We start from the raw sequence: 71,731 nt of genomic DNA, 5'->3' as shown, positions 1-71,731 counted from the left end.
AAAGATTGATACACAAATCGCTAAATAAGAAAACGTAAAAACCCAACTGTAAGCAGTTGACCATTCATATTCCTGAATTTTAAATCCCTGTGTTTATCTGTGTCCAAGTGCCTGGTGCAGCTATTTTGAAAGCAGAGTCTATGATTTATTGCGGAAGCGCATTTTTGCCACCCAGGAAAAAAATCTTAATTAATAAATACCAAATTATCTCCTAATTACGAGATAGCAACGATGTCATTTGTGTGTATGAACAACCTGTTACATTTGCAATGGCAGTACCTACAGGCTATCGAAAGGTTTGCTGGCACTGTGGGTTTAGTTTTCCTGACAATGTGCATGCTGAGAAAAGCGCATGGACTGACTTTCTTCTCGCAATGAAAATGTTACCGTTTGTAGCTCATGTAAACACAGTTCTAACCATTAGCACACTCATATATATCCTGAATCAAGAACGAATGTGACCTAGAATCCATTGTACCGCTTCAAACTGAAAGTCATTTAGTCTCAAAACTACATAACTCAAGATTTTTTTTTCCTTGATGGCAGCATTGGCTTCTGTTATTTAGATTCAACCACTGAAGAGGTTGATTTTGTGTTTTTAGCTATTGAACATAACTGGTAAGTTTAAGTCAGTTCTTGTAACTCTTTCCGCTCGAAAGCGCTGTATTAATACCGGCGCACCTGTCTCCACAGGAAAGTTATTGCTGTTCCCAAACCAATGTACTGCAGCTTGTGGCCACGTGTTCCTGCTGTCAGCATGTGATACCATGTTCTTCCACCGCTAGAAATATTACTGCTCTAGTACAGGAGTAAAAAAAGAAACAAATGCAAACATCATTTAGAAAAAACACACACGTCTCAGGCCTTAACTATGACAAGGATGGGATTTGAACCTAGACGAGCAGAGCACAGTGGATTAGCAATCCAAAAAAAAAACTCCTGTTTAATTTTCTTTTCGCTTGCTCGATTTGTAGTACGCACCTCAATCATCACAACCGGCAAACAAAAGGGCTTCATGTGCCACAGCATTCTGCTGCAGGTACGGTTTGCACCGTGTATTGGGCGAACCCGAATGAAATATTTCAAATATGTGAAGAATTTCATGAAACCTGAAAAAAGAAGATCACAGCCAATGTCAACAATTCAGAGCCTGTAGGCAGCTTCAACAGAACAAAACGATCTGAAGCCGCAATTCTTTCATAGAGTATTGTGACACTCTACGCTGTTGCTATTACTGCTATATCTGCTGCCGTTGCTTAAAACTCTACTCAGCGGGCAAGTTAGTTGTACAAGGAATAGACTACTTTGAGCCGTCCAAATTCCATTATGTGAATTTAAGCTTTTTTTTTTATTAATAACAGCATTAGTAATACAATGCGTGCTCAGAAACGTTACTTATTAGCTTATGAAGCAATAGTGTTTCGACAATTTGCGGTCTTCAAAAAGTAAACGCTGAAGTTTTTATACTTCCTTGTGAGCAGATCACCTTTGATTTAGAAAAGGAAAACTTACTCCCCTGTTGCTTTCATTGCAATATCTGAATCGAGACCCAAGCGCTAAGAAAGCTGAAAAACACAGAAGTCATAAACCTGATTTTAATTTAGATACACATTTTCTAATGCAGCCTTCATTACAAGACAATCTATTTCTCGAAAGCGTGTTATGTAAAAAAGAGAAAAACGAAAATATGTGGATGACAATATTTAAAAGCTGAAGATTTTACTTTTGAGAAATTGTCATTTTATGTATCTAGACGCTTTTCAACCACTGCTTTTAGAACTTTGCTGTGCTTCCTGAATCATTTTCAGTGTTATAAACTGGGTGTGGAAGTAGCGATCACTTTGTAGAGCAGTTGACAGACTGGAGCTGTTCAGACTACTCTTCTTATTTCTCAAATGCTTCCATCATTTTTCTTTCACACTAGGACGCGAGTGTGCACATGTGTTTGGTTTTCTTTTCACTGATTCTCATTGAAGATTTGTGAATTAAGGAGGAAAAATCAGTTGCTTGGGAAAGCAGAAGGTTTGGTTCTCAACGATCTTGAAGACACGCCCATGTAGTGCAGCGTGTGATATTTTTACTATAAAAGACCAAGTGCTCAAAGTGACATCTGCGTTTACCGTTTAGACTTTTCATCTCGGGCGCACTTTTAGAAAGCAAAGATAGAGCAGTTGTGTTGAATCACACTATGGCAGAGTGGCGCAGCGGAAGCGTGCTGGGCCCATAACCCAGAGGTCGATGAATCAAAACCATCCTCTGCTATACACACCGTCAGTCTAATGAAGTGAATTTAAACTGATTTATTTCTCTCGTGTGTGTGCAAGCTTCACACTTACTGTATTCGTTCATCTTTACCAATAGCAGATGCCCAAATGTATCTTTGGTTGTTCTGCGATCCTTCATAGTTTCCTCAATTCCTTCAAATGAACATCCATATCAAAGCAATTATATATATACATTACAATTAAGGTACATATTAAAAATATCAACGCACATTTGTATAATGCTCATTTAATAATGATTGTCAAGGATTGTCAAGTTCTCCAACAAATCTGTGTCCTAATTTTAAAATATTTTTGCTAAGGATACAATGGGTGTATAAATGAATTCTCCCAACAGCCAGTTAAAGAAAGATTCCACACGTGAGGATGGTTTCTTGGACATTGACTTAGGTACTTAATTGTTTACTTGTTGTAGTTGCACACGAGTAAAACACGAAGATTTCCTGCAACATTCAAGAGGGTTTGCGAAGAAATCCCTTCAATTTTTAGCGGAGATAATGTTTACATCATCACAATCTGAACCGCGTCCCTGAGTGCGTTTGACCCACCAGCCCTTTGTTTAACAGCTGCACAGGGACACATTCCCGTTGCTCTTCACAAATCACTGGCATTTTTTTGCAGCATTTCTTCTGTCCTCAGAAGCAAGATTTGAATTTTATCTTTCAGAAGTTGTATGAATTTCTTGAAGTTCAGAAACAACTTGTTCCAGAAAAGAAATGAACACTTGCTTCAAAGTAAATCAAGACATATGTGTCTCTTGCTGTGTGTGCTCTTATCTGTCCATCTCTCTCTCCTCTTCTCTCTGGCAGTCTGTGTAGACTATCTGAAGGGGATGTAACACCACTTGGAAAAGAAGAAAAATTCTCAGGAAAAATTCTCAGGCAGAATAAAAAATCATTATTCTCTTCTCAGTCAGATTCACAGCTCAGACTCACACTCAGACAGGATCTCAACTCCGTACTGCTCTCTATCCTCACAATCCAGAACCAGAAGATATTCAGACAATCAGTGCTGCTACATGAACAATATCAGACAGAACAGCCTGGACTCATGTCACATTTCCCCCTTTTATCCTTCCTCCCAGCCCTCTTAGAGACATAGAAGAGCCCCTGGTTCTCCTCTCTGTGAACTGGGCTCAGGGGTCACTGATCTGGCAGTTGTGGGCTCTGTTCCAGGTGGAAAGCAAGAAGGTTCTATTAACGCTTTCCAGGACTTCCAGCCCTTCAGTATTACTTTCTTTACTGTATGTCAGCCTCCCAAAATGTTTATAAATGTTTTATAACACACATGAGTGTGGAATTATCTTATTATTTATATATAGTATTTATGTAATAAACACCAGTAGTGACAATATGATCAGTATATTGATTATTTGTAGCCGATTGTCCGATGGTCGTGTCTACAATAGTGACCATTTGACCAGTCTGTAGCTCTGGGCAGTTGGACTCAGGTCACACAGAAGACCTGTCTGTGTGTGATTCCACACCAGCCCTGGGATTCAGCTACTCTCACAAATGTCTCACAGACTGTCTTATAAATTTACAATTAGATGAAGTCATGTAACAGTTTTACAGATAATTTAAATAATCAGACAGCAGTTTTGGCAGTGGATACATCTCCACATGGGGGAAAGGGACAGTAAAATAGTAAGGAAAATACAAAAGAAGAAACTGAAATATATGCGCTCACTGTAAAGTACGAAGAGGTGGTCAGACAAGCAAAACAGCTTTGCGGATAATGTGAAGTGACATTGTTTTGTGTCAATCAGCTCACGGATTCAGCTTCATGTGCCTTAAGCTGTGCATGCCTTCATGAAGACTCTCTTTAAGATGATTGCACCTTTCATTGTCAAATCGCCTTCTTTGGATACAAAAGTTGCACCAATACTAAGAGAAAGGATGAGGAATGGCTTTTATCAAGCGATTGCAGTGTTTGTTTGACTGAGGATCCTTGTGTGCTGAACTGGCCTCTGGAGAAGTGTAGTGCAGTAAAACAGAAGGTTTGTGTCACTCAAGATTGTTACAGAACAGAACAATGAGAGTAAATATTACTGGTGCATCACAGTTCTTATAATGGTGAAAACAGGAGCACCTTCTCTACATTTTTGACTGAAGTATTTAAACGGAAAGAAATACTATCACTATGCAATTCATAAATGCAATTGAGCTCCTCTAAATGTTCTAGTCTGATGAAACAATGTATAGAATTAGGTGACAATATCGGAATTCATTCAAATGCACAAGATTAATTTTCAGCAACAAAAAAAGTGCTCGGAAATATTTTACAAGAATGAAACCTTACATTCACCTAAATAAACATTCACCCTCTACATTAGCAGTGAACAGTAGGACAGAAGGTTAGTGTCACTGGACACTGCATCAGAGAGGCCGATCTCTTCTCCCTCATTATGCAGGCTTACCCACTCATGATGAACTGTCCTCCAGTGATACTCAGCTGCCATCATCGACTCAGACATGACGTTCATGTACATATTATACCTTAATATAACACTGCGTTATAATGATTTGATCAAAACAACTGGTGAATAAATAATAATCAAATATTTTTTTCCTTTCTTTTAGTAGCTAAAAACCAAAAAAGAAGCATTTATTCTTTTCCTCTCCTACCAGCCCTTACAAGTCACCCAGTTTTTAGTTTAGAGCTGGATTAAAGCTCCAGTCTCTTTGAGGGTTGAGTTGGAATCCCACAGCTGCCAAATATCTCCAACTATCTCAGTGTTAAGAAGCAAAAAAACTCACATTTGCTGCAGAAGGAACAGGAGAATTCGTGCCATTCAGCCTTATAGCGTGATGTCATTTTCTCATTCTTGTTTTTAGATGCTTGTGATCGAATCTATGATCCTTATGAGTGTGGTCACCCTCCATAAAGGTAGCACAGATACAACGTGCCACGTTTTCAGAGAATCACATTAATTACAGGTCAGAAGAAGGTGACAAAGTGTCCGCTAGACAGTTCAGCGATTTCAATGGTGTTCTCTGTTGTTTAGGTCCAGAATGACACCCGTTACAACCAGGAAACACACAGTGTCAGGCATCAAAAAGACTTCCCAAAACCCTGATCCTCTCCTTGATCCGGTGATGGCATCCAGACATTTCCAGCAACACAGCCAGGATACGGTCTTCAACAACACGAGTGAAAAGCTAATTCCCAACCTTTGCAATCCTTTGCAAAGAAGGACCACATGTGCTCAGTGTTAAATGCACTGTTCATTATTAATAATAATAATAATCTTTACATTATATAGCGCTTTTAAAGGTGGCTTTTCAAAGCACTTTACAGAATGACAACAATAAAGTTAAAAAAATACACAAGATAAGCAGGATGAGAATACACAGTTAGAGGAGACAATAGATGGTGGTATTAAATACAGTAGGAACAGAGGGGTAAAGAATAGTTCATTAAAGGCTCTTCTAAAGAAGAGGGTTTTGAGTCTGGATTTGAAGGAGTTTAGAGAAGGTGACTGATATCCTTGGGGATAAAGATCCAGAGCTTTGGGGCAAAACAGGAGAAGGCCCTGTCACCCATAGAGTGTAGTCCAGATAACCCAGACAGGTACTGAGGTCCCAAGCCATGGAGAGCCTTATAGCTGAGCTTGAGGATTTTAAAGTTGACAGGAAGCCAGTGCAAGGACTCTGGGACAGGAGTAATGTGATCACAGTCCAGTGCTAATTTCTTTCTTGTGGCTGCTGGTTCATTTTCAACTGTGGACTCTTAAGAAGTCCTGTATTTAACTTGATCAACACCAATCCCTAGAGGATTTCGAAAGGTTCAATAAAAATGATACATGACTCTGGTGGGACTCGAACCCACAACCTTTGAATGACTTCATTCTATCGAGGCCTAGAAGTCCAACGCGCTCTCCATTGCGCCACAGAGCCAGCTGTATGAAAAAGTGTTTGCCCCCTTCCTGATTTCTTATTTTTTTGCATGTTTGTCACACTGAAAGTTTTAGATCATCAAACAAATTGAAATATTAGACAAAGATAACACAAGTAAACACAAAATGCAGTTTTTAAATGAAGGTTTTTATTATTAAGGGAAAAAAAATCCAAACCTACATGGCCCTGTGTGAAAAAGTGATTGAGATTTATCAGTCTAGAAAAGTTTATAAAGCCATTTCTAAAGACCAAAATTACCCCAAGAGCACAGCGAAGACTCATCCAAGAGGTCACAAAAAACCCCACAACAACATCCAAAGAACTGCAGGCTTCACTTGCCTCAGTTAAGGTCAGTGTTCATGACTCCACCATAAGAAAGAGACTGGGCAAAAATGGCCTGCATGGCAGAATTCCAAGACGAAAACCACTGATGAGCCAGAAAACATCTTGATGACCCCCAGGACTTTTGGGAAAATACTCTGTGGACTGATGAGTCAAAAGTTGAACTTTTTGGAAGGTGTGTGTCCCATTACATCTGGCGTAAAAGTAACACAGCATTTCAGAAAAGGAACATCATACCAACAGTAAAATATGGTGGTGGTAGTGTGATGGTCTGGGGCTGTTTTGCTGCTTCAAGACCTGGAAGACTTGCTGTGGTAAATGGAACCATGAATTCTGTTGTCTACCAAAAAATCCTGAAGGAGAATGTCCGGCCATCTGTTTGTGACCTCAAGCTGAAGCGCACTTGGGTTATGCAGCAGGACAATGATCCAAAGCGGGCAAACTTCTATGCCCGCTTTGATGCTCTGAACACGGGCAATGCTGAGAAGACCCCAAGTGTGCAGGGCGAGTTTGTTCTGAAACTCTCAGAGCAGGACGTGCAGAAGACTCTGAGCAGGGTGAAAATCCGTAAGGCTGCAGGGCCTGATGGGATACCACCTCACGTCCTGAGGACATGTGCAGCCCAGCTGACCACAGTGTTTACAGACATCTTTAACTCCTCCCTGTCACAGTCCACAGTCCCTACCTGCTTTAAAAAAACCACTATTGTTCCAACCCCTAAAAAGACAAAAGTGACGTGCCTGAATGATTACTGCCAGTAGCATTAACATCTGTTGTGATGAAATGCCTGGAGAAGCTGGTGTTGTCACACATCAACTCCTCCATCACAGAGTCCCTGGACCCCTTGCAGTTCGCCTACCAGAACAACAGATCAGTGGATGATGCTGTATCCCTGGCTCTGCATACAACCTTGGAACACCTAGACACTAAGAACTCGTATGTGAGAATGCTGTTTGTGGACTACGGTTCAGCATTCAATTCCATCATACCCAGTCAACTGGTGACAAAGCTTAGGGGATTAGGTCTGTGCAACTCTGTCTGCAACTGGCTGCTGGACTTTCTTATCGAGAGACCACAGGTGGTGCGGATAGGCAATAAAACATCAACACCACTCACCCTGAGCACTGGAACCCCACAAGGCTGCTGTCTGAGTCCAAGGTTGTACTCCCTATTTACTCACGACTGCACAGCAAGACACAGCAACAACCGCATCATTAAGTTTGCCGATGACACCACTATAATAGGACTGATCAGTGATGATGACAAGTCCACTTACAGGGATGAAGTTGTACAGCTGCTTAGGTGGTGTCATAGCAATAATCTGGACTTGAACATAAAGAAAACGAAAGAACTAATAGTGGACTTTCGGAGACACAGGCCATACACTCACAGCCCACTCAGTATTGATGGAACGGAAGTGGAAACAGTCACCAGCTTTAGGTTTTTGGGAATTCACATCTCTAAAGATCTAACCTGGACTGTGAACACTGACTCTATCATGAAGAAGGCTTAGCAGCGCCTTTATTTCTTGAGGGTCCTCAAGTGATGGGGGATGCCAATACATGTGTTGGTGAACTTCTACTGCTGCACCATCGAGACCATCCTCACCACAGGGATCACTGTGTGGTATGGTAACACCTCTTCGCGAGAAAGAAAGGCACTACAGAGAATGGTCAATATGGCCCAGAAGATCATCGGCTGCGGTCTCAACGAGATTAAACAGCTCTATGAGGACCGCTGCCGTGGTAGAATTCTGGCCATCACAGAGGACAGTCACCACCCCGGGCATGAGCTCTTCACCCCACTGCCCTCAGGCAAGAGATATAAGAGCATACGGACACTTAACACTAGATTCTTCAATAGCTTCTATCCACAAGCAGTGAGACTGGCGAACAAATTTAGCCATCCCCCTCGGACCACATCTACACCATCACCATCTACCTCTTTATGATTTCTTATCTATTGCACATCTCCAGTCATTGTTTACACGTCTGTATTGTTTACATTCAAACTGTCTACATGTTTACTTGCACATTGTCTATTGTTTGTTTGTACATTGTCTTGATGCACTGTTTGCACTTTGTCTTGTTTTTTACACTTGTTTTACAATCGAGAGACTTTCTGTAAGTAAGAATTCCATTGTACCAGTACCGGTTACATATGGCAATAAAGTTCAAGTTCAAGTTCAAAACACACCAGCAAGTCCACCTCTGAATGGCTTAAGAAAAACAAAATGAAGACTTTGGAGTGGCCTAGTCAAAGTCCTGACCTGAATCCGATTGAGATGTTGTGGCATGACCTTAAAAAAGCGGTTAAGGCTCGAAAACCCTCCAATGTGGCTGAATTACAACAATTCTGCAAAGATGAGAGGGCCAAAATTCCTCCACAGCATTGTAAAAGACTCATTGCCAGTTATCGCAAACGCTTGATTGCAGCTTTTGCTTCTAAGGGTGGCCCAACCAGTTATTAGGTTTAACTAAATGTTATCCACAACTTCAACCACCTGTGAGAAACGGGCAACTGCAGTGTTTCTCCTGCTGGCTCCACAGATAATCCTTTTTTGAAGTTTAAGGAGAGGATTTCTTTGTCAATTCAATTAAATGTTTCAGAAATGCTGAACTATTGATGTGTTTCACACGCAGCACGGGCTCTCCTTTGCTTACAAATATTTTTTTTTACACCAATTTACTCAACTACGATTTTTGCTGAGCATTTTGTTTGCTTGCTTCCTATTGTATACTGAGCTGATACAATAGGCATGGAGAGAGATACTACTGCAGGTAACACCCCATGAGAAACATCATGAGTTTCTGGAAAAGCTCTCTACCTGCCCATTTTAACATTTTAAGCTTCAAAGTCTTTAACTAATGTGATACTGGAGTCAACAAGCATACTTTTAGAATTTGATTAAAAGGGAATATAATATGGAATCGCGTATCTAAAGAAATTAATAACGATATAATTATATTCATGTACCGCAACACAAGAATAGTACATGCTGTACATTGTCTGTTGATAATGTTTCTGTAGTGCTTTTTCAGCACTCTGCATGTGACCTTGCTGGTGGCACTGTGGGTTAGGCTCCTGACTCCTATCTCACATGCTGTGTGTTTGAATCCTGCTGGAGTCATGACTTTTTTTTCAACAAACATTTCTTTGAAAAAATTAAACATTTCCCTGGGTCAGAGATTAAATAAAACCTCACTCGCACCAAACAAATTTATATTTCTAAATATCACAACATGATCGAATATAAGTCATTTTAATAACAATGAATAGTCACCTATGTGTTACAATATAAACATTTATATTGATTTAAATCGCGTTTTGATTTAAATCGCAAACGCAGGTTTAAATATATGTGTTTTTTGATTCACAATCAGACAATGCAACATAAATTGATATCTTTGTCTTCTAAGTATCTTAATAAACTTTCAGCATAGCATTCTCCCCGTTTAGATTTATTTTTCTTGGGATCCTGGGATCAAACATGGAAAGATTAGATTGTAATCGTTTTTTTTTTTAAATACATTTTAGAAAAGTGTAATCTATACTAAAAAGTTGTACACCACCTGCTATAAAGATACATATTGTAATACTTTCGGGTTCGGATAGGACAGACACGAGAACTCAGACTTGCGGAGTTAAAGCAAGTTAAAGCCTTGATTTTATATATCACCTTTAAAAGTGGCATCTCAAAGCAAAGTAAATACCCAACACTGATTGTACCAATCTGTCATGCTAATAAAGCACCTTGAATTGAGAGAGAGAGAGAAGGGGAGGGCGAGCAAGTGAGAGAGCATAGCCAGGACAGACAGGCAAATAAGATACACTCCACAGACATTCACAACAGCGACATATCATAAAACATTTGCACATATAGTTAAATTATTATTTGTTTTTCAGGAAGTTAAAAAAAAACACTTGAATTACTTATCCAGTCTCTCGAAATAAAATTATTTTTCAAGCAATGCAACTAATGTCGGGCAATGTGTCTTTTTTAATCCAACATTGACAGCCACATCTTAAATCTTGTCAGTCAGCTCTTTTTTCTCTATTTGAATTGTGGCAATTCAAACAACCTGGGATAACAAGTGGTCTCAAAGTCACAGAGCTCACAGAGCTTTCACAACAGATGACAATTCCCTTAGTCCTTCCTTAGTCTTCCTGAAATTGTCAGATTATGAGTGAACAAAAACATTTTATTAAAAATTTAATAAAAATTATTTTTTAATCGCGTATCTAAGGAAATAGCAGTATAACCTTGTTCATGCAGTGGCATGTTACATTATTAATTTGGGTGTCTCCTCTTACCAGAAAGCTCTAAATTGCATTTTGAGTGCGGTTTTTGACTTTTTTTAAATTGCAACCCATAAATAAAGCTGATACTGTTTAGACTTTTAATTATTTTAAACTGTATTACAGCAGCACAATGCAACGTAAATTGCAAAAATGCACTTGGAATCTGTCCAAGCCCTGCTTTGTCAGGCATTTTCTTTTACTTTAATGGACATAAAAACTCCCTTGCTTTTAACAGAGCGTTTCATAATATCTAACTACGAAAATTATTTAAACTGCTACACTTATCATTCAACCAGAGCTCGAAATATCACAAGGATCCTCAAGAGCACAGCAAAGACTGTATTAAAAGTATACTAGTGACAAATTAGTATACTTTAGATCTTTTTTTCTGATATGGGGAAAATCTGATCATGTTTCTCTATAACAATAAAAAAAACATTATTTTACATATCACCTTTATGTGATATCACCTTAAGGACAGCACATACAAGTGTTAATTGCACAATGGACCGCGCAAATCAATTTAAAATAGTCTTCTTTAGGTGTGAGGGCAGGAGTGGATCGCAGAAGGCATAATCAGCAAATTAGGAAAACAAAGAACAGGACAGGTGAGACGTGTATCCAGAGAGCGGGTGATCAGAAAAAGGAACAGCTGTTATGCCCAGGTTTTACGCTCTCTCTGCTGAATGAATAAAAGCATTTTATTAAAAATTATTAAAGCGTTTGTCTGGGTATTTACTTTGTAATCTGTGGTTTCCATCTACTGTATTGCTTTGAGATGCCACTTTTAAAGGTGATATGTAAAATAAAGTTTTTTATTATTGTTATAGAGAAACATGATCAGATTTTCCCTGGTTCAGAATAAAGACGATTAAAATCTGTAATCTTTCCACTTGTATGTCATCGGAAAATACAAGAAGTTTCTGCTTTGTGTAAGGATTGTATCAAAAAGTAATCTAACTGGTGAGAAAGCTGTTTTGCTCAAAGCGCTTTACAGGATAAAAACAATAACAACAATAGTGTTAGGCTGGGCAAACGATTTTTTTATAGAAATACAAAATGAGATATAATGATGTGTTCCGGCTAAGACATTAACAAGTACAACCCCCCTCTCTGCGGGAGTGCTGGCTGTGACGAATTAAACCGGTTTCACAGGTATTTTCAAAGTAGAAGGGGGCAAGATTTCCAGTGAAAGACACCTCCCCCCTCCAAAAGTACATTACTTACTAGTTAAGAAAGCTAGGCTCCTCAATGAAATCGCTTTAACATGCTAATGCGTTGGTGTAACAGTCCGGGCGTGGCAAGCTTCTAATGTCAACCCGACTACGGCAAAAGGAACCCTTCTTTCATTGGAAGACAATGAACATATTCTAGCCCTAACTGAATTAATAGCAAACATGGTTTACATAAAATACATTTTTCCAAGAAAGTTTAGTCTTTGTCACTAATGAAACCACTAAATAAAGACATAAATATATTTTCATTCCTTCCAGAGGAGCGCATGAAAACGAGTTTCCATCTGCGCCATTCTCACTCCTTCTCTGCTATTGTCACAGCTCCTCCTTGTGCACGACCAACACCCATGGAGTCGGTTCTTTCAGCTTTACTAATTAGGTTTTCAAGGGCTGGAAGTAGGGCACAAGACACACGAACACTAAAAGCATCCTTATCTGCTTTCAGCTGCGAAATGTCATTCGTGGACGCTGAAGAATTTGTTTCCAAGGCAGCGGTTTCAAGCAATTTTGCGCTTTAAAAGTAGAGCAGTGCGTTTCCATTTTTATGCAGGCACACGATGACATAAGGAGATTGTCGTAGTCAGCAGGACTTGAACCTGCGCGGGGAGACCCCGATGGACTTCAAGTCCATCGCCTTAACCACAAAAACACAGCAGAACTCTTCAAACCAATTGAAGTCCGATTGAACCGGTCCACCAACCTGTCGTTCTGGGGATCCAGCGGGGTGGTCCGCGTCTTAGAGATCCCCAGGCGCTGGCACACTCTGGCGAAGACCTGGGATTCGAAGTTACGCCCCTGGTCACTGTGTAATTCCTCCGGCACCCCTAGCCTGGCAAACATCCCCTCCAGCAGTGCATCGGCCACGGTGGGGGCACTCTGGTCCGGGAGGGCATAGGCCTCCGGCCACTTTGTAAAATAGTCCACCACCACCAGGACATAGCAGTTTCCAGCCTCAGTGCGCGGAAACTGGCCCAAAACGTCAACCCCCACCTGCTCCATAGGAGTCCCCACCTGGTGTTGTTGGAGGGGGGCTCCTTCTGGGCCACGGGCACCGCACACGTTCAGCAATACCGCTCCATGTCCCAGTGGCAAAGACCCCAATAAGAAGTTTTTTTTACAGCCGAAATGCCCCACGCCCGGCTGGCCGTGCACCACTCGTGCAGGACCTCCATCTATCACACCATCTGCCCCTCTGGCTCCTTAAAGTGGAGCAGCCAGGTGAGGGACACATGGTCGGTCCTCAACTGGAATTGGGTCCTGAACAGGCACGGCCTGAAGTGGCGGACCGCCACCATCACCGCCAGCAGCTCACGACGGGTCACGCAGTAGTTCCGTTCAGCCTTATTCAAAACCCGACTGTAGTAGGCAACTACCTGCTCCCCATCTGGCCCCTCCTGCGCCAACACCGCGTCCAACTCCGAGACACTCGCGTCGGTATCCAGGATATACGGTAACCACGGATCGGGGTAGGCCAGCACGGGGACCCCCACCAGAGCTTCACGTAACCGGCTGAAAGCCATCTCGCAGCCCGAGTTCAAGTCGAAACGGCGGCCCTTATCGGTGAGGCGGTGCAGCGGGGGAGCGATGCTGGCAAAGTCCCGGACAAACCTCCGGTAATACGAAGCCAACCCCAGAAAGCTGCGCAGCTCCACGACAGTGCGGGGGGTCGGCCAACCCCTCATTTAGGCGACCTTACCTGGGTCTGTAGCCACCCCTCACAGTCCAACAACATGTCCCAGGAAGGTCACCTCCTGCCTCAGGAGCTCACACTCGCGGGGATTGAGCCTCAGGCCAGCACGGCGGATGCAGGCCAGCACCGCCTGGAGGTTCGTCAAGGCCTGGTCGAAACCCTGGGCATGAACCAGCAGATCGTCCAGATACAGCACACACTGGTTCCACGGGACCGATGCCAGCACCCTCTCCATCAGCCTCTTGAAAGTAAACTGCCAGAGGCTTCGAGCGAGTGGTACCTGCCAGTAGCCACAGCGGAGGTCAAGGGAGCTGAACCAGGTCGACCCGGTGATGTAGTCCTTGGCATCGTCTATCCTCGTCAGGGGGTAGGAATCCTTCCAGGTGACCTCGTTCAGCTTGCGGTAGTTTACGCAGAACCTCCACGAGCCTTCTTTTTTTTGGACCAGTACAGCTGGCGCCGAGGGCTCGCAGAGGGCTTAATCACTCCCGCTGCGGCCATCTCCCGGATCTTTTCCTCGGCGGCGGTCCGCTTGGCGTGAGCCATGCGTCCAGTTGGGATGCGGATGGCAGAGGGTCTCCAGTCTCGATGTCGTGTTGGTAGAGGTCCTCAACGCCGCGCCTCCCTTCCACGCAACCGCCGCCGCCGACTCAGGGGCAGGATCCGGCACGCTCGCTCCCCGGCTCACAGGCCCGGTCTGCCACCGCCGCCACTGACTCTTTTTCCCCCGGCTCCGGCAAGCCCGTGTCCCTCAGCCTTCGCCGGGTCTGCCCTCCACCTGGTGAAGTTGCTCCCCCTGCCACACCAACTCCTGCCGGCCCAAGTCCAAACTGGCCCCCACTCGCTGCAGTATGTCCAGCCCCAGAATGCAGTCCTCCTGGATGGGTGCGAGGTAGCAGGGGTGGCGCACCATCGCTGCACCTAGACGAAAGGCAAGCACCTGTTTCCCCCGCACTACGGCGAGCTGTCCCATCACAGTCCTTAGCCGCAGGCTGGAGGCCTCTCATCCTGGGGGGTTGGTGCCCTCGGTGTCGGGGAGGATGCCCGGCCGGAGTAGGGTTACCGATGAACCCGTGTCGAGCAGGGCCAGGCAGGGTTGGTCCTCGATTCGTTTCGGCACTGGAGGTACAGGCTATAGCCGACTCGCCCCACAGTGGTGTGAGGGGTGCCGGTCTTCACAGCGCTCTCCGGAGAGGGGGTTGAGGTGTTCAAGGGCGGCCGTCCCCGCGCTGAGCCGACCCGTTCCCGTTTCCCGACACTGATCGCGGAGTGCGAGGTTTGGGTGCCCAGCAGAACCGGGCTCAGTGTCGTCTCTTCCCGCTGCGGTCGCAAAACAGCGTGCGGGGCTGTTCCGCGGGGGTTGCTGCACGGGCTGGCTTCTCTTCCCCCTTGCTGGACTCCTCCGTCGGTGTGGGAATCGCTGGTCAGCTCCGGCAGGGAGGGTATCTTCTCTTTGGGGCATCCACTGGGCGGGAGTAGCAGGCAGTCGCCCCAATTCTACCGGCAGGACCACTACTGGATAGCCCTGGTAAGGGCTGTGGCCACCTGTCGCACCCAGGAGTTGCTCAGGCTCCCTATGTGCGCTGCCGATGGGTTCTGTCTCTTTTAGAGTCAGACAGCACTTGACAGAATCGGCTAATGTCTGCCAAGATTTGTCCATCCTGCCCGCTTCTGACACCAATGTAGCATTTACAGGTTTTTCTCAGAACAAAGGACCAGTGGAGACGCGATTAACAAACCAAGCAACAGCTTTATTCTTTAACAACCACAAAACCAAACACAGCATATACATGCACATGAGGAGACTGACAGAACACGTACACATCTTTAGGGTGGTAATTACTTAAGAACACGCTATACACTTATAAGACTACACAGGGCACTAGAACTACTAGGACATTATTTACACAGGTAGGGTCAGCCGCTGGTCACCGTGCTGACCCTCAGACTCTCCCCGGCTACAACTCCCAGCATGCCCAGCGGTACTATGCACGCCTAGGGGCACTTCCTCCTCACCACCAGGCGAGGGCGTTACAATATATATATATTTTTTCTCTGGTTCTCAGCAGTATCATTGGGCTGAACTCCAGTTAAATGCTTGTCTTAGAAAGATCAAAAGTGAGCGAGTGAAGATGGGTGGAGATTAATGGAAGTTATAAAGGCAATGGGTTGGCTCTGCTTAAGCTTCATTCAGACCTTATTACGGCAAACTCTATGGGTCAATTGCATCGAACTGAAAGTAGCATACTAACAGGAGTTCAACCCGTGCTTGTGCTCCACCTTAAGTCCAATTGCAACAAACTTTCCTGCTGTGCTTAGTCCGCAGTGCCGAACTTAACCTGTTCTCAATTGCAATGAACACAAAGTAACAACTGCAGCACTCCAGAGTAACTAAAGTAGCGGACTAATTTAAACTGTCTTCATTTGGCTTAGCACCGTACTCAGTGTAACGCAGGATTGCATTAGAAGGCTCCCAAATATAGTGGAAATAATCCGTTGCTTGGAAATGTATTGGAATATTAATTAAAATTGCTTTACACTCATACCATATGAATTAATAATGAAGTTTATTAATGTGTGTATTTACAGAAGTGTCATTTACTATTTATGTTTAATGTCAATCATTACTAGTAGCTGTGAGCTTTAAGATATGCTAGGAAGTGAACAGAACAGAACAGAGCAAATGGTTATATAAATAGAGTGGGAGCTTTTAATATGTTCTATAAAATTTGGGAGTCAACTGAATAGATTTGCTAAGTATTTTATTGTGATGGGTCTCTGTATTTGTGGTTATCAGTGGAAAGCAGGGTTAATAAGGAAATGGCTGGCACCCAAGCACATGTTAAAGAAAAAAACTTGGCTTCTTAAAAGTGATTATGATAGCCACAGGACAGAAGAGACAGTGCACTGTGGTCCAATAATGACTGTGTTGAAACAGCCAGAGTGTGCTGCATGCCATGGAGATGGAAAAGGTAGCTCATCCCAGTCAATCGCAAGGTTGTGTAGGACTGCACATGACCTGATGATGATGGTGCTGGCTCTTGATGGACTGGTATACAAACCAAATGACAGCCAAGCAAAGCGTTAGTTGTTTTACAATTCCGAAAGATTGTTCAAAGTGGCTTCTTGCTTTTTTATGACTCCTGTTTTAGTGCTTCTCTTGTAATGTTGTAGGATTGTGCACAGGTGTCAGAAGATATAGTCATAAAGAATAACCACAGGCAAAACAACATGCCAGCTTGCTCTTCCCTACTTTGAAAGGAAGATATTGGAACTGATTAAAGAACTTAACTTGAAATGTAAGCTCCTACTGACACAGGAAAGAGAGTTCTGAAAAGTAAGCACAAGGCACACTGTGGATAAATAAATGTATTCATTTAAAAAAAGAAATACTGAGAAGGTCAGAGGAACAATAATTGTTGTATTTATTTGCTCAGGTAGTTTTATAAGTTTAACTTTCAGTAAAGTTCTGTTAAAAATAAAACTGGTCATTAGTTGGCGTCTTTTCTAATGATTTAGCAATAGTGACATGTCGGCTTGTTCGACTGGAGTGTTAAACAAAATTAATACAGTAGCGTCCTGTCTCAAGTGACTAATTGCAATTGCATTAGTCTGTGTAAAAAAAGACTTCTGCAGCTCCAGTGGTGCGATCGAACTCATGCTGAGATTGAGTTCAAGCCTCACCTGGAGCAGTGTGGCCTATATTTTCAACTATTTAAACTAACTGACCAGTTTAGGTCCTGTTAAGTATTTGCTGGAGATCAGGTCTAAATTAACATGAAAGGAACAAGTAAAGGTTTGTTCCTTGTCAGACCTGAAGAAGGCTCCAAAGCTCAAACGTTGTTTGCTTCTCTTTTCAGCATGGAATAAAATTTTACTTGTTCCTATGCAGTCCACACATGCTGACACAGCTCCCTACTTAAATTACCATCAGCAATGGACCTCCAGCAGACCTATACACAAATATATGAGAGAGGTCTACTGAAACGAGAGGAGCACGATGGAGTACCAAAGACTTGAAAAAGCACTCACTTTTCTGTGTTTTTGTTGTTACCCAGATTTGTTTTTAATGTTCTTTTTCTCTTTGTTTTGAAGTTGTTCTGTTTTTTTTTTCTTTTTTGTAGGTGTTAGACTACTACAGGGATTTACCTAGGTTCTATTAAGACTTCTTTTATCAAAACATATTTTATTAATAAAAGCGTGATTTCTTAATAATCAACTTTAATGTTATCTTTATTAGTAGCTGTATTACAGGTAATGCATGCACAGCCTTTATTATGCTATAGTGAATTTTCAGGTATCCCATGGAGGGAAGAGAACTGAAATTAAGAAAATACTTATTTAAAGGGGTCTTAAAGTCTTAAAAGTGTTCTGTCACATCTGGGTGTTAATTGAATAGATTTGTTGTATTATTTCATATGATTTGACTCTACACTTGTGTTTCTCAGGAGACAGCAGTAATATTGGGGATTTGCAGGTACAGATAATAAATTATACTATACAAGTGTAGAGGTTCGATGGGTTTACTGAGACAATTATTAGTTGTAGCAGTAATCACGAGGTTGTTCGTTGTGGTTTTTAGAAAATCAATCGTCAGAACAACTAACAACGCACACACACGGGTTCAATACACGAGATACATTTATTCATATAAATTGTGCACCAAACATATACTAGTCTGCCTGGATACGAGCAGCAGACCTTACTGTGAGGGTTATCAATATACAAAGTATATAATCTCGAAGAGATGCAAACACAAAGAGATACACAACAGAGAATATATGTCAATATATATCGTTCGGTTACCAAATCGCTAATCAGTTTATTACCCACTGTTACTCTAAACTCGGAAGTAAATACATTACTCACGAATTAAATTGATAACAACTTGTGTTGAGGTACAATTGAATTCTCGAGACGCAATGTAGAACATGGGGTTTACTTATCCACTGTGTATTGATTTGGAATTTCCCGGCACGAACACCAAACCAGCTGACAGGCTCTGTTGCAGCCTCGGTCCCAGCGGTTGTCCAATGGGCGTTGTCCCGGCGTCCTCTGGCTACTGGCCAACCAGTCGAGGTGCAGCTCGGAGTAGGACGGGCGGAGGAATCTGACTGCGGCGCGCAGGGCAGTCGTTGCTCCGAGGGGATCTACCAGCAGTCCGGCTGCCTAGTAGAAAGTCTCTATGCACTATGCACTCTATGCAGTGTGACGGCTAGTCCTCACAAGTCACTCTTTTGCCCAGGAAGAAGCTGGTTCGTTCCCGGTCCAGCGCTGCTTCTGAATAAGCTATTCAGGTTGTCGACGAGGGTCCAACTGTGGGCTGCCGTTGATCAAGCGGAGCGTTCACGTTGGTAGAATTCTGAGTACGTACGGGATCCTCGGCCCCGCGCTTAGAACAAAGTCCAAGTCCCTTTGCAGACAACAGCCTTTGTCACGTGATTGTCTCTGAGGATGCGCGAAAATGGCCAAGGAGAGCCCTGATCTGAGCTTGCGCTCCCTTTTTGACCAAGACACAGATGTGTTCTGATTGGTTGAGAATTTGGCGGGCATTGGAGACCCACATGGTGTTACCACACCCTGCCAGTCTCTAATTGGTTGATCAAGGTGAGATACGAGTCACATACTCCTGACACTTAGGAATGCAGTCCAGATGTCCATTTGGCACTCCCTAGACAGATAGGCGCCAATGGATGACCATTGATCATGATAGCCAGGCTTATCTAAGTGCATCCCCGTTTGGGAGCTGTCCCTTATCAAAAGAAAACATCTTAAATCAGCCTGTATGAATACTTTCTCTGTGGCTGCACCACAGAGATGGAGAGTGAGATGGGGCCTCATTAAGGAAAGCACAGCAACGCTTAATTCTGTCTTATTACCAAGCATTGCTGCTACAACTGCTTAAATTCAAACTAAACAGGACTATGGGAATGAGATTTGATTTCGAACTGGGTTTTAAATAAATAGGACCGCTGCACTACATTGTGCTTTATGTAAGACAAAAGGTGGGCTTCCTGTGTTTTCGATAACTCAGTTGTAAGAGCGGAGGAATATAGTGGAAACAGCTGGGAACTCTTTGTTCTCTGGTTTGAATTTGGCTGGAAGAAAGGTGTTTTTTATGTTCTTTAATCAAAAAGTGAAAATTTGTTGTTCACTTAGTTGTCTTATTTTCTAGGCTTGTAGACTCCTCACTCTTCCTAAAAGAAAGTGCTGCAGATAAAGATACAGTAGTTGTCGGAAGTTTCGTTCAGTGGTAGAGCACATACAGGCTGTATGTGGTTGTTTTCAATCGCCGGCGTCTCCACTCTGGATTTCTTCCTAAGCGCGATATCTTTCCTTACTTGTGTGTGAATTTCAGCGCGACACATAAACCCTTTGTCTGTTTTATAAAGATTATATTTTAAATCAGTTAAAACAAAAAAGTACCAATTACATACACGTAGAAAACACATGTATCTAATTTGAAAATGTGGGCAATGTATTACTAGTAGTGGAGCTGAGCTCACAGAAGAGCAGTTGATATTGTTAAACCACGTATTATTTTTAAATGACGCTACTAAGCACTGGCACGGTGTTTGTGCAGTCCTACCCAAGCTTTCTATCGACTGGATGAGTCTCCTGTTCCATCTCCAATTCTTTCCGCACATTTCGCCTGTTTCACCACCATTATCATTAGACTATAGCCACTAATACGAGAATACTGTTCTGAAAGACTGTCTTAAATAATAATGTTGAAAAGGGTAATGATAAGAGTTTTTTTTTCATTAAGGTTACCATACATTTGCCTGTATAGTACAACTTATTATCTGTATCCGCAAATCCCCAATATTAATGCTGTCTCCTGAGAAACACAAGTGTAGAGTCAAATAATATTACAACAAATCTATTCAATTAACACCCCTATGTGACAGAACACATTTAAGACTTACACCCCTTTTAAATATGTATTTCCTTCATTTCAGTTCTCTCCCCGGGATATCTGAAAATTCATTATAGTATAATAAAGTCTGTGCATGCATTACCTGTAATACAGCTACTAATAAAGATAACATTAAAGTTGATTATTAAGATATTACACTTTTATTAATAAAATAAGTATTGATAAAATTCCTTGTGAATAATTGTAGTGTCTGGAAAGCAATTGTTCATTACTTAATGACGATATTATTTCCACTACATTCAGGACAGTTCCAATGTAATCTATTGTTCCACTTCGTCTGCTTAGTCTCCTACTTTAGTAACATCTAATGGGGAGCAGCTGTTATTTTAGGTTTGTTGCAATTGAGAACAGGTTTGCTACAGAGCTGCTGACAAATTTCAGCAGCCAGTTTGTTGCAACTGACCCGTTGTAGCTACCAATCAGAAAAAAAACCAAACGCAACAACTTCAAAAGAAAAAGAACATTAAAAACAAATCTGGGGAACAACATAAACACAGAATCTAATGCGAGAGCTTTATCAAGTCTTCAGTGCTCCTCTTGTCTCAGTAGACCTCTCTCATATATTTGTGTACAGGTCAACTGGAGGTACACAGCTGATAGAAATTTAAGTAGGGAGCTGCATCACAGCATGCGTGGGCTGCAAATGGAAAAGTATAGGTTTATTCCATGCTGAAAATAGAAGTAAACACAACGTTTCAGCTGTGGAGCCTTCTTTGATTGTGACTCGAAATAAATCTTTACTTGTTCGTTTGATGTTAATTTATCTCCATCAAATACCTTACAGTATCTAAACTCGACAGTTGCTCTCAGTAGCTAAAGACACTGCTCCAGGTGAGGCTTGAACTCACAACCTTGGCATAAATCCGCTGTGCACTGCTGTATAAGTACCACACGCTGACCGATTGCGCCACTGGAGCTGTGCAAGTCATGCTCCTCATACAGACTGACGCTGCACAAACACAGGGTGAAAACGGTTTCGGTTGTGGATCCATCTATACATGGGGAACACTAAAATAGCAAGGAAAATACAAGAAAAGAAACTGAAAGAATTGTGCTAACAGCAAAGGGGAACTGAGGGAGGTGGTCAGACAAGTAAATCAGCCTGGCAGATTATTTGTATCGACATTTTTTGAGTCAATCAGCAAACAGATTTCTCTTCATGTGCCTTAAACTGTGCAGTTTGTATCTTTGCTGTAGATAGGTTTCTTCAGAAGTCCAGTAAACTGACATTAATGGAGAACTAGCTGACGCACCCCGTCGTGAAGACCCTCTGTAAGGTGATTACACGTTTCAATTTCAAGTCGCCTCCTTTACACTCAATTACAGCCCCGAAACTGAGAGAAAGCATGAGAAATGGCTTCAGTTTCAATGTGAAAGTGCAGTACAGGCTCGATGGCTTCACATCTCCCATCAATCACATAAAATTGCAGTAAAGCGATCTAAATATGACTCTTAAGAACTTGGAAAGATGATTATTTTGAGCGTGCCTCCAAGGGTCTACTACGAGGCTTAAGTTGGCTTCTTATTCGCCAGCTTCTTATGCGTGTTTTTCGTTCCACCTTAAATGGTGCTGCTGTGATGTTATGTCGCCTTTCGCCTGTAGATGGCTCTCTTCGATCAGTACTAATCCGGCTGGAATACTGTAGACATCTTCACTGAAAAGGAATATCCAAATAAATAGCGACTGTCCAAATTATATTTTTGTATGGAATATATTTCAGAAAATCGCAAACCAATTTTAAAAACTCACCACAACACGGACTTACACTGGGAAAAGGTGATTGCACTTTCTGCTTATTGCTACGGCCTTCCCCCCGATTATGAAAATGTCTCACAGTTCTAACACCGACGTGTGAAAGACAATGTAACAGTCTATCAAAATCCTGAAGTACAAGAAATTTTAATGCACCAATTTTTTAAATATGACCCTCTGATCCTGGCATGTCAGTATACATTTCGAAAAAGTATGGCACCAATCGCACGAATTGCAATGGCACAAATTGTTGAGAATATCACTGACCTTGCCGATATTTGCAGGGGATACGAATGTTTTGCACATGTTGAACTACAACACGTAAAAATTGAGCTTCTTAGTCAATATCATCGGGAATGTCCAATAATGACGAACATCAGTAGCTTCAAGGAAACTTTGACTCGCACATGGAGTTTTATCTTCAAATGGAGGGTGGGAGAATTTATTTGTACTCTCGTTGCTCATTAGCTAAACTATTTTAAAAATATGACACAGATTTGTTCGAGAAACTTGTAATCGCCTTAAAGAGAGTCTTCTTGAAGATGTGCACCAGCTAGCTCTCCACTGTCAATTGACAGGACTTTAGGAGAAACTGTTCTCATACAACCAACATACAAATTACACATCTTAAGGAACATGAAGAGAAATCCATGTACTAAATAACATAAAACTGTCGCTGCAACTTATCACCAAGCTGTTTCATGTGTCTGACCACCTCTTTCCTACTTTGCAGCGAGTACAAATCTTTCTGTTTCTTCATCGCAATTTTACTGTCTCTTTCCCCCATGTGGAGATAGATCCACAGCCGAAACTTTAGGTCAGTTCCTGTTACTCTGTCCGATTGAAAGAGCTGTATTAAAGGCACTCCCATCTCTGCAGGAAAGTTATTGCTGCTCTCAACACAATATACTGCAGCCAAATATAGCGATACTGTCACTGCCTGTGGGCCACGTGTTCCTGCTGTCAGTCTATAATGTCATGTTCATCCACACCCAGAAACATTACTGCTGGAGCACAAGAGTTATATAGGCGCAGTCCATAGAGCAAGAATCTCTTAATCTCAGAACTGTGGGTTCAGCCCCTACATTGGGTCCCTCTGTGTCAATTTCATCCCCCCAATCCTCCTAGCATGACCTGATGGCGTAACAGTGATACCCAGTACCCACCGTAATTCAGCTTTCTTTCCACTTGATTCAGATTTTGATCTGAAATCGTCAGCCGAACAAGAGTTTGTCTAAATCGAGGGAGATCTGCTCACAAGCAAGTATTAAACACTTCAGCATTTACTGTTCGAATACCACACTTTGTCAAAACACTGCCGTTTTGTAAGCTAATAAGTAACGGTTTTTGAGCACGCATTGTATTGTTAATGCTTATATTAAAAAAGCATAAATTCATATAGTGGAATTTGGACTGAACAAAGTAGTCCAGCCCTTTTACAACATTACATACCCACTGATTAAAGCTTAAAACTACAGCAGCAGGAGTAACAATAATGGCAACAACATTCATTTATTCTGCGGAAACGTATCGGAATGAACTGCCCGAGATAAAAGAGTAATTGCGGCTTCAGATCGTTTTTACAGAGCATTGCGTTGTTCTGTTCATGCTGACTACACGCATTACATTTGTCATTTACTGCAAGCGTTGCTTTTCCAGGTTTTTCTGAAATTCCTCGCATTTGAGCCAGCACTAAAATATTTCATTCCCGTCGCTGAATACATCGTGGAAACGGTATTTGCAACGGAATGCTGTCACTCATGAAACCTCTTTGTTATTCGGTTCTGAAGTTTGAAAATGAAAATAAAACGGGGGTCACTTCATAGGCTTGAAAGAAGTCCAAGCAGCATAAAAACCCGCGAATTCTCACAAAGGCTGCACCTTTCTTCTGCTGCTGTTATAAATCAGCCTTAAACATTTGAATGCATACCTTACTGCTGCTAATCACATTCACGTGTTTACGAAGCTTTTTTCTGTCCGTTATGTTTTTGCTAAGCAGTTTCTCCGTTTTCCTCGTACTGTGATTGTCAGCGAGCACAACAAGACTGAAACAGTGTAAAGGCAGGTAAAAAAGACAGGGTAAAACGCCTGATTGTCGGGAGTGGGATTTGAACCCGTACCTCTATTTGGAGAGCGAAACACAAAGCTTAAAAGACACGAAGTTGTGAATTTGCTGTTTTAAACCGCTCGACTATCCTGAAGAAATAGGTGCTGACTGCACCAGTCGCATCCGATTTTCCGTAATTTTAGGACGATTTATACGACTGGACTAACACAATTTGTGGCGTTTAGTATGACATGGAAAACGGTACCGGAGCATTCGGGTCCGGACTACTAGACTCAGAAACAGTTTTTACCCCCGCACTATCAAACTATTAAACTCCCAGCCTCTCTCGCTCACTCCTCACCTCTCACCTATGATCTGAACCTCACAGTGCCTTCTTTCTTACCAAAAACCCAAACACACATTGAAAATCTACCTCTACCATACATGTCAAAAGCTCACTCCCCATCATTTCTATCCCTTTATTTCATTCTTTTGATGCGTGTTTTTGCACATAACCTGTTACCTTTTTGTTGTTTTGCACACTACCTGTTGTTGTTTTTTGCACATCGGCTGTTGTCTCTGTCTTTCTTTTGTTATGCAATTGTATTGTTGTTGTGTTTTTTTCTTTGTACTACTTATGTCCGAGAGCTAGCTAAATAGCATTTCGTTATACCATATACCTGTGTATGAGTATAATGACAATAAACTTGAACTTTAAACTTGAACTTGAACTTGACATAGTCTTGCAGGCAGTATATTATTTTATCGTTTACTCGTTTAAAAAAACACGGTCTTCTCGTTCCAAAGTCAGATTTTTAGTGCTTTCGAACGTTACTTCCAACCTGGACTGACAGCTCACCCGATCTGTTTGTGATCAGACCATGGAGTCGGGGGCTGTACCAAGCGCACGTTCCTTCCCAATGCTGAGGCGATCATTCGGAAGATGGGTGTGAAGAGAAACAAGCTTTGTCGACTAAAAAACAAGGCAGGATATGCAAGAATACTAATCACTGGCGACAGTTATGCTCTCTTACTATTGAGATCCCTACATTGCGAGTTTTTTTAAGACTTTGAAACTAAAGGAAAGCGGTGACAAATGAAACAGGCACGGGTGGGGTTTGAACCGACGCCTTACCACTTGGCCACCGCGCCCTTCAAGTAAGCAGGGGAATAAGGTTGTTCAAATTATTTTTTTCTGAATCTGGTTTACATCGCCAAATGTAAACCGGAGGCAGCAACAACAATAAAAGGGATACTTGTCCTTAAACTCGGACGTGATGTTCTGCAGACATGTCCACAATGTCCTGTTTTCTTGCAGTGTAGACATTTTGCTGTTCACGCTCCGCATTCATCTGCTTTGTGCATTGTTAGTCCGCACCTGTAACATGTAATGTCAGCCGTCCTCTGTTCTTCTATATCTCTAGCATGACTGCGTCCTGCTGCTCGGCTTTTGTTTGTAAAGTTTGAGCGAGCGCCCCGTTCAGTGTCACTTTGTCACTGTGGTCAGAAAGCATTCTTGATTCTGCTTGAGCTGCTTCATGAATTCTAGCGACTGTAAGAGCTCTTTTTAAAGTCAGCCCTTCCTCCTGCAGCAATTTATAGTCTCTTATGTGCACATTTTTCCACAAGTTGATCTCTTAACATGTCAGTTTCCAATACTCCAAAGTCACAAGATTTAGCCAGTTCTCTTAGTGCAGTCACAAAAGCATCAACAGATTCGTCCTGAGACTAAGTTCTCTGCCTAAATTCATGCCGTTCCAAAACCACATTTCTCCGCGGTGTAAAGGAAGCGTCTAAGGCAGCTACAGTCTTTTTCTCCAGGGAGGTTGGCGAAAATCCGCTGCACGGGAGCCCTGATACAGTGCAGTAATGTAGCACGTCTCACGGCATCCTGAGCTTCTGTAGATCCACTGGCTATTTAAAAAAAAAATCTGTACGACTCCATCCATATCTTGTATTCCGTATACAAATCCGGGGCTCCGAGGTTCAGTAGAAGCGGTGGAAAAAGCTGGGCATAAGCAAAGCTTCTCGGCGCGGCTGCCATATCTTCCATGGCGCAAGCTAAACGAAAAGTCCGAAAATTCAGAAGTTCGTTTCTAACAGCAAGAGAACTAAAATCTGCACTGCACTCGCTTTGAGTCCGTCAAGCACTCATCTCTCGTCGCCTTCAATGTTGTGTATCTTAATAAAGAGACGTTTTTATATTATTTTAACTATTTTATTAACTACACAGATCACGCCCTTACACCATATATTCCTGCCTTCTACTCTCTCGTTCTGTTGTCTGGCGATGTCTACTCACTATACTACATTTAGCATGACTTCTTGTTGCAGTTGAGCTCAAAGCTGGAGATGATCTCCATATTCTACTGCACTATCTAGTCCGAAACGTAGTACACAGTACATACTTTTTTAAGTGAAGTCAGGTTGTTAAAAAATTAAACCAGCGCCCTGTCACAGAAACGTACCCCAGTCTCCCGCGCAACAAGCGGGGTACTCAGCACTATGCTAACGAGGAGCGCTTGTCTGCAGCTGAGCGTCAGCTCTGTTTACTGTCAGCAGTCATTGCCTCATTTCCAAAGACTTTTTCACCTGATCTCAGCTTTTAAAGACAGTCATAAACGCTCAAGAAGTAATTCATGTCAGTTGGAAGTCTGTTTCTGTTGTCTCAGCTCTTGATAAAGAAAAGCCGTGCGTGGGAGACTCCCTCTCTGAAGACGTTTGCCGTCACCCTGCGAGGGAGAAGAGCCATCAATCACCGAGGCAACTACTGAGACAGTTAACATAAAACACGTGAAATGCGAGATGTTGTGATTTTTTCCCCGCTTAAGGCTTCTATTGTTTCTACTCTAACGAGAAAGACCTCTTTATTAGAAGTGAGATTTTAACAAACGTCTCCAGGGTTAACTGCGACCTGAACGCAACGCCTTAGACCACCAGCCATCTTGCCTGTGGTACTAAGAGCAGCGCTCAATAAAAATGATCAGAAACCGAAAGCGCTTCTTATGCGGATCAGTATATTCCGATTCCACTGGTTCTGCAGAAGAAATAAGAAAAGCCGAACTCAAAGCACTGTGTTGCCATTACGGGTACTCTGCAGCTGCTTTAGGATCTACTCACACCGTGTTGCCATTAAGGCTACCTAGTTAAAAAAAAAACGTATCGTCATCTTTTTGAACGTGATTATTAGACACCCGTTAAATCTCCACCGAGGTTTCTTAAGAGATCTTCAGCGAGCGAGTATTAAAAAACTACGTCGCTTCCAACCTCTGCTGTCACTGTAAACTCTGCAGAGTTGCAGTGTGCCTTTCCTCTTGTCGTATTCAAGAGTACTCACTGTGTGAGCTCCTCACTGCGTGTTCTGTACTCTACTGTGATTTAATTTAGATGATTACGTGGAGTAGAGTGACAAGATCTACTTGAACATTTTCGGTTTGTGAAATGAAACACTAAATACACTACTGTAAATACAAGTAATGGACATTTAAAATAACCACAGTACAGCTAGAACAGTGAAAGATAAAAGACTATTTAGAATGACATTCACAATAGATTTAAGAACAGCACATCCGCCCGAACAGGGACTTGAACCCTGGGCCCTCAGATTAAAAGTCTGATGCTCTACCGACTGAGCTATCCGGGCTCTGAAAGAAAATCGACACTGTCGGTATCCTCGCAAGTCACGTGTCTCTTGTTCCGAAGAGCAGTCATACCTGACGCGTCTGGAATGACCACTGACAGACTTTATCATGAAGCGACGGCACCACTCCCAGTAGAATGAGTGAGAAATACAGCATGACATGGGTAGTTAAGGGGCTCCCACAATCCATCTTTCCTCACATTACTGATTTTTTTCAATAGCATTTGGACCTTTTTTCACATTCAGATTTTTTTCTCATTCAATAAAATCTTTTAATCAACAACATTAAAAAGAAAACAAATGGAACATTTTTTGGAACAATAATTAAAAAAAAATCTTTCAATGCCTTGGTTGTATACGTGTGCACACCCTTTATAAAGGGAGTTGCAACAGTGCTGAAATGTAAAGAGCATTTCTGTAGAGAAAACAGCATTTTTTTCTGCCTTGATGTTAAGCTTAGGGAGCCTGTCTTTTAGAAATTCTATTTCTTCACACCCTGCACAGCCTCCCGACAGACTAACGAATATTTTTGGGAGAAATTGGCTCACACACCGGAAGACACTAACGTTTATTTACGTTAGAGTATGTGAATAACAGTTTAACCGAAAAAGTTTGTAATTGTGATTTTGTTAAAATTTAATAAATCGTCTATCATCAGTAAGTAATTATTAAGAAATTGTTTTATTTCATAAACTATAAGACAATTTAGAAAGTTTATAGGTCATAAACGTCGCTTATGTTCTTTTAACTCTAGCGTTCAGGATCCAAACCCAGGTGCGGACGGTTGTGTTTCTTGAATCTCTTGTAATCAGTACTTTCTCGAGTTGTGCCATGGATATTTTATACGATCAATACTTGTCATGCTCTTTTGCATTTTCCTTAACTAAATTAGTTCAAATAATTTAGGATTTAACAGAACTAAATGAGGTACATTTAAAACAGCAGCGCAACTCTGTAGCACGTCGAGTGTGCCTGCATTTAATTGTGTAAACCTGGCTCTCTGAACACGAGCAAAGAGTTCTCACTCAACAGAAGATTGCGAGTACTGTAATATAAAGCACCTGGAGATGCCAGGGATTGAACCCGGGACCTCATACATGCGAAGCATGCGCTCTACCACTGAGCTACATCCCCGATGTAAAAGGCTATGGAACAGACTTAGAGATGTGCAAATGCTCACTGATCACACCACTCACGAAGAATGCCTGCAGTTTCCCACTTTCGCGTTTCTTCTACTACAAAGTAAATTCATAGGAATGAAGAAATAAGGAAGGAAAAATAATCGCATCGAAGCTTAAAGAGACTGGGCACAAATTAATCTGTTATTTTTGTATCCAGTTACATGGGCGACGGTGGTTGATTCCCAGACGGGGGAGTGCTTTTTTTCTACCTCCTTACTCGACTGTCTTTCAGTTCTATTTATTTGAAAGCTATTTGCATCTTTTAAGTGCTCTTGATTAAACTATGCATAGAAAAACAGCAGTACTGATGATTTAACGTAAAAGGGTGAAACAACGCCCCAACCACAGGAATGGTAACAGGAAGGATCGTGTTCTTATTTAATATGTCCTTTTGAGATGTCTTGTCAATGCACACAGGCGGTAGAGCTGAATAATTTACTTTTACTTCTTTCTATACCAGGAAGAAAGGAGCAGACTTTAACTTTAAGAGGCAAAAATGACACCTTGTCAAAGCTAATATTATTAAAATGACATCACAACAAAAGAGTGGAGCCTTGAGTGAATAAACCCTTGAGTGGAGCCTTGAGCTTTCATTGGATGTCTGTGTCTCCATAACTTTGTAGGTGAGAGAGAGGATTGTGATAATTTGCAGGTGCTTCTTGGAAGTGCGTTGGTGGTACAGGCGCCTTCCAAATAATTGAGTCAGGTTTGAATCCCAGCCAGTGCAAACCCAAATCTTTTCAAGATAATCTGCGGTTCGCTAACACATCTTTTGAAACACTACAACAGGTAACACCCCGTGTGAAACATCATGAGCATCTGTTAAACCTCTCTACCTGCCCGTTCCTAGCAGAGACATGCCGAGGGTCTAAGGGGACATTTTGAGCCGTAGAAACATTTTATCATTCCGTACTTTCCTGTGCAGTCAGGCCAGTTCCACTTTAACTGCGCCCGACAACGGAGGTCGTTTTGAAAACAACGAGAGTAAAGGCACACTGCACGTCTGCAGAACATCACGTCCGAGTTTAAGGACAGCAACATCAGAGATTGGAAGCTAGGGAGTTTCAGGTCTGTGTTTTTATTATAGGTTCAAGAAAATCTGAATACCTTTTCAAGAAGTATTTCAGAATCCCAGTCAAAGACAGTACGAATGCCGCATAGATCTGCATTGTACAATTAGTATACTGTTTGTCCGTTGAATCAAACACGCCTTATGAAACATTTCTAAAACAGGAGAGATCGTTAGGGAATGCGTCTTCCTGTAAAAATAAAATGACTTCAAGGGCACTATAAGCAGAGGTGTGAAAGCCTGCTCTACAGAAGAACAAAAGCCAGAGATGCCAAAAAGGTCGAGATTTCACCACGTGAGAGAAAGCATCTCAGAAAACGAAGCTGCGGTCGTTTCCACACGTTATAAAACCACTAGGTCAAACAAGAGCTGAAGAGCCGCTGTTGAAAGTAACACGGCCGAGCGCTCTAAGGAGCTGGCTTACACCTTGAGCCTCTTCAGGAGCATCTGTTGGAGTCACACTGCTACAGCGTATCTCCTTGTTAAGTATCCCTTTTATTGTTGTTGCTACCTCCAGGCGATGTAAACCAGATTCAGAAAAAAAATAATTTGAACAACATTATTCCTAGCTTTGCTTGAAGGTGCCGTGGCCAAGTGGTAAGGTGTCGGTCTCGTAAACCGAAGGCTGTGGTTTCAAACCCCACCTGTGCCTGTTTCAAAGTCTTCAAAAAAACTAGCAATGTGGGAGTCTCAATCGTACGAAAACATGACTGTTGCCAGTGATTAGTGCATATCCTGCCTTGATTTTTAGTCAACAAAGCTTGTCTCTCTTCACACCCATCTTCCGAATGATCGCCTCAGCATTGGGAAGGAACGTGCGCTTGGTACAGCCCCCGACTCCATGGTCTCATCACAAACAGATCGGGTGAGCTGTCAGTCCAGGTTGGAAGTAACGTTCGAAAGCACTAAAAATCTGACTTAGGAACAAGAAGACCATGTTTTTTTAAACGAGTAAACGATAAAATAATATACTGCCTGCAAGACTACGTCAAATTCAAGTTCAAGTCCAAGTTTATTGTCATTATACTCATACACAGGTATATGGTATAACGAAATGCTATTTAGCTAGCTCTCGGACATAAGTAGTACAAAGAAAAAAACACAACAACAATACAATTGTATAACAAAAGAAAGACAACAGCCAATGTGCAAAAAACAACAGGCAGTGTGCAAAACAACAAAAAGGTAACAGGTTATGTGCAAAAACATGCATCAAAAGAATGAAATAAAGGGATAGAAATGATGGGGAGTGAGCTTTTGACATGTATGGTAGAGGTAGATTTTCAATGTGTGTTTGGGTTTTTGGTAAGAAAGAAGGCACTGTGAGGTTCAGATCATAGGTGAGAGGTGAGGAGAGAGTGAGAGAGGCTGGGAGTTTAATAGTTTGATAGTGCGGGGGTAAAAACTGTTTCTGAGTCTTGTAGTCCGGACCCGAATGCTCCGCTACCGTTTTCCATGTCATGCTGAACGCCACAAATTGTGTTAGTCCAGTCGTATCAATCGTCCTAAAGTTGTGGAAAATTGCATGTGACTGGTGCAATCAGCACACATTTTTCAGGATAGTCGAGCAGTTTAAAACAGCAAATTCACAACTTCGTGTCTTATAAGCTTTGTGTTTCGCTCTCCAAATAGAGGCATGGGTTCAAATCCCACTCCCGACAATCAGGCGTTTTACCCTGTCTTTTTTACCTGCCTTTACACTGTTTCAGTCTTGTTGTGCTCGCTGACAATCACAATACGAGGAAAACGGAGAAACTGCTATGCAAAAACATAACGGACAGAAAAAAGCTTCGTAAACACGTGAATGTGATTAGCAGCAGTAAGGTATGCATTCAAATGTTTAAGGCTGATTTATAACAGCAGCAGAAGAAAGGTGCAGCACAATGCAATTTTTGAGAATTCGCGGGTTTTTATGCTGCTTGGACTTCTTTCAAGCCTATGAAGTGACCCCCGTTTTATTTTCATTTTCAAACTTCAGAACCGAATAACAAAGAGGTTTCATGTGTGACAGCATTCCGTTGCAAATACCGTTTCCACGATGTATTCAGCGACGGGAATGAAATATTTTAGTGCTGGCTCAAATGCGAGGAATTTCAGAAAAACCTGGAAAAGCAACGCTTGCAGTAAACGACAAATTTAAAGCGTGTAGTCAGCATGAACAGAACAACGCAATGCTCTGTAAAACGATCTGAAGCCGCAATTACTCTTTTATCTCAGGCAGTTCATTCCCATACGATGTTTCCGCAGAATAAATGAAATGCCGAACTCCAAACATGTTGTTGCCATTATTGTTACTCCTGCTGCTGTAGTTTTAAGCTTTAATCAGTGGGTATGTAATGTTGTAAAGGGGCTGGACTACTTTGTTCAGTCCAAATTCCATTATGTGAATTTATGCTTTTTTAATATAAGCATTAACAACACAATGCGTGCTCAAAAACCGTTACTTATTAGCTTAAGAAGCGGCAGTGTTTTGACAAAATGTGGTATTCGAATAGTTAATGCTGAAGTGTTTAATACTTGCTTGTGAGCCTTAGATAAATTGCCTGCTGCAATTTCAGCAAGCGGAGTTCTGCTCAGCTGCCTGTAGTACACATTGCTGATTCCTTTTGTGAGGGCAGGGGCAATCTTTCAACGATAAGGCTGACGTGCCTGTCGAAATTGTGTTTCCCTTTCACTGTGTTGTATTTGCCCTACTCGTACAACATCAATTGTGATGTCATCATTGCCCATTTTTTGTGTCTTGTTGTCATTGTGTATTTTACATTACAGGAATTGAAAGTACTGAACTGAAGGTACTGAAGGTAGGAACTGAAAGTACAGACTGCTTTAATTATAAGGATTTTTTTTTCTGCTGTTCTCTTTCCTGATGTATTGGTATTTGAAGGCTATTGGGCAGCAAGGATTTATCTTCCTGAACTCTCTATATAAGATATGGGTCCATGATCATCTTAGTTTAGATGTACCTTTTAAAGGTGGTATTATTCTCCATTGTTCAGCCTTCAGACATACTTGGAAAGTTTTAGGCACAGATATAATCTTTCTTAATCCCCTTTTATCCTGAGGTGACGTCCCAGACGAGCTTGCCCCCTGGGAATATTCACTGTGCTCTTCAGGATTTTTTTCTGATTCTACACAGATTTTTTCTCCTACAAACATGTCACCACTGTCTGTGCTGCCGTGTGCAGCCCATGCATCTTCTGTATCTCCTGATGAACTTCTGAGCTCTGTGTTGCCTTCCAAACTATGTCCCTCACTTTGACTTGAAATATTGACTATAGATTGTGTACTGTCATCTGGTTTTGAATCCTTACCAATACTCACCTCCTTCTGCACCCTAAGCACTTGGATTCTTACTTTTTTTCTATCTTCATGCCAAATCACTGATAACCATTTCCTGTTGCTGGAGTAATCCTCTCCAAGGACTCTGTTTGACAGTGTTGACCACATACTGTATTGTCATGCCACCTATTTTTTTTTTCTATCTTAGAAAACTTCAGAAATTCTTTGATCTCACTCCCTACTCCACCAGCCCTTGACCACAGTTCTGGCATCCTACTCCTCTGTCCTCCTTTAACATGTGGCATTGCCAACAATCTGAAAAATAGGGAACACATCTGAATGAAGTGGAAACATAATTGAAATTCAACTCCCAATGGATGTTAATAGTGTAGGAGTGCAACAGATGTACAAGTCCATTAAATGTTTTTATTTCTGTGTTTAATTTTTGAGGGACCCTATATTTTGATATAGCATCAATCACAAAACAGCATTCTGTCAATGTCACAACCACCAGACCGGGGAGATCAACTCACAAAAGAACTAACCAGTACCAGCAGCGGGTTAATAATAACATGTGTTAATCCACCAGTACATGCTCTACTGTGCGGCAAGCAGCATTGTTTTAACCATTCAAACCCGCTTCCCGCTACTCGGTATTGAGTCTTCTCTTTGAGAGCTCTACCTCGCGTTTACTCTGAATCTCGCTTACTGGTTACTGAACTCCCTTTTGCCTCTCGACCTTGGACCTTACCTTCTGTTTTGAATTGTTTGCTTCTCTCTGTACTTCAAGTATTTCGATCTACCTTTCACCTAACAATCTTGCCTGACGTTCTGGATTGTTCGCCTGTCTCAATAACTACTTGCTCCTGCATCTGCATAGGATCTGCATACCTTTTCACTGAGGATTTCTGACAGTCAAAGCCACATAAAAAACTAGAAAAGAAGTATGACAAAAGAAGTAAAACAGATTATCCTTTCCGATAACAACATCAAAGAGGCTAAGGAATTTCTACGGCTGACAGCTCCACATCATCTTCCCTTCATAACTAACCTCATTAGATCTCTCAACTCTAAACTCTACCAGTTTCTCACTACAGAGAAGGACAAAAAACTCAGTCATCTTCTACAGAAGAAAACCATCAACACCCAGGACACCCTCACCAACCCTAACCTTGTTGTCACCATACCTTCTGACCTTTCCCTTTCACAGGATGAGCGATCCCTCCTCAGCAAAGGGCTGAGTTTTGTACCAGTTCCCAGGAAGCTGGACATCCCCCAGACCAATGTCGACCTTAACCGCTTTTACCGCAGGATCCGTCTCAGAGCACATTTTGCCGACAATTCCTCTTCACAGGCAGCTGATGACAACCCGGTTATTGATGTCATTAACAACATTAATCCCAAATGGACTCCCTCCTCTGGCCGTTTTCCACCAGTTGATTATTTCATCAACCAATGCACTAATCAAGCTCCCATGGCACTCTCTATACCCAGTAAACATAGGTCTAACCTCACCCAAGGAGAAAATCAGGCGCTCCAGTCTCTCCGCAACAGGGATGATATCGTCATCAAACCAGCGGACAAAGGAGGTGCTGTTGTGGTGTGGCGTAAGGATCTATATATCTTTGAAGCCTCTAGACAACTAACTGACACTTCTGCCTACCTCCCTCTCCAACAGGACCCTACCACTGACTACCAAAAGGAAGTGGTATCCACCATTTCCCTTCTTATCAGCAGTAACGAGCTCCCCCAGGAGGCGAACCGGCTCATCATGGAACATCCACAGGTATCTCAATTTTACCTCCTCCCCAAAATCCACAAACCGGACACCCCTGGACGCCCCATCGTATCAGCATGTAACTGTCCAACTACTTACATCTCAGCCTTTCTCGACAGCCTCATGAGACCGCTGGTTGAAGATCTTCCCTCATACATCAAAGACACCAACCACGCGCTCCAACTTTTCAATGATTTCCAATTTCAGGGTACCGAATGCCACATTTTTACCATGGACATCACATCTCTGTACACCGTCATTCCCCATAATGACGGCCTTAAAGCACTCAAGCACACGCTGGACAAACGCACAGTGCTTGATCCACCCACCCACACCCTGGTACGCCTTGCAGAATTGGTCCTCACACTGAACGCATTCTCTTTCAATAATCTTTTTTACCAACAGGTCAGTGGAGTTGCCATGGGCACCAGAATGGGACCCAGCTATGCAAACATTTTTGTCGGCTGGGTAGAAGAACGCTTCTTCGCCTCCTACACTGGCTATGTCCCTGACCTCTACAAACGATATATTGATGATTGCGTCGGTGCCGCCACATGCTCCAACGATCAGCTCGAGTTCTTCCTGCAACATTTCACCAACTTCCACCCGGCCCTCAAATATACAGTTCACATATCTTCCACCACTCTTCTGTTTCTAGACATCCACTTGTCTATCAACTACCCCCGACTTTCCACTTCAGTTTATTACAAACCCACGGATTCACACAGCTACCTCCTGTACAGCTCATTTCACCCCAACCACACTAAAAACTCTCTTCCTTTTTCACAGTTCCTTAGGTTACGAAGACTATGCAGCGACGACATCGACTTCGAGAACCAAGCCCTCGAAATGTACTCATTTTTTATCAACAGAGGATATCCCAGCAGTGTGATTGACAGGGCCCTTGCCCGAGCCAAAAACACCCCCCGGACCATCAACCCGATCAGGAACTCCCGCCGTAACAACCGCATTCCCTTGGTGCTTCCTTACCACCCTAACACACTTCCTATCCCCAGGACCATTAACCAGAATTTTTCCATCCTACAGGATGATCCCTCCATTGGGGCCCTCTTTTCTGATCGCCCTATCATCTCATATCGCCGACCACCTAATCTGCGTAACCTCCTTGTTCACAGCTCCCTTGACCGCCCTCAACAACCATCCACACCAGGCACTTTCCCTTGCAACAGAGCTCGCTGTATCACCTGCAAGTACACAGCCACCACCACACTCATTCAAGGCCCCTCAGGACAATTCCGGATCACCCAGACAGCATCTTGTACCTCCAGCAACCTTATTTACTGTATCTCTTGCAGTAAATGCCCAGCCATCTACATTGGAGAAACAGGAAGGAGACTCGGAGACCGCTTCAGAGAACACGTCAGGGCTGTGAAGATTAAAGATCTCTCCAAGCCCATTGTTTCTCATTTCACCTCTGACGGCCACGACCACACTAATCTCTCCGTCTGTGTTCTCAAAGACGGTTTTCCGAACTCATACATCAGAAAGACCACCGAAACTAAAATTATTCTGCAGTTAGGATCACACATTCTCCCTTCCCTTAACGACAGATTACTGTTCTTTTAAATTTTCTCCATTCATTGGAAGTTTCATTTCACACCTCTCTGCACCCATTCTGACTTCACACCTCTTGATTGGCCTCTCTTTCTGTCCCCTGCTCCCGCCTCTCACTCCTCCTCCCTCCCAACCTTTGTTCTCCCGCTACTTTACCTTTGCCTACTGCCCTGTCTCTCTCACACCTGAAGAAGGCTCCACGGCCGAAACGTTGTGTTCCAATACTTTATCAGTCAGCCACAAATAATAATCAGAGCTCATGTTGGGATTGTATTGCTATAAAAGATGCTCATGGGAGTAATCCCCTTTGGTAGAGGTGATTATTTAGGTTAATTGGCATGGGTAAATAGCCCTGCTTTTAGTCTGAGTGTAACTCAGATGTATTAGAATGGAAATAACTGTATGCTCCTCGCTATAATCACAGTTTAGGTGAGCAAAGACTAAACAGTACTTGTATTCTAGACAATTATTAGCAAATTAATGACTTAGCAAAGCACATCTATGATGAAGAAAAATATATATCATAATTATAATCCAGATGATTGGGGCATTGGTGCATGGCTACAGTCTGTGCTAGGATCCTGGAGAGGGTCTCTGGTTCAATACATATTTGTGTGTCTGGTATTATTCGTTATAATCATACTGTTAATATCCTGCTTGAAAAACATGTGGACTAAAGCTGCTGCTTCTGTGCTAATTGTACGCCCTGAAGGGATCATGAAGGTCAAAAAATGATTTCATGGGAAAGGTTCTCTTATCTAGTGGCAGAACCTGATGGGTAGAACAATATAGTTTTAAGGGGGGGTTACCCTTGGGAGTGATTCCCCTAGATGCACATTATTATTATGATTTGTTTGTTCATAATAAGATGTTTTGCAGGAACGGGCAAATGAGAAATTTTACAACTTCAGCTACAATTGTTCTGCAAAATGGCACAGCTGAGGCAGTGGAACAATGTGTAGATTTTTCTAAGAGTTATTACTCTTCTGGTGAAAGACTTCAGGAAAAAGAAGTGGTGTTCACTCAGGTGGAGGGGGCCGTACCAAGGCTGCTGACCACTGCGACTGCTGTGAAAGTCACGGAAAGGGTGCCCTGAATTCATGCCTCCCACTGTAAAAAGGTCACAAACGAACTGAGCAAAGCGCAGGAGTGATGTCTCCACAGGGATAGATGGGGATCACATGCTTGGGACTGATGTGCCCAGCCTTTTTCCTTTTTATGTGGAAGCCTGTCACCACCCAGAAAGAGGAAGAATCTAAATGCGAAGCCTCTTTGTATACAAACTGGCTGAATGAAACTGATAATGAGGGGGATATGAGTAATTTGTGGTATAAACTTATAAATCATACTGTAAAGTTAAAGAAATTTAATGCATCTTGTTATGTATGTGCTTTAATGCCTCATTCTACAGCTTCACCCATTTCTCTCCTGGTTAGAATCACTGTTTGGGCCAGGGGGAATGTTTTTCTTTAAGTTACTAACACCGATTATAGTAGCTGTGATACTTGTCTTCCTGTTTTTGTGTTGCTGTACGACATATTATTCCAATGCTTTGAAATATGGTAATGAATATGTTTGCGTATCAGTATGTTCTGATAAGAACGCAAGAATCCGAAGTATGGGAGCCCCCTGGGAGTCCATATTGTAACGCCCTCGCCTGGTGGTGAGGAGGAAGCGCCCCTAGGCGCTCGTAGTACCGCTGGGCATGTTGGGAGTGGTAGCCGGGGAGAGTCTGAGGGTCAGCACGATGACCAGCGGCTGACCCTACCTGTGTAAATAATGTCCTAGTAATTCTAGTGCCCTGTGTAGTCCTGTAAAAGTATAGTGTGTTGTTAGGTAATTACCACCCTAAATATGTGTACGTGTTCCGTCAGTCTCCTCATGTGTGTGTAGATCCTGTGTTTGGTTTTGTGTGGTTGTAAATGAATAAAGCTAATGTTTGTTAGTTCATCGCGTCTCCACTCGTCCTTGTTCTGAAAAGAACCTGCAAACGCTACATTGGGCAGAATGGACAACTCGTGGCAGACACTACCCGATTCTGTTAAGCGCCGGCTGACGCTGGAAGAAACAGAACCCATCGGCAGCGCACATAGGGAGCCTGAGCAACTCCTGGGTGCGACAGGTGGCCACAGCCCTTACCATGGCTATTCAATAGTGGTTCTGCCGGTAGAATTGGGGCGACTGGCCGCTACTCCTGGTCAGCGAGCACCCCAGATAGAGGATACTCTCCCTGCCGGAGCCGATCAGCGATTCCCACACCCATCAGCGCGGGTGCGACCAGGTCGCTACAATGGGGAAGCGCCGTGGGAAATCTCCGAGGCGCAGTTCCAGCTCGCGGCCTGGACGAATGGCTGGAGCCGGGCGGAGATGGAAGGAGTGGCCTGCCAGGTGCTCCTGGACGTCCCGGAGGAGGACAGAGGCGAATACACGGCGCTGGCGGCGGCTCTCCAGCTGCGTTTCGGTGTAGAGGAGGCGCCGGACTTGATACGGGAGAGGCTGGCCCTGCGGCGGCGCCGACCAGGAGAGCGACTGGGCCCGGTTGCCGCTGATGTCGCGTTCCTTGCCCGCCGAGGATACCCAACTTTCCCCCGGGAGGCGCAGCGGGAGATGGCTCTCCAGGCTTTTCTCAAGGCCCTCTCACCCGAGGAGCTGCGGCGCCACGTGCAGCTGGCCGCGCCAACATCGCTGGAGCAGGCCTTGGCCCTTGCTACATGGGCTGAGGCCGTGTTCGGGGTGACTGGAAGTGCCAGCAGACGCAGTGCGCCCTGCCGGCTGACCGAGACGGCGACGGAGGAATCCAGCGAGGGGGAAGAGGAGCCAGCCCGGGCAGCGACCCCCGCGGAACAGCCCCGCACGCTGATTTGCAACCGCTGCGGGAAGAGAGGACACCGAGCCCGGTTCTGCCGGGCACCCGAACCTCGCACTCCTCGATCGGCGTAGGGAAACGGGAATGGGGCGACACCGCGTGGGGAAGGCCGCCCCTCGAACACCTCAACCCCCGCTCCGGAGAGCGCTGTTAAGACCGGCGCCCCTCACGCCACCGTGGGGCGAGTCGGCTGTAGCCGGGGCCTGCGGCTAAGGACCGTGACGGGCCAGCTCGCTGCAGTCCGGGGGAAACAGGTGCTTGCCTTCCGTCTAGGTGCAGCGATGGTGTGCCACCCCTGCTACCTCGCACCCATCCAGGAGGACTGCATTCTGGGGCTGGACGTACTGCAGCGAGTGGGGGCCAGTTTGGACTTGAGCCGGCAGGAGTTGGTGTGGCAGGGGGAGTGACTTCACCTGGTGGAGGGCAGGCCCGGCGAAGGCCGAGGGACGCGGGCTTGCCGGAGCCGGGAGAAAAAGAGGCAGTGGCGGCGGCGGTGGCGGCAGTCGCCGGGGCAGACCAGGCCTGTGAGCCGGGGAGCGAGCGTGCTGGATCCTGCTCCCGAGTCAGCCGGGGGGCCAGACAAGGCGGCGGCGGCGGGAGCCGAGCGTTGCGTGGAAGCGAGGCACGCCGTTGAGGATCTCTACCAGCGGAGCTGCGAGGGCCTCGATCAGGACCAGCGGCAGCGGCTCCAGGCGCTACTCGCCCAGAACGAGGATCTCTTTGCGGCGATAGATGAGGACTGCACCCGCACTGCCCTGGTCCAACACGAGATCAACACTGGCGACGCTCGGCCCATCCGCATCCCACCGGGACGCATGGTTCACGCCAAGCGGACCGCCGCCGAGGAAAAGATCCGGGAGATGGCCGCAGCGGGGGTGATTGAGCCCTCCGCGAGCCCGTGGTCGGCGCCAGCTGTACTGGTAAAAAAAAAGACGGCTCGTGGAGGTTCTGCGTCAACTACCGCAAGCTGAACGAGGTCACCCGGAAAGATTCGTACCCCCTGCCAAGGATAGATGACGCCCTAGACTACATCACCGGGTCGACCTGGTTCAGCTCCCTGGACCTCCGCTGTGGCTACTGGCAGGTACCGCTTGCTCCCGATGCTCGCTCGAAGATGGCCTTTTCTATCGGCCAGGGCCTCTGGCAGTTTACTGTCATGCCTTTTGGCCTGTGCAATGCCCCGGCGACGTTCGAGAGGCTGATGGAGAGGGTGCTGGCATCTGTCCCGCAGAACCAGTGTGTGCTGTATCTGGACGATCTGCTGGTTCATGCCCGGGGCTTCGACCAGGCCTTGACGAACCTCCAGGCGGTGCTGGCCTGCATCCGCCGTGCTGGCCTGAGGCTCAACCCCCGCAAGTGCGAGCTCCTGCGGCGGGAGGTGAGCTTCCTGGGACATGTTGTTGGACCGCGAGGGGTGGCTACGGACCCAGGTAAGGTCGCCGCAGTGAGGGACTGGCCGACTCCACACACCGTCGCGGAGCTCCGCAGCTTTCTGGGGTTGGCCTCGTACTACCGGAGGTTCGTCTGGGACTTTGCCAGCATCGCTGCCCCGCTGCACCGCCTCACCGACAAGGGCCGCCGTTTTGACTGGGACTCGGGCTGTGAGACTGCCTTCGGCCGGTTGCGTGAAGCTCTGGTGGGGGCCCCCGTGCTGGCCTACCCCGACCCGCGGTTGCCGTATGTTCTCGACACCGACGCGAGTTACTCGGGGGTGGGTGCGGTGTTGACGCAGGAGGGGCTGGATTGGGAGCGCGTAGTGGCCTACTATAGTCGGGCTTTGACTAGGGCTGAACGGAACTACTGCGTGACCCGTCGCGAGCTGCTGGCGGTGATGGCGGCGGTCCACCACTTCATGCCGTACCTGTTCGGGACCCGGTTCCGGTTGAGGACCGACCATGCGTCCCTCACCTGGCTGCTCCACTTTAAGGAGCCAGAGGGGCAGATGGCGCGATGGATAGAGATCCTGCAGGAGTACGACTTAACTGTCGTGCACCGTGCGGGGTCTCGCCATCTCAATGCCGACGCTCTCTCGTGGCGCCCCTGCGAGGCCGCGGACTGCCACCACTGCGCCCGGCGGGAGCAGCGTGAGGAGGCTGTCCGCACCGCGGCAGGGGTGAGCACCGCGGCCACGGCCCGGGAGGGCGCAGCGTCAGGCAGCTGATCCTGACGTGGGGCCGGTGCTCCGCTGGAGGGCAGCAGGAGTGCGGCCTACGCGAGAGGAGCTCGCCCCGCACCCGAAGTCCGTCAAGGCCCTCTGCGCCCTGTGGGAGGCCTTGGAGGTAAAGGACGGGGTGCTGCGCCGGGGGTGGCGGGTACCCTCCAGTGGCGAGGTACGGTGGCAGCTGGTGGTGCCTCGGTCGCTCCGGGGGGCGGTGCTCCGAGCGGTGCACGGCCAGCCGGGCGTGGGGCACTTCGGCGGTAAAAAAACCCTGCAGCGTCTCCGAGGCCGTTTTTATTGGGGTCTTTGCCACCGGGACGTGCAGCGGTACTGCCGAACGTGTGCGGTGTGCGTGCCGCAGAAGGGTCCCCCCGAGCGCTCCCGGGCCCCCCTCCAACAACACCAGGTGGGGGCTCCTATGGACTGGGACCGCCACCTCCCCCTTGCGCTCTGGGCGTACAGGACCGCGGTCCAGGAATCCACCGGGTGCACCCCGGCCTCGCTCATGCTGGGCCGGGAAATGCGAACCCCGGTGGACCTGGTCTTCGGCCCGCCGCCCGGAGACGGGTCGGCACCGCCGGCTGGACTGGAGTACGAATGGGACCTGCGGCAGCGGATGCAGCGGGTGCACAGCTTTGCACGGACCCACCTGACACAGGCGGGGGTCCGGCAGAAGCGGTACTACGACCTGCGCTGCACGGGGCCTGCCTTCCAGCCCGGGGACTGGGTTTGGGTGTACAACCCGCGCCGCCGCAAAGGCCTCAGCCCTAAGCTCGCGCCGTCATGGGAGGGGCCCGCTGAGGTACTCGGGGTGGTGGGCGAGGTCTGCTACCGTGTCCGGTTGCGAACGCGGGGGAGAGTGGTGGTCCTGCACCGAGACCGCCTGGCCCCCTACCGGGCCCGGGAGGAGGAGCCGTGTGGGGAGGCTCCAGAGGAGCAGCCGGGGCCGGAGCCGGCCGATAGTGGGGCGTCCGTGGGTCGCCAGCCGTCACCGCGGCGCAGCGGCCGCTCACGCAGGGTTCCGCAGCAGTTGGCCGAATATGAGTACAGCCTGAGGGGGGTGTTCGACGTCGGCGAGACGCCAGACGCTTCAGGTGGGGGCAGTGTAACGCCCTCGCCTGGTGGTGAGGAGGAAGCGCCCCTAGGCGCTCGTAGTACCGCTGGGCATGCTGGGAGTGGTAGCCGGGGAGAGTCTGAGGGTCAGCACGATGACCAGCGGCTGACCCTACCTGTGTAAATAATGTCCTAGTAATTCTAGTGCCCTGTGTAGTCCTGTAAAAGTATAATAATGTTTCTTTATTAGCCCTATACAATTTCTTGCATTAGGAATGCGTCTTTTCGCATGCCCCAGCTTTTGCACAGACACAGACACAGAGACAGGGAGAGAAGCTGGCTTCAGACGAAGGGAACTGCTTTTTGGCAGTCTCTCGAGAAACTAAGCAAAGTGTTTAAAGATACTTTCTCAGCTTGACATCAAGGCACAAAACAAAAACCTTCTTGCGTCCTCTCAACCCAAAAGCGCTTTGCCACTTTTTGCGTTATGCAGGGAACGACGTCTGCCCAGATCACTTTTGTGTCAATGCAAATCGTAGTGTGCCCTCCGTTTTAATGTTGGCTGTGCTGGCGTGCTGCTTCTGTCTGTGAAACTTGAATGTTCTGCTTCTTCACACCAAATCATCGGCGGGGGTTGAGCTTGTTAAATCTTTGCGCATAGCGCTCCTTTGGAAGTACTTTGTCCAAGTTCAAAAGCGATCGTGGGATTTACTCCATGCGTGCAAAAAGCATGCCTCGCACGACAGATTTAAATGGGGAATGGAGCCTGCTTCTTGCTGTTTTTCCTGTGGTTGCAGTTACAAAGTTGATCGTGCTTTCACATTCTGTTAACAGTATTCACTGGCTGAGCTTTATCAGTTGGTTCGTAAAGGAATCTCTGCTTCGGTTCCAGAAAAGTCATCTGTGGTGTGTTTTTTTCCGTGCCCATGGCAGTCTTTTAAAGCTGGTAGTAGTGGCGGCGAAGTTAATTTTTTATCCTCTTTAAAAGAATAAGGACGGGCTGGGGCGAGCTCCATTTACCACTCTTTCAGCTAACCGCCGAACTCCCGAACTGATTACACTGCAGAGCCACAGGCGCCTCGCTTTTCTCCATTCTCTGGGTCAGGGTGAAAAAAAACTTGCTGGTATTAGCTGGCCTGCTGGGAGCACCTCTTCTTCACTGATAAGCAAGATTTGTGTTTCATCTTTCTCAAGCTGTATAGATTTCTTTCAAAACAAGTTGTTCCAGAAAGGAAACGGACACTTGCATTCACCTGAATTAAAAGGCAAGGGATTTGCCCGTAAGGATAAATTCTGTACAGTAAGACAGGAAGAAAGGCACCGCTGGGAATCGGACCCAGGATCTCCTGTTTATTAGACAGGCGCTTTAGCCAACTAAGCCACGGCGCCGGCAAAGTGCTGTCCTTTGACAGCCACATGGACACGTCTCAACTGCTCTGAGACATCTGCATTCGGTGTGCACCGAGCCTGCTCGCCTTGCAAGTTTCCTCATTTACATGCGATAGCTCCACCACTAAGAGAAAGGATGAGAAATGGCTTTTATCTGGCACTTTTCATGTCAGAGGATCTCAATCTGCTTTCCGTGTACAAGAGGCTGTCCAACTCATGTAGCTAAAGACGTAGACGACAGTGCTCCACTGAAATCTTGATCTCACAACCCTCGGCATGACTCCTCTGTGTTCTGCTTTAGACAAAGGGGGGAAAAGACTTCTTTCATCACACGTTTTGCACTGTTTACGGTGTTTGCAGTGCTCTTTCTTAAATGAAAACCAGGAATCGGCACCATATGAGGTGAGACTAGATAATATTGGATCAAGTAGCCTCGCCATTCCATGCGTGACGTGCGCAAAGTGTAATTCCTGTCTTTATAGTGTGCTTGTTAGAGACTAAGCTGGCACCCAGAGCGCTTTAAATCCGGGAGTCAGCAGCCCAAGACAATAGAGCTTCCTTCGTCTATGTTTTTTGCGTGAAGGGGGAAACCATGCGTGTGCTGCAAACGATCTTAGTATCGAAGTGCCGTCCCACATAACCGATCCGAACAATCTGCTTTACAGAGGAGCACTACCGGAGCTTATCGTTGGCAAACTGAAGACCAGGCTGACCTCTTCTGTGACTCTTGAACACTGAGTCTCAAGGTTGTGAATTCAAGCTCCACGCTGGCGGGAAATTCCATAGGTAATGATCACATTTTCTTGCATGCTAATCAAAAGAAATATTAAGAAACTTTTCCCGATACCAGTTTTTTACAAAAGTAAAGGCACACGGCACATGTGTGCCACATCACGTCCGAGTTTAGTGACAACTACCTCAGAGATTGTAAGCTGGGTAGTTTCAGATCAGATCACTTTTTGTATCAAAGGTTCAAGCAAACCCGAATACTTTTGCAAGAGACATTTCAGAATCCCAGTCAAATCCAGTACGATTGCTGGATCCTTTGAATTCGACTGAACTATAGCACAGATCTGCAGTCCACCATTAGAATACTGTGGGTGTGCTGTATAAGCCATACCGCCCAAAATAGTTCTAAAACAGGAGAAGCATCCTCGTTTAGGAATGTGGTATAAAGTGAAATGGTCTGGGAAGAGTCCTACGTTTGAACAGTTCAAAATAGACGTCAAGGGGTATTTACAGACTCTTTCGAAATGTAAGAACAAGCTGTGCTGACCTTATCTTTATTTACCTTGTGTAATCGTTTTTCATAAAGTGTAATTGTATTATAGCATGTGCCCCTGACGATTTTCTTGATACGTTATATGTGCTCTTGTTTGTATTGTATGTAGTTTTGTTGTTCAAATAAAACGTAAAAGACACAACTTTTCGGATGCGGCTGCTGTAAAAATAAAATGACATCAAGGGTGCTGTACGCAGAGGTCTGAAACCTGCTCCACAGAAGATCTTTATCCAGAGGTGTTAAAGAAGTCGAGATCTCGCCATGAGAGGGGAAGCATCTCAGAAAAAGCAGGTGCAGTCGGTTCCACGGTCATAACGCCACTAAGTCGGGCGACAAGAGCAAAACCCACCCGGCTTCCTCCGGGCAAGTAATGAGACAAAGAGACAACACACAGTGGGTAGCGTGGCCGAGCGGTCTAAGGCGCTGGATTAAGGCTCCAGTCTCTTCGGGGGCGTGGGTTCGAATCCCACTGCTGCCAGGTGCTTCTGTCAAGACCCCCTTTCAGCTGGCTTCAGACGAAAGGGAGGGAACTGCTTTTTGGCAGTCTCTCGAGAAACTAAGCAAAGTGTTTAAAGATACTTTCTCAGCTTGACATCAAGGCAAAAAACAAAAACCTTCTTGCGTCCTCTCAACCCAAAAGCGCTTTGCCACTTTTTCCGTTATGCAGGGAACGACGTCTGCCCAGATCACTTTTGTGTCAATGCAAATCGTAGTGTGCCCTGCGTTTTAATTTTGGCTGTGCTGGCGTGCTGCTTCTGTCTGTGAAACTTGAATGTTCTGCTTCTTCACACCAAATCGTCGGCGGGGGTTGAGCTTGTTAAATCTTTGCGCATAGCGCTTCTTTGGAAGTACTTTGTCCAAGTTCAAAAGTAATCGTGGGATTTACTTCATGCGTGCAAAAAGCATGCCTCGCACGACAGATTTAAATGGGGAATGGAGCCTGCTTCTTGCTGTTTTTCCTGTGGTTGCAGTTACAAAGTTGATCGTGCTTTCACATTCTGTTAACAGTATTCACTGGCTGAGCTTTATCAGTTGGTTCGTAAAGGAATCTCTGCTTCGGTTCCAGAAAAGTCATCTGTAGTGTGTTTTTTTCCGTGCCCATGGCAGTCTTTTAAAGCTGGTAGTAATGGCGGCGAAGTTAATTTTTTATCCTCTTTAAAAGAATAAGGACGGGCTGGGGCGAGCTCCATTTACCACTCTTTCAGCTAACCGCCGAACTCGCGAACTGATTACACTGCAGAGCCACAGGCACCTCACTTTTCTCCATTCTCTGGGTTAGGGTGAAAAAAACTTTGCTGGTATTAGCTGGCCTGCTGGGAGTACCTCTTCTTCACTGATAAGCAAGATTTGTGTTTCATCTTTCGCAAGCTGTATAGATTTCTTTCAAAACAAGTTGTTCCAGAAAGGAAACGGACACTTGCATTCACCTGAATTAAAAGGCATGGGATTTGCCCATAAGGATAAATTCTGTACAGTAAGACAGGAAGAAAGGCACCGCTGGGAATCGGACCCAGGATCTCCTGTTTACTAGACAGGCGCTTTAGCCAACTAAGCCACGGTGCCGGAAAAGTGCTGTCCTTTGACAGCTACTTGGACACGTCTTTACTGCTCTGAGACATCTGCGTTCGGTGTGCACCGAGCCTGCTCGCCTTGCAAGTTGCCTCATTTACATGCGATAGTTCCACCACTAAGAGAAAGGATGAGAAATGGCTTTTATCTGTCACTTTTCATGTCAGAGGATCTCAATCTGCTTTCCCTGTACAAGAGGATGTCCAACTCATGTAGCTAAAGACGTAGACGACAGTGCTCCACTGAAATCTTGATCTCACAACCCTCGGCATGACTCCGCTGTGTTCCGCTTTAGACAAAGGGGGGAAAAGACTTCTTTCATCACACGTTTTGCACTGTTTACGGTGTTTGCAGTGCTCTTTCTTAAATGAAAACCAGGAATCGGCACCATATGAGGTGAGACTAGATAATATTGGAACAAGTAGCCTCGCCATTCCATGCGTGACGTGAGCAAAGTGTAATTCCTGTCTTTATAGTGTGCTTGTTAGAGACATAGCTGGCACCCAGAGCGCTTTAAATCCGGGAGTCAGCAGCCCAAGACAAGAGAGTTTCCTTCGTCTATGTTTTTTGCGTGAAGGGGGAAACCATGCGTGTGCTGCAAACGATCTTAGTATCGAAGTGCCGTCCCACATAACCGATCCGAACAATCTGCTTTACAGAGGAGCACTGCCGGAGCTTATCGTTGGCAAACTGAAGACCAGGCTGACCTCTTCTGTGACTGTTGAACACTGAGTCTCAAGGTTGTGAATTCAAGCTCCACGCTGGCGGGAAATTCCATAGGTAATGATCACATTTTCTTGCATGCTATTCAAAAGAAATATTAAGAAACTTTTCCCGATACCAGTTTTTTACAAAAGTAAAGGCACACGGCACATGTGTGCCACATCACGTCCGAGTTTAGTGACAACTACCTCAGAGATTGTAAGCTGGGTAGTCTCAGATCAGATCACTTTTTTTTATCAAAGGTTCAAGCAAACCCAAATACTTTTGCAAGAGACATTTCAGAATCCCAGACAAATCCGGTACGATTGCTGGATCCTTTGAATTCGACTGAACTATAGCACAGATCTGCAGTCCACCATTAGAATACTGTGGGTGTGCTGTATAAGCCATACCGCCCAAAATAGTTCTAAAACAGGAGAAGCATCCTCGTTTAGGAATGTGGTATAAAGTGAAATGGTCTGGGAAGAGTCCTACATTTGAACGGTTCAAAATAGACGTAAAGGGGTATTTACGGACTCTTTCGAAACGTAAGAACAAGCTGTGCGGACCTTATCTTTATTTACTTTGTGTAATCATTTTTCATAAAGTGTCATTGTATTATAGCATGTGCCCCTGACGATTTTCTTGATACGTTATATGTGCTCTTGTTTGTATTGTATGTAGTTTTGTTGTTCAAATAAAACGTAAAAGACACAACTTTCCGGATGCGGCTGCTGTAAAAATAAAATGACATCAAGGGTGCTGTACGCAGAGGTCTGAAACCTGCTCAACAGAAGATCTTTATCAAGAGGTGTTAAAGAAGTAGAGATCTCGCCATGAGAGGGGAAGCATCTCAGAAAAAGCAGGTGCAGTCGGTTCCACGGTCATAACGCCACTAATTCGGGCGACAAGAGCAAAACCCACCCGGCTTCCTCCGGGCAAGTAATGAGACAAAGAGACAGTGCACAGCGGGTAGCGTGGCCGAGCGGTCTAAGGCGCTGGATTTAGGCTCCAGTCTCTTCGGGGGCGTGGGTTCAAATCCCACCGCTGCCAGGTGCTTCTGTCGAGACCCCCTTTCAGCTGGCTTCAGACGAAAGGGAGGGAACTGCTTTTTGGCAGTCTCTCGAGAAACTAAGCAAAGTGTTTAAAGATACTTTCTCAGCTTGACATCAAGGCACAAAACAAAAACCTTCTTGCGTCCTCTCAACCCAAAAGCGCTTTGCCACTTTTTCCGTTATGCAGGGAACGACGTCTGCGCAGATCACTTTTGTGTCAATGCAAATCGTAGTGTGCCCTGCGTTTTAATTTTGGCTGTGCTGGCGTGCTGCTTCTGTCTGTGAAACTTGAATGTTCTGCTTCTTCACACCAAATCGTCGGCGGGGGTTGAGCTTGTTAAATCTTTGCGCATAGCGCTTCTTTGGAAGTACTTTGTCCAAGTTCAAAAGTAATCGTGGGATTTACTTCATGCGTGCAAAAAGCATGCCTCGCACGACAGATTTAAATGGGGAATGGAGCCTGCTTCTTGCTGTTTTTCCTGTGGTTGCAGTTACAAAGTTGATCGTGCTTTCACATTCTGTTAACAGTATTCACTGGCTGAGCTTTATCAGTTGGTTCGTAAAGGAATCTCTGCTTCGGTTCCAGAAAAGTCATCTGTAGTGTGTTTTTTTCCGTGCCCATGGCAGTCTTTTAAAGCTGGTAGTAATGGCGGCGAAGTTAATTTTTTATCCTCTTTAAAAGAATAAGGACGGGCTGGGGCGAGCTCCATTTACCACTCTTTCAGCTAACCGCCGAACTCGCGAACTGATTACACTGCAGAGCCACAGGCGCCTCGCTTTTCTCCATTCTCTGGGTTAGGGTGAAAAAAACTTTGCTGGTATTAGCTGGCCTGCTGGGAGTACCTCTTCTTCACTGATAAGCAAGATTTGTGTTTCATCTTTCGCAAGCTGTATAGATTTCTTTCAAAACAAGTTGTTCCAGAAAGGAAACGGACACTTGCATTCACCTGAATTAAAAGGCATGGGATTTGCCCATAAGGATAAATTCTGTACAGTAAGACAGGAAGAAAGGCACCGCTGGGAATCGGACCCAGGATCTCCTGTTTACTAGACAGGCGCTTTAGCCAACTAAGCCACGGCGCCGGAAAAGTGCTGTCCTTTGACAGCTACTTGGACACGTCTCTACTGCTCTGAGACATCTGCGTTCGGTGTGCACCGAGCCTGCTCGCCTTGCAAGTTGCCTCATTTACATGCGATAGTTCCACCACTAAGAGAAAGGATGAGAAATGGCTTTTATCTGTCACTTTTCATGTCAGAGGATCTCAATCTGCTTTCCCTGTACAAGAGGATGTCCAACTCATGTAGCTAAAGACGTAGACGACAGTGCTCCACTGAAATCTTGATCTCACAACCCTCGGCATGACTCCGCTGTGTTCCGCTTTAGACAAAGGGGGGAAAAGACTTCTTTCATCACACGTTTTGCACTGTTTACGGTGTTTGCAGTGCTCTTTCTTAAATGAAAACCAGGAATCGGCACCATATGAGGTGAGACTAGATAATATTGGAACAAGTAGCCTCGCCATTCCATGCGTGACGTGAGCAAAGTGTAATTCCTGTCTTTATAGTGTGCTTGTTAGAGACATAGCTGGCACCCAGAGCGCTTTAAATCCGGGAGTCAGCAGCCCAAGACAAGAGAGTTTCCTTCGTCTATGTTTTTTGCGTGAAGGGGGAAACCATGCGTGTGCTGCAAACGATCTTAGTATCGAAGTGCCGTCCCACATAACCGATCCGAACAATCTGCTTTACAGAGGAGCACTGCCGGAGCTTATCGTTGGCAAACTGAAGACCAGGCTGACCTCTTCTGTGACTGTTGAACACTGAGTCTCAAGGTTGTGAATTCAAGCTCCACGCTGGCGGGAAATTCCATAGGTAATGATCACATTTTCTTGCATGCTATTCAAAAGAAATATTAAGAAACTTTTCCCGATACCAGTTTTTTACAAAAGTAAAGGCACACGGCACATGTGTGCCACATCACGTCCGAGTTTAGTGACAACTACCTCAGAGATTGTAAGCTGGGTAGTCTCAGATCAGATCACTTTTTTTTATCAAAGGTTCAAGCAAACCCAAATACTTTTGCAAGAGACATTTCAGAATCCCAGACAAATCCGGTACGATTGCTGGATCCTTTGAATTCGACTGAACTATAGCACAGATCTGCAGTCCACCATTAGAATACTGTGGGTGTGCTGTATAAGCCATACCGCCCAAAATAGTTCTAAAACAGGAGAAGCATCCTCGTTTAGGAATGTGGTATAAAGTGAAATGGTCTGGGAAGAGTCCTACATTTGAACAGTTCAAAATAGACGTAAAGGGGTATTTACGGACTCTTTCGAAACGTAAGAACAAGCTGTGCGGACCTTATCTTCATTTACTTTGTGTAATCATTTTTCATAAAGTGTCATTGTATTATAGCATGTGCCCCTGACGATTTTCTTGATACGTTATATGTGCTCTTGTTTGTATTGTATGTAGTTTTGTTGTTCAAATAAAACGTAAAAGACACAACTTTCCGGATGCAGCTGCTGTAAAAATAAAATGACATCAAGGGTGCTGTACGCAGAGGTCTGAAACCTGCTCAACAGAAGATCTTTATCAAGAGGTGTTAAAGAAGTAGAGATCTCGTCATGAGAGGGGAAGCATCTCAGAAAAAGCAGGTGCAGTCGGTTCCACGGTCATAACGCCACTAATTCGGGCGACAAGAGCAAAACCCACCCGGCTTCCTCCGGGCAAGTAATGAGACAAAGAGACAGTGCACAGCGGGTAGCGTGGCCGAGCGGTCTAATTCGCTGGATTAAGGCTCCAGTCTCTTCGGGGGCGTGGGTTCAAATCCCACCGCTGTCAGGTGCTTCTGTCAAGACCCCCTTTCAGCTGGCTTCAGACGAAAGGGAGGGAACTGCTTTTTGGCAGTCTCTCGAGAAACTAAGCAAAGTGTTTAAAGATACTTTCTCAGCTTGACATCAAGGCACAAAACAAAAACCTTCTTGCGTCCTCTCAACCCAAAAGCGCTTTGTCACTTTTTGCGTTATGCAGGGAACGATGTCTGCCCAGATCACTTTTGTGTCAATGCAAATCGTAGTGTGCCCTCCGTTTTAATGTTGGCTGTGCTGGCGTGCTGCTTCTGTCTGTGAAACTTGAATGTTCTGCTTCTTCACACCAAATCGTCGGCGGGGGTTGAGCTTGTTAAATCTTTGCGCATAGCGCTCCTTTGGAAGTACTTTGTACAAGTTCAAAAGCAATCGTGGGATTTACTTCATGCGTGCAAAAAGCATGCCTCGCACGACAGATTTAAATGGGGAATGGAGCCTGCTTCTTGCTGTTTTTCCTGTGGTTGCAGTTACAAAGTTGATCGTGCTTTCACATTCTGTTAACAGTATTCACTGGCTGAGCTTTATCAGTTGGTTCGTAAAGGAATCTCTGCTTCGGTTCCAGAAAAGTCATCTGTAGTGTGTTTTTTTCCGTGCCCATGGCAGTCTTTTAAAGCTGGTAGTAATGGCGGCGAAGTTAATTTTTTATCCTCTTTAAAAGAATAAGGACGGGCTGGGGCGAGCTCCATTTACCACTCTTTCAGCTAACCGCCGAACTCGCGAACTGATTACACTGCAGAGCCACAGGCGCCTCGCTTTTCTCCATTCTCTGGGTTAGGGTGAAAAAAAACTTTGCTGGTATTAGCTGGCCTGCTGGGAGTACCTCTTCTTCACTGATAAGCAAGATTTGTGTTTCATCTTTCGCAAGCTGTATAGATTTCTTTCAAAACAAGTTGTTCCAGAAAGGAAACGGACACTTGCATTCACCTGAATTAAAAGGCATGGGATTTGCCCATAAGGATAAATTCTGTACAGTAAGACAGGAAGAAAGGCACCGCTGGGAATCGGACCCAGGATCTCCTGTTTACTAGACAGGCGCTTTAGCCAACTAAGCCACGGCGCCGGCAAAGTGCTGTCCTTTGACAGCCACTTGGACACGTCTCTACTGCTCTGAGACATCTGCGTTCGGTGTGCACCGAGCCTGCTCGCCTTGCAAGTTGCCTCATTTACATGCGATAGTTCCACCACTAAGAGAAAGGATGAGAAATGGCTTTTATCTGTCACTTTTCATGTCAGAGGATCTCAATCTGCTTTCCCTGTACAAGAGGATGTCCAACTCATGTAGCTAAAGACGTAGACGACAGTGCTCCACTGAAATCTTGATCTCACAACCCTCGGCATGACTCCGCTGTGTTCCGCTTTAGACAAAGGGGGGAAAAGACTTCTTTCATCACACGTTTTGCACTGTTTACGGTGTTTGCAGTGCTCTTTCTTAAATGAAAACCAGGAATCGGCACCATATGAGGTGAGACTAGATAATATTGGAACAAGTAGCCTCGCCATTCCATGCGTGACGTGAGCAAAGTGTAATTCCTGTCTTTATAGTGTGCTTGTTAGAGACATAGCTGGCACCCAGAGCGCTTTAAATCCGGGAGTCAGCAGCCCAAGACAAGAGAGTTTCCTTCGTCTATGTTTTTTGCGTGAAGGGGGAAACCATGCGTGTGCTGCAAACGATCTTAGTATCGAAGTGCCGTCCCACATAACCGATCCGAACAATCTGCTTTACAGAGGAGCACTGCCGGAGCTTATCGTTGGCAAACTGAAGACCAGGCTGACCTCTTCTGTGACTGTTGAACACTGAGTCTCAAGGTTGTGAATTCAAGCTCCACGCTGGCGGGAAATTCCATAGGTAATGATCACATTTTCTTGCATGCTATTCAAAAGAAATATTAAGAAACTTTTCCCGATACCAGTTTTTTACAAAAGTAAAGGCACACGGCACATGTGTGCCACATCACGTCCGAGTTTAGTGACAACTACCTCAGAGATTGTAAGCTGGGTAGTCTCAGATCAGATCACTTTTTTTTATCAAAGGTTCAAGCAAACCCAAATACTTTTGCAAGAGACATTTCAGAATCCCAGACAAATCCGGTACGATTGCTGGATCCTTTGAATTCGACTGAACTATAGCACAGATCTGCAGTCCACCATTAGAATACTGTGGGTGTGCTGTATAAGCCATACCGCCCAAAATAGTTCTAAAACAGGAGAAGCATCCTCGTTTAGGAATGTGGTATAAAGTGAAATGGTCTGGGAAGAGTCCTACATTTGAACAGTTCAAAATAGACGTAAAGGGGTATTTACGGACTCTTTCGAAATGTAAGAACAAGCTGTGCGGACCTTATCTTTATTTACTTTGTGTAATCATTTTTCATAAAGTGTCATTGTATTATAGCATGTGCCCCTGACGATTTTCTTGATACGTTATATGTGCTCTTGTTTGTATTGTATGTAGTTTTGTTGTTCAAATAAAACGTAAAAGACACAACTTTCCGGATGCGGCTGCTGTAAAAATAAAATGACATCAAGGGTGCTGTACGCAGAGGTCTGAAACCTGCTCAACAGAAGATCTTTATCAAGAGGTGTTAAAGAAGTAGAGATCTCGCCATGAGAGGGGAAGAATCTCAGAAAAAGCAGGTGCAGTCGGTTCCACGGTCATAATGCCACTAATTCGGGCGACAAGAGCAAAACCCACCCGGCTTCCTCCGGGCAAGTAATGAGACAAAGAGACAGTGCACAGCGGGTAGCGTGGCCGAGCGGTCTAAGGCGCTGGATTAAGGCTCCAGTCTCTACGGGCGCGTGGGTTCAAATCCCACCGCTGTCAGGTGCTTCTGTCGAGACCCCCTTTCAGCTGGCTTCAGACGAAAGGGAGGGAACTGCTTTTTGGCAGTCTCTCGAGAAACTAAGCAAAGTGTTTAAAGATACTTTCTCAGCTTGACATCAAGGCACAAAACAAAAACCTTCTTGCGTCCTCTCAACCCAAAAGCGCTTTGTCACTTTTTGCGTTATGCAGGGAACGATGTCTGCCCAGATCACTTTTGTGTCAATGCAAATCGTAGTGTGCCCTCCGTTTTAATGTTGGCTGTGCTGGCGTGCTGCTTCTGTCTGTGAAACTTGAATGTTCTGCTTCTTCACACCAAATCGTCGGCGGGGGTTGAGCTTGTTAAATCTTTGCGCATAGCGCTCCTTTGGAAGTACTTTGTCCAAGTTCAAAAGCAATCGTGGGATTTACTTCATGCGTGCAAAAAGCATGCCTCGCACGACAGATTTAAATGGGGAATGGAGCCTGCTTCTTGCTGTTTTTCCTGTGGTTGCAGTTACAAAGTTGATCGTGCTTTCACATTCTGTTAACAGTATTCACTGGCTGAGCTTTATCAGTTGGTTCGTAAAGGAATCTCTGCTTCGGTTCCAGAAAAGTCATCTGTAGTGTGTTTTTTTCCGTGCCCATGGCAGTCTTTTAAAGCTGGTAGTAATGGCGGCGAAGTTAATTTTTTATCCTCTTTAAAAGAATAAGGACGGGCTGGGGCGAGCTCCATTTACCACTCTTTCAGCTAACCGCCGAACTCGCGAACTGATTACACTGCAGAGCCACAGGCGCCTCGCTTTTCTCCATTCTCTGGGTTAGGGTGAAAAAAATTTTTTGCTGGTATTAGCTGGCCTGCTGGGAGTACCTCTTCTTCACTGATAAGCAAGATTTGTGTTTCATCTTTCGCAAGCTGTATAGATTTCTTTCAAAACAAGTTGTTCCAGAAAGGAAACGGACACTTGCATTCACCTGAATTAAAAGGCATGGGATTTGCCCATAAGGATAAATTCTGTACAGTAAGACAGGAAGAAAGGCACCGCTGGGAATCGGACCCAGGATCACCTGTTTACTAGACAGGCGTTTTAGCCAACTAAGCCACGGCGCCGGCAAAGTGCTGTCCTTTGACAGCCACTTGGACACGTCTCAACTGCTCTGAGACATCTGCGTTCGGTGTGCACCGAGCCTGCTCGCCTTGCAAGTTGCCTCATTTACATGCGATAGTTCCACCACTAAGAGAAAGGATGAGAAATGGCTTTTATCTGTCACTTTTCATGTCAGAGGATCTCAATCTGCTTTCCCTGTACAAGAGGATGTCCAACTCATGTAGCTAAAGACGTAGACGACAGTGCTCCACTGAAATCTTGATCTCACAACCCTCGGCATGACTCCGCTGTGTTCCGCTTTAGACAAAGGGGGGAAAAGACTTCTTTCATCACACGTTTTGCACTGTTTACGGTGTTTGCAGTGCTCTTTCTTAAATGAAAACCAGGAATCGGCACCATATGAGGTGAGACTAGATAATATTGGAACAAGTAGCCTCGCCATTCCATGCGTGACGTGAGCAAAGTGTAATTCCTGTCTTTATAGTGTGCTTGTTAGAGACATAGCTGGCACCCAGAGCGCTTTAAATCCGGGAGTCAGCAGCCCAAGACAAGAGAGTTTCCTTCGTCTATGTTTTTTGCGTGAAGGGGGAAACCATGCGTGTGCTGCAAACGATCTTAGTATCGAAGTGCCGTCCCACATAACCGATCCGAACAATCTGCTTTACAGAGGAGCACTGCCGGAGCTTATCGTTGGCAAACTGAAGACCAGGCTGACCTCTTCTGTGACTGTTGAACACTGAGTCTCAAGGTTGTGAATTCAAGCTCCACGCTGGCGGGAAATTCCATAGGTAATGATCACATTTTCTTGCATGCTAATCAAAAGAAATATTAAGAAACTTTTCCCGATACCAGTTTTTTACAAAAGTAAAGGCACACGGCACATGTGTGCGACATCACGTCCGAGTTTAGTGACAACTACCTCAGAGATTGTAAGCTGGGTAGTCTCAGATCAGATCACTTTTTTTATCAAAGGTTCAAGCAAACCCAAATACTTTTGCAAGAGACATTTCAGAATCCCAGACAAATCTGGTACGATTGCTGGATCCTTTGAATTCGACTGAACTATAGCACAGATCTGCAGTCCACCATTAGAATACCGGAGTAAAGTTAGCTTGAAGTTCGAAAACGATTTTGGCACGCCTGTAGCGCTTTCACGAAATCTCTTAGAGTTACAAAAACACTTGCTTTGTGTATAAAATACATTGTGGATGATTTCTCAGCCTTTACTTTTTCGTTTTTATGACATTTTTTTGACCAAGCACGAATATGCTTTTGTCCATATCTCCGCAATGGAAGCACAGAACGCCTTCAAACCAAAAGCATTTTAAAGACCACGACTTGTGGATATTTCCACAGCCTTTACATCAAACTATCGGTGAGCTAATTAACTTTTTTTAAACCTCCGGTTTTTCATCGATGCGTAATTACGCACGAACTGGAACCCGGGGGACCGCTGTGTGCACACGTTCACAAAGCGAGAAATACTGTTCAATACGGCTTCGTGCGAAAAACCGGTATATGACCATAGGAAGCAGAACAGCGCGGTCTCCAATTACCCAGACTGTAAGCACGGGAATAAAGCTTTGTTTGATTTCTGAAACCCTTCCTTTACGTCCTGTTTTCATTCAGGTAAGGGTCAACTATATTCACAATACTACTGACAGCAGGAAGATAAAAATATTCTTTACTCAGCAGCTTATTAAAAACAGCTCCCATGATGTTCATACCGACTTTTTACACAGAACACTGACACAGCTTTGTGTTCTGAATCTCTTTTTCTCTTGCTTTTATTTAATGTGGCACAATGCACTGGGATAGGGGTATTCTGTTCACAAACCAATAGCATTTAAACCAGAGCACCCACAATGCTGCAGGTAAGTGTTTTGCACACTAAGCAGGTCATCTGACTATTCCCAGCTTTGTTTTGGGTTATGGAACCTTTATTTTTTTATGATTTTCTGAAGATAACACTACAGGTGGGATGGGTGGGTTGTCTTCATGGCTCAATAGCATTTCAAATACAGCACCCACACTGCTGAAACCAAGTGTTTTACACACCAGACAGGCCCCTGAACCTCATACAACCTTACTGTGGCTGTGGCCCCTGTCTTTATTTTGTAATGAGTTTCTGAAGATAACACTACAGGTAATACACTGGGACAGGTGGGTCGTCTTCATGGCTCAATAGCATTTCAAATACAGCACCCACTCTGCTGAAACCAAGTGTTTTACACACCAGACAGGCCCCCAAACCTCATACAACCTTACTGTAGCTGTGGCCCCTTTCTTTAATTTTTTATGATTTTCTGAAGATTACACTACAGGTAATACACTGGGACGGGTGGGTCGTCTTCATGGCTCAATAGCATTTCAAATACAGCACCCACTCTGCTGAAACCAAGTGTTTTACACACCAGACAGGCCCCCAAACCTCATACAACCTTACTGTAGCTGTGGCCCCTTTCTTTAATTTTTTATGATTTTCTGAAGATTACACTACAGGTAATACACTGGGACGGGTGGGTCGTCTTCATGGCTCAATAGCATTTCAAATACAGCACCCACTCTGCTGAAACCAAGTGTTTTACACACCAGACAGGCCCCCAAACCTCATACAACCTTACTGTAGCTGTGGCCCCTTTCTTTAATTTTTTATGATTTTCTGAATATTACACTACAGGTAATACACTGGGACGGGTGGGTCGTCTTCATGGCTCAATAGCATTTCAAATACAGCACCCACTCTGCTGAAACCAAGTGTTTTACACATCAGACAGGCCCCCAAACCTCATACAACCTTACTGTAGCTGTGGCCCCTTTCTTTAATTTTTTATGATTTTCTGAAGATTACACTACAGGTAATACACTGGGACGGGTGGGTCGTCTTCATGGCTCAATAGCATTTCAAATACAGCACCCACTCTGCTGAAACCAAGTGTTTTACACACCAGACAGGCCCCCAAACCTCATACAACCTTACTGTAGCTGTGGCCCCTTTCTTTAATTTTTTATGATTTTCTGAAGATTACACTACAGGTAATACACTGGGACGGGTGGGTCGTCTTCATGGCTCAATAGCATTTCAAATACAGCACCCACTCTGCTGAAACCAAGTGTTTTACACACCAGACAGGCCCCCAAACCTCATACAACCTTACTGTAGCTGTGGCCCCTTTCTTTAATTTTTTATGATTTTCTGAAGATTACACTACAGGTAATACACTGGGACGGGTGGGTCGTCTTCATGGCTCAATAGCATTTCAAATACAGCACCCACTCTGCTGAAACCAAGTGTTTTACACACCAGACAGGCCCCCAAACCTCATACAACCTTACTGTAGCTGTGGCCCCTTTCTTTAATTTTTTATGATTTTCTGAAGATTACACTACAGGTAATACACTGGGACGGGTGGGTCGTCTTCATGGCTCAATAGCATTTCAAATACAGCACCCACTCTGCTGAAACCAAGTGTTTTACACATCAGACAGGCCCCCAAACCTCATACAACCTTACTGTAGCTGTGGCCCCTTTCTTTAATTTTTTATGATTTTCTGAAGATTACACTACAGGTAATACACTGGGACGGGTGGGTCGTCTTCATGGCTCAATAGCATTTCAAATACAGCACCCACTCTGCTGAAACTAAGTGTTTTACACACCAGACAGGCCCCCAAACCTCATACAACCTTACTGTGGCTGTGGCTCCTTTCTTTATTTTGTAATGAGTTTCTGAAGATAACACTACAGGTAATACACTGGGACAGGTGGGTCGTCTTCATGGCTTCATGATTTTTTGACTGTAATCAAGTGTTGTGCACTTGTGCAAGTGTCAGGCCTCCTGACCTTTCACAGTCATGCTTTGTTGTGTGAAACTTTAATTCTCTTTTTAGGATTCTTTGAACATGGGAACTTCCACCGAGATGAATGAGGTGCTCTTCAATAGCTTTTTCATCTATACACACAAGCGTATGTAACCAAGACACTCAGAACCAACAGAATCAACGTGAAGTCATAGAAAAACAAGAATGCCTCCGAGACATCTGCACCCCCCTCTTGGACCACTCTGGTATCAACACCCCCAAACCAATCCATACCAGCTAACAAGACTCAGAATCGGTGCAACCCTCCAACCTGGACCAAGAGCAGGATGGGACAAGTACCTGCACCACACTACGCACCCCTCATCCAGACCAGCAGGACAGCCAGACAGCACCATCATGACACACATAATGAGATCACTCTCTGTCAGTATGTGTAACATTCTGGGCCTGGGCTCCTCTGTATTTTGGCTGAAGGGAGTTCAACAACATTATTAAACGGACTGACATCATAATCTGACAAGATACATTGTTTAGGGGAGACTTGTCCACCCACTGTCCCCCTGGTAACGTGAAGATCATTGTCCCTTGGCTTACCTAAACCAGAATCACTTGGGTCTCCGGGGCAGATCGGTGTATGGTACAAAGTCTTAAAAACAGAACATTGTTGAATTGTCTATAAAAAACAACCAATATCCCTTGGATTTCCCAAACACAAAGCTGGAGCAAGTATACTAACTCCATACCCTTAAACTACAAAAGGCCTGTGGCGTAGACAGGGTAAACAGCCACATCATGTGACATAACTGCATGAGCCTAGTGATGAGCCTAGTTTAAAATACTCAACCCCATCCTGAAGTACGGATGTTTTCCTTTGGCCTGGAATCCAGGACTGATCACCTGACCCTAACAACTGCCGGAGCATTTGTGTGAACAGTAACCTGGGCTAGCTATTCACCAGTATCTTCAATACCCTATTACTGGCAGCTTGCCAAATACAGTGTCCTGAATAGAAGTCAGATCGACTTCATATGAAGCTGGCACATATCTGACCACATACGCACTCAACACACACTTTAAATGAACAGAAAAATAGTGACCTGTGTCTTTGATTTCTAAAAAGCAATAGGCTCTATTTTGAACAAATAACAAATATACAAACTTTCAATGTGGGGTAAGAGGTACAGTCCACAACTGATTTTTTTTAGCGTACTCAGAAAGTATAAGCGGTTTGAAAATACTTACATAAATTATTTTAGGAAGACTGTGTTGGTTTTTGTATCATTTGTGTTTGTGTTGACTCTTATTGAGATCTCCAGTCACCTGCCCTTATAGATGCCTCTTTTGCTTATGTGTTGTTAGAAATTGAGCTCGCCTGTGTGCCTGCTTCTAGGGTTTTTTTAAAAAAGGAATAGGTTGGTTTTCTATTTTTTTTACCCCTTGCCCAGTAGCAGTCTACTACAGGGGGGATTCTGGGTCCTCTCTCCATACAGTATGTCTCCTTTTGCATTGTTTCCAGACCTGGGCTGATTTGAGTTTTTCATGGTAATGGATTACAAGGGTAGGTCTGACAGAAGTGAATGTGGTGGATCTGCCATCTGCCCAGGCAGGAAGGTAGATACAGTATATGTAAACAGGTTTTAGCATTAATGTTTTGCATACAATCACCCTTTCCAAAAGGTGAGATAACCAGAGAAAACAGGACACAGCTTTTCTAGGGACTTTTTTTCCCTACAGTATTTATGGTTACGATGGGTTTTAACTCTTTGTGGAGATAAGCTATTTTTATCTTTTCTTTGGTGTAGGTTCATGAATGCATGGGCTTTCTTTTCTTCCATGTCTTGTTCCTTTGTTCAGTTGTTTTGTATTCTTTCTGTTTTGTCCCCTTATTTTTGTGCTGGTGCTAGAATTTCTGCTGGCTTTTCCATGTTTTTCCCTTTTGCTCTTTGATTTAATTTTTTCCTGTGACCCATTTTTCCTTATTTATCTCAATGTGATATTTTCCCCTTCTCCTCAGCTGTTGAGTCTCTTGCACTTTCTTCCCTGTTATCAGTATTGTCTGATGTTGGATTGCATTTTAAGTTCCTTATTTTTTAGTAATCCTGTAATTTTTTTTCCACTGTTATTCTCATCTTTTATTGTACTATTGCTGTTATTGCAGTCTTCCCACAGTTTATTTTATTCTTCAACAACATACTAAATAATATAAGAATACATGTTGTGCTCATCTCTTTCCTGCCACTTGCACTCCTGATATTGTCTTCAAATAATTCCAATATTTTAGAGCTCTATATTTTCAAGCCTTGAAGGCCTAAGGTTGTTTTTTAAAGTGTTTGAATGTGATGTACTAACTACTGTCTACAATAACAATAACATACATAAATTACCAATAACATGCATATAAAAAATAGCCCAGAAATCAAGTATGAAGTAAGGAAATGGCTGCAGCTATGAATCAGAATTTTAATCTATTGGTTTTGTAGTTGGTTGGAACTTGGAACTAGTTAGACAAGGGGTGTGAAGATTCGTTACAGATGTATTTTGCTGTACGCAGAACAAGTGAACAATAGACGGACATAATTTCACAAGACAACCCAGTTGGTTCTTGAAATTTCCAAACCACACATCAGAGTGAAAATTAAAACAAATTGAGGAAGGACCGATAGGAGAAGATCAACAATGAATCATTAACATTACAATGCTTAAGTTGCCTTTATAATAAAGACAATTTTGTCCTTTTGTGAGGATCATGTCCACATTGGACCTGTTTTTTTAAGTTGTTTTGAAATTTCACTTAGGGTTCAGAACATTTCACAACTACTAATTTTTTTTCCTACCACCTCAGCTAATTCTCTCCCCCTTTAGGTTTGGGTGGGGGTATGGGTTTTTTCCAGAAACCTGTTATCATTTCTTTGATGTTGGACACATTTGTCTTCAGGAAGTTTTCTTCACACCTCCTATCATACTCATCTGACATGTCCATAGCTACACTCATTTACTTGCAGCAGACAAACAATGACAGAGTCGTCTGCAAATTTTATTAAGTGTCTGGAGTGGTGAGAGCTCTTGAGGGTGTTTGCTTACAGGACAAAGAGTAACGGAGACAATATGCATCCTTGGGGGAACCAGTAAAACAATACCTGTTGTTGGATAATACATTGTTGACTTTCACACTCTAAGTCTGTTCAGAAATCAGTAACCCCTCTGATGATGTTAAGATCAAAACCAAAGTTTGATAATAGCTTTGCTGCCTGTACTTGAGGTCAAATGCAATTGCATACAGAGGAGGAAGTATAGCACAACAAAAATAACACACTTCTAAATCTACCACAGCACAGAAAAAAACTAGAAAAATCACTTATAAAACCACAGGAGTACACAAACATAACACAAACTAGAATGCCACATAGACAATAATCTGTAGCAGAATATCTGCTTATGTTGTATTTTCTTTGTGGATGTTTTTGGATGTTGTATTGGCCTTGGCAACTTTGTGATTTAACAGTCATGATAATAAAGCATTTTTGAATCTCTATGTGAGTGGAACCTGTTGAATATTAGTTCAGATGGCTAGCTGTGTCAGCAGGTGTAGGCTGCAAAGGATCAAGTAATAGTTTAATTCCATGCTGAAAAGAGAAGAAAGAAAACACAACATTTTGGCTGTGGAGCCTTCTTCAAGGGTTACAGTTGAAGAAGGCTCCATGGCCGAAACTTTGTTTTCTTTCTTCTCTTTTCAGCATGGAATTAAACTATTACTTGTTAAATATTAGTTACACTTGGGTTTCGCAATATAATATAACCAAGAGGTATTGTTATTTTTTTAATACTTTTACAGCAGTCAAACTGGCATACTCTGATATCTGAGAGAGAGTTTAATATAAAAATTTTCTCTTGAACTGTCATGAACCAGTTTAATTTGTTTTTACCTCTCTACAAATCAGCCTTCAAAAGCTTAACTCATGTAGCTGTAATGTACATGAACACCATTAAAAAGTTTTCCTTTCTCTATGTGGCACGTGGAGTGCTGAGAACGCATGCTCCAAGCTGCTTGCTCCTGTAAGGAATTAACAACTTAAAGATTAAGTTAAATTATAAATAGGCCTCACCCTGTACATAGGGAGTTATGGGACATGTTTCGTTTAGAAGGGATTTAAAAGTAAAAAGTAAAGCCTGAAATAAACAAACTGTGCCATGTAAGACCAAGGTAAGGAATGTTTGTTACTATTTGTTTTGTCTGGTTATTTAAACCATTCCGTCTATTTCACACTTAACCAATTTTGAATTAGAAAGACTACAAACTGTGCAAACTTCCAAGTCTGTAAGGGTGTATGATGTAGATCATTCACAAGAGCACACGGCTGCTTGTTATAATTGTAAGAACTGTAGTTCACTACTGTTCTTTTGACTCTTGAGCTTGCATCATACAGCCGTTGGAGTGCATTTCAAACCTAAGAGATATCAAACTCATTTAACCTGTCAGACATATGTTAAATGGGTTGTGACTTTTGGCAAAGTTTTTTGCTACATAATTTGTTTCATGAATACCATTTATCTCTATAACAACTTTCCTGTCCCCAGAACATATGTTTTAAGCTGCTTGATCCCATTGGGTGCAACCTTTCCATTGTATTCATAATGTGTTGTTTGCATTAGGAGTGTGTTAAATAAGCAGAAAAGAGGCCTGTTTTTTCTGTTGCTTCTGATCTTATACAGTGGTCAGAATCTCTCATCCAAAAGCTTATGAGTGGAAAAAAATTTAGTACAGATGCACAATCCATTAAAAACCATTTAAAGAGCATAAGGGTTTTCATCACATGGACTTGTTCGACTGTTGAGGATTTCTGTTTTGGTTGAGGATCAATTAAAGGACAACAACCTGAAACACTATCTTCGATCTTTCCAGAGCTGTAAGTAGTCATTCCAAGTTTATTAACTTGTCTCTTTTTTTCTATGTACTTTTCAATAGCCACTGATGTTATTTACAACAGTTTTTTTTTTTCAAAATTGCATCTTTTTGGACAAATTTTAAAGAATTGGCACAATAGGCGGAGGAGTGGCTCTGTGGCTCAGGATCTGCACCGATGGCTGGAAGGTTGCTGGTTCACATCCCATGGTTGACAGAGGAATCCTACTCTGTTGAGCCCCTGAGTAAGGCCTTTAATCCCAGCTGCTCCAGGGGTGCTGTACAATGGCAGACCCTGTGCTCTGACTCCCAGCTTTTCTCCCTGTCTGTGTGTCTCATGGAGAGCAAGCTGAGGTATGCAGAATATGAAGTCCTAATGCAAGAAAATGTATATGGTCAATACAGTAATCAGATTTATTCCATGCTGAAAAGAGAAGAAAGAAAACACAATGTTTTGACCATGGAGCCTTCTTCAGTTATGATTTGATTTTTTACAATCATACCCACAAAAACTTTGCAATTTTTAAAAATCTTGCAAACACAACCCAGATATGTTGACTTCTTTAAAAACATTTTTTTAAAAGAAACACATACTTCTTTTCTAGTTTTTTTTTATGTGGTGGCTGCCAGGAATCCTCAGTGAAAAGGTATGCAGATCCTGTGCAGACGCAGGAGCAAGTAGTTATTGAGACAAGAGAACAATCCGAAACGTCAGGCAAGATCATAGTCGATCGGCGAAAGGTAGATCAAAATCCAGGAAGTACAGAGAGAAGCAAACAATCCGAAACAGAAGGCAAGGCCCAAGGTCGAGAGGCAAAAGGGAGATCAGTAACCAGTAAGCGAGATTTAGAGTAAACGCGAGGTAGAGCTCTCAAAGAGAAGACTCAATACCGAGGGTTTGGATGGTTAAAATTGTGCTGCTTGCCGCACAGTAGAGTGTGTGCTGATGGATTAACACGTGCGGCGGTGCTTGTTATAATTAACCCGCTGCTGGTAGTGGTTAGTTCTTTTGTGAGTTATTCTCCGCTAGCTGGTGGTTGTGACAGTGACAGAATGCTGTTTTGTGATTGATGCTATATCAAAATATAGGGCCCGTAAAATTAAACACAGAACTAAAACCATTTAATGGACTTGTACATCTGTTGCGCTCCTACACTATTAACATCCATTGGGCATTGAATTTCAATTATGTTTCCAGTCCATTCAGATATGTTCTCTATTTTTCAGATTGCTGGCAATGTCACATGTTAAAGGAGGACAGAGGAGTAGAAGGCCAGACCTGTGGTCAAGGGCTGGTGGAGTAGGGAATGTGATCAACGAATTTCTGAAGTTTTCTAAACTCGAAAAAAAAATTAGGTGGAATGACAGTATGTGGTCAACACTGTCAAACAGACTCCTTGGAGAGGAATGCCCCAGCAACAAGAAATGGTTATCAGTGATTTGGCATGAAGATAGAAAACAACTAAGAACCAAAGTGCTTAGGGCGCAGAAGGAGGTGAGTATTGGTAGGGATTCCAAACCAGATGACAGTACACAATCTATAGTCAATATTTCAAGTCAAAGTGAGGGACATAGTTTGGAAGGCAACACAGAGCTCAGAAGTTCATCAGGAGATACAGAAGATGCATGGGCAGCACACGGCAGCACAGACAGTGGTGACATGTTAGAGGGAGAAAAAATCTGTGTAGAATCAGAAAAAAAGCCTGAAGAGCACAGTGAATATTCCCAGGGGGCAAGCTCATCTGGGACATCACCTCAGGATAAAAGGGGATTAAGAAAGATTATGTCTGTGCCTAAAACTTTCCAAGTATGTTTAAAGGCTGAACAATGGAGAAAAATAGCACCTCTAAAAGGTACATCTAAACTAAGACGACCATGGACCCAGATCTTATATAACGAGTTCAGGAAGATAAATCCTTGTTGCCCAATAGCCTTCAAATACCAATACATCAGGAAAGAGAACAGCAGAAAAAAAAAAAAACTTTCTGATGATAAAAGCAGTCTGTACCTTCAGGTCCTGCAATGTAAAATACATTATGACAACAAGACACAAACCAATGGGCAATGATGACATCACAATTGATGTTGTACGAGCAGGGCAAATACAGCACAGTAAAAGGGAAACAAAATTTCGACAAGCACGTCAGCCTTATCGTCGAAAGATTGCCCGTGCCCTCACAAAAGGAATCAGCAATGTGTACTACAGGAACCTGAGCAGAACACCGCTTGCTGAAATTGCAGCAGGCAATTTATCTAAACCACTAACACAGAATGTCCTGAAAGTCATTTCATCAGAGTTCAGGAACAGTAAACGCATTCACTATGATCCAGTGTTTGAATTACATATGGCACAAAAATATATGAAAGCATGCGACTTCGACATTGTCCATTTCCCAGGATATATACAGATTTTGCAGTTAGACACATTTGCTGCCTATCTTTACACAGAACAGAGTATGCGAATTCTTATTGCCCATCTAAAGATGAAGGAGAAAGTCAGCCTTTACCTGGATGCAACAGGAGGGGTAGTCAGAAAAATTCCATCGGAGAACAAAATAATTTTGTACTACAGTCTTACGTTACCTGGAGGTGGAAAAAGAAAGCCTCCATTACCGGTGTCTGAAATGTTGACAACTGACCACACCATTGTCAGTATAGAACGTTGGCTACGGAAATTCATGTTTGACATCTCAACATGTACTACCAAGAGAGTGCAGCATGTAGAAACTGACTACAGCTGGGCCCTGATTCACAGTGTTCTTTTTGCCTTCAATGGGGACACCATCCATGCATACTTAAATCGTGCAATGAAAGTCTGCCAAGGCAAACTTAAGTACACAGAACTTCAGATGTTCACTGTTCTGCACCTTTGCTCTGCCCATGTCATAAAGGCTGTCTCTCAAGCAATTAGTAAAAAAACAACAGACAAAGGACTGCGAGACTTTGCAACATTTTCCTTTGCCATCCTGCAAAACAGCACAACTTTGAGTGTCGCCAGAAATGTTTTCAAACACATGTGTATTGTACTCTCAAGCAGGAGGTTCACAAATGAAGTCCAATCTAGTGTCTGCCTCCTTAACGCTTACATTTCTCAAACAACCACACCAGACCAGATGGAAAAGGAAGCAGAAGTCAAAGACACAGATGAGGTACTGTACCCAAAAATGAGAGGCAGCCTGGGCCGCTCTCCTTTCGCTGTGAAGTTCAAAGGTATTTATGAAGACAGCATATCAGCTCAAGGACATGATGACTATGGGACACAACACAATGTGAACCCCTATTTCTGTGAAGACATAATAAGATTTCTGTTGCAAAGATACATGGCACTATTTCCACTGTGGAGTGGAATTTTGTTGGGTGACCTGGCAAGATATGCTTCAGACAGCAAAAAAGACATATCAATGTCAGAGGTAGCACAAACAAGAGCCACTAATTGTCATGTTGAGACCTGGTTTGGCATTGTCAAGCATTCAATACTTCAGCACAGGAGGAAACTGAGGCCAGCAGAGTTTATTACGATAATGAGACAATCCCTCCAAGGCCGGTACAGAGAACATATAATCCAAAATGCTCTCCCCAAAAAGGTTTTGACAGCTCCATTGATCACCACTAAGACACGTCATGAACATGCACAGGAACAATGGGCAAAGAGAGCACCAGGTGTAGGCAAAGAAACAAAAAATAAATTCTACAGCGCACCACAGAAAATTCCAATCCCCAAAAAAATGAGAACACAGGAAAAAAAAGTTAGCAATAGAAATATTGAAACAAATGAAAAATCGCCAGATGACAGCAACGGCCTGCAAGTACAGCAGGGGAAAGCAGGAACCACAGAATATAAAGAATGGCAGCACAAAGAAGAAAGGAAAGTGTCACCCAAGCAAGCTGCCGTGGGCATGGCTGAAGTGATCACACCACACTGTGATGCACGCCCCATCTCAAAACTTATAAAAGAGAAAACAGATTTCAAAAAGAAGGTAGGATTTGTATTTCAAATATTTCTCTGTGTGGACATTCACTTCTTTTTCAGAGCTTATGAATGTCATCTTCTACTACTGTAGGTGTTCTTTGTCGTTTCTCTCTAACTTGTTATACTTGTTGACATACTTGTGTTATACTTGTGGTGTGTAATCTCAATTTTCATTATGTTAGGTCCAGTGATCTCTTGTGTATGCTTTTGGCTTGGTAAATCTTTTTTAGGTACACGCCCTTTGGAACATCAATCCGAGTGAATTAGTGGTTGCAGTTTTGCCATCCATGCACAGTGCAGACACATATATTCTCAGACACTCGGAGTTTGTGTCTCTGAAACCAGATGAGTGGCTCATAGGCGAGGTAAGATGAAAGTGTTTGATTGCATGCATTTGTTAAGGTTTCTGAGCTTTTGTGTAATCAAATGTGTGTGAGTGCGTGAAATCACATCTTCTTCAATTGTGTTTGCTTTTTCCATAAGACCATTGAGTGTTACTTTCAAGTAGCGAAAGAATCCATGGACTTGGGGAAGAAGGTTTTCCTAATGAACCACTACACAACTGGTGTAATCATGAGTGGGAATAGAGAGCGCATGGCTAGACAACGTTTGTCCAAGGTAAGGACATCAAACACAAATGTTGATGGATTACATTAGTGAGGGGGCAAACATGGTTTTTCACTAACTGATGATTGTTTTATCAATAGAGAAACAAGGAGAGCTACAAGCAATCAAAACAGGTCACAACTGTGCCCATGGTGCTGCCTAAAGAAACTACCTTTATAGTCAGAAATGAAAATTCAAAGGTAGCACACCATCCCTGTGAGGCAGCCTGTTGTACTAATCTTGTCATTCTTTTCATTACAGGTCAACTTTGAAAACTATGAAGCCATTATTAGCTTTTTTAACACTGGTGTCCACTGGAAATTGTTGGTAAGTGTGGTGCAGGTAATCCAAAACAGCGTAGGTTTATAATTACACCTGGAACCATTACAGTTCAAGTGATTATCCTTGTTGCATCTAAAAAAATTACAAAGTCACAATGTATGTGTTCCTCTCCTGTTAAAAAAGGTGGACATTGATAGTGAGTGTCCAAGGCAATGGTGACAGTGCACTTTTCCTAAATTATTATTGTGAATACTGCTGTGTAATGAACAGACAACCAAACAAGTCAAAGTGTCATGTAGGAAAAAAAGTGCTGTTAGGTCATTTCCTGACTGTCTTTGCCGAGGTTTGCAAAATATTAAATGTTAAATAATATATAAATATAAATATTATATATATAAAATATTCAAATATTAAAAACCTTTGTTTAAACAACATAAAACTCCTGAAACTGCCTGTGTGTCTGGCCCCACATTAAATGCAACTTCATGTCTGATGATGGGCCCTTTGTTTCTTGCAGTATCTGTATGCTCCATCCCAGAAAGTCTTTGTGGTCGACCCTATGGGGAGTGATGAGATGGGAGACTCCACTGCAGCGGCAAAAAGGTTCAGGTAAGAAATCAAGCATTAGTTTCGTGGTGAAATTCTGCAGGGGCACACATACATTTCAGGTTCAAGTTCAGCATGACAAATATTTCCTCATTTATCAATAACCTATTGTTTTGATTCACAGGGACTTTTTTAAGATGCGAAGGAATGTCCTAGGAAAAGAAGACTGGTTGAATATCAACTGGCACCCAAGCGTGATTGGTCACACCAGGCAAGCAGATGCCTCAAGCTGTGGGGTCTTTGTGATGCAGGTCAGCATAACCTTTCCATGCCGAAATTTTGGACTTAAAACTATTGTATGAGAGATTTTTAGGGAAATAATTGAAACAAACTTTTGTCTGTTAGATGGGTGCAGACATCATTAACAATTTCCCGGATATTCCAACATATATCGAAATAAACAGCAGTGCCAAAGAAATGAGAAAGTTGCGGGAAGACCTGTCAATCAGAATTCTTGAGGCTTCAGGTATTGTACCATTTGATCCTCATTGCCTACGTTTCTTGGTGTATATTATTTTCCTGAAGCATGTTCTCTCTCTGTAACAAGTCTGGATGAAAAAGATTCTCAATTTATTTATATGCAGAACTCATTTGGGTATTCTTTTTGTACTATATAACACAGTGATGAAAAGTTAATTAAATCACATTTCACACAGTTAAAATTCAATGACACTTTGGCCTTCGTCGTGGTTGACACAACCATTGTCTGGGAAAAGTGTGGGTCTAAATTGCCCATAGTGAAGCAAAGCAAACTGAAACATGATAGCTGTGTTATCATGTGCCCCCTTAAAATCATAGCAACACACGCTGACGCAAAAAAGGGTAACAGGTGTTGACAGGAGTATTCTGAGACATGACAATGTGCGGTTTAAGAAGCAGTAGAACACCTAATCAGGAAAGTGCATACGAAAAGGTCTCTATCAAACTGTTTTCAATTATGCAACAATGATCTGTAGATAACATTGGAAAAATCAGTCTATTTGGCATGTTTATTATAGCTCCTCTCCAGGACATGTGCCTGATGTGTGGAGAAACACCAGTGCGGCAGACAAACTGGGTAAGTGAACATCATCTCTATCTGTATGTGTAATGTAAGCACATAATAACAAAACATGCCAGTGAAAGGTGATAGCTGAACTGATATAAGGTTTACTGTCCGTGTAGATTCAGTGTGACAGTTGTGAAAACTGGTTCCATGAATTGTGCATCTCAAAAGAAGAGTATGAAAGCGCAAAGAATGAAATAACATGGATATGTACATTTTGCCAACCCCAGTTTGGTGAGTATGCTCTGCATGCAAACTATCACTATGAAAGGGTTTTTTAAGCAGGACATGTAGTTTTAGATTCAGCAGAAACATACAGTAGGATGACATATTTCAGTGGACGTTATAATTGTTTGTTATTGTTAAGAAGTTTGGATTGCAGGCTTGTCTTCTGGCATTAATGGTTCTATAAATTAGAGATAACTTTTCAAAAAACACACCAAAGAAGGCACACATAAAAGATTACTGATAATCTGTGCAATTTATTACATGACACAGGCATCTCAAAGATAGAATTACTGTGTCAGATTAATGATTAGACATGGATGCATCAAATCACTTACTAGGTTTCTTTCCAATAGTATAGAAACAAAGACACAACCATGAACACCTAAAAGAGCTTGTCATTTTGCACAGAAA

The 71,731-nt window shown here is 43.8% G+C and overlaps 2 long non-coding RNA genes and 11 other non-coding genes across 13 annotated transcripts; 6 read left to right on the top strand and 7 right to left on the bottom strand.

Moving 5' to 3' along the window:
- Nucleotides 1-6,088: 6,088 nt before the first annotated feature.
- On the bottom strand, nt 6,089-6,181 carry trnar-ucu (transfer RNA arginine (anticodon UCU)). The gene is made up of 2 exons: nt 6,145-6,181; nt 6,089-6,124 (listed from the first exon to the last, which is right to left on the bottom strand). It is a non-coding gene; the product is annotated as a tRNA-Arg (tRNA).
- A 15,332-nt stretch (nt 6,182-21,513) lies between these two features.
- Nucleotides 21,514-21,607, bottom strand: trnai-uau (transfer RNA isoleucine (anticodon UAU)). The gene is made up of 2 exons: nt 21,570-21,607; nt 21,514-21,549 (listed from the first exon to the last, which is right to left on the bottom strand). It is a non-coding gene; the product is annotated as a tRNA-Ile (tRNA).
- A 6,453-nt stretch (nt 21,608-28,060) lies between these two features.
- Nucleotides 28,061-28,133, bottom strand: trnak-uuu (transfer RNA lysine (anticodon UUU)). The gene has a single exon. It is a non-coding gene; the product is annotated as a tRNA-Lys (tRNA).
- A 1,059-nt stretch (nt 28,134-29,192) lies between these two features.
- On the bottom strand, nt 29,193-29,264 carry trnaa-cgc (transfer RNA alanine (anticodon CGC)). Its single transcript has one exon. It is a non-coding gene; the product is annotated as a tRNA-Ala (tRNA).
- Nucleotides 29,265-30,960: 1,696 nt separating this feature from the next.
- Nucleotides 30,961-31,032, top strand: trnat-cgu (transfer RNA threonine (anticodon CGU)). The gene has a single exon. It is a non-coding gene; the product is annotated as a tRNA-Thr (tRNA).
- A 14,173-nt stretch (nt 31,033-45,205) lies between these two features.
- LOC138243439 (uncharacterized) lies at nt 45,206-56,643 on the top strand. The gene is made up of 5 exons (XR_011192127.1): nt 45,206-45,263; nt 47,988-48,108; nt 50,834-50,954; nt 53,681-53,801; nt 56,529-56,643. It is a non-coding gene; the product is annotated as an uncharacterized lncRNA (long non-coding RNA).
- trnal-aag (transfer RNA leucine (anticodon AAG)) lies at nt 46,156-46,237 on the top strand. The gene has a single exon. It is a non-coding gene; the product is annotated as a tRNA-Leu (tRNA).
- On the bottom strand, nt 47,249-47,322 carry trnat-agu (transfer RNA threonine (anticodon AGU)). Its single transcript has one exon. It is a non-coding gene; the product is annotated as a tRNA-Thr (tRNA).
- trnal-uag (transfer RNA leucine (anticodon UAG)) lies at nt 49,002-49,083 on the top strand. The gene has a single exon. It is a non-coding gene; the product is annotated as a tRNA-Leu (tRNA).
- Nucleotides 50,095-50,168, bottom strand: trnat-agu (transfer RNA threonine (anticodon AGU)). The gene has a single exon. It is a non-coding gene; the product is annotated as a tRNA-Thr (tRNA).
- On the bottom strand, nt 52,942-53,015 carry trnat-agu (transfer RNA threonine (anticodon AGU)). Its single transcript has one exon. It is a non-coding gene; the product is annotated as a tRNA-Thr (tRNA).
- On the top strand, nt 54,695-54,776 carry trnal-aag (transfer RNA leucine (anticodon AAG)). The gene has a single exon. It is a non-coding gene; the product is annotated as a tRNA-Leu (tRNA).
- Nucleotides 56,644-70,405: 13,762 nt separating the features above from the next.
- LOC138243097 (uncharacterized) lies at nt 70,406-71,282 on the top strand. Its single transcript, XR_011191952.1, has 3 exons — nt 70,406-70,513; nt 71,046-71,104; nt 71,212-71,282. It is a non-coding gene; the product is annotated as an uncharacterized lncRNA (long non-coding RNA).
- The last annotated feature ends 449 nt before the right edge of the window (nt 71,283-71,731 follow it).

This window comes from Lepisosteus oculatus, chromosome 14 (assembly GCF_040954835.1).
Source record: "Lepisosteus oculatus isolate fLepOcu1 chromosome 14, fLepOcu1.hap2, whole genome shotgun sequence".
In the NCBI taxonomy this organism is placed as follows: domain Eukaryota; kingdom Metazoa; phylum Chordata; class Actinopteri; order Semionotiformes; family Lepisosteidae; genus Lepisosteus; species Lepisosteus oculatus.
The sequence above is the reverse complement of the archived record's forward strand: the minus strand, read 5'-3'. Positions and strand labels throughout refer to the sequence as shown.